The sequence below is a fragment of the Simochromis diagramma genome, unplaced genomic scaffold (genome assembly GCF_900408965.1).
Source record: "Simochromis diagramma unplaced genomic scaffold, fSimDia1.1 OVJJ01000802.1, whole genome shotgun sequence".
Taxonomy (NCBI): Eukaryota; Metazoa; Chordata; class Actinopteri; order Cichliformes; family Cichlidae; genus Simochromis; species Simochromis diagramma.
Window position 1 is genome coordinate 8,876,595 of NW_024387492.1, and position 71,320 is coordinate 8,947,914.

At 40.5% G+C, this 71,320-nt stretch overlaps 4 protein-coding genes across 7 annotated transcripts; all 4 read left to right on the top strand.

Moving 5' to 3' along the window:
- The first annotated feature begins 19,952 nt into the window (after positions 1–19,952).
- zc3h14 (zinc finger CCCH-type containing 14) lies at positions 19,953–26,651 on the top strand. 2 transcript variants are annotated; one of them, XM_040017360.1, is made up of 17 exons: positions 19,953–20,111; positions 20,452–20,494; positions 20,591–20,705; positions 20,852–20,892; positions 21,013–21,157; positions 21,618–21,921; positions 22,012–22,175; positions 22,418–22,518; positions 22,621–22,779; positions 23,148–23,216; positions 23,371–23,509; positions 24,341–24,543; positions 24,666–24,804; positions 24,908–25,050; positions 26,032–26,114; positions 26,220–26,326; positions 26,436–26,651. In XM_040017360.1, the coding sequence occupies exons 1-17, from the start codon at positions 20,076–20,078 to the stop codon at positions 26,437–26,439; spliced, it is 1,995 nt and encodes a 664-aa protein (XP_039873294.1). In that variant the 5' UTR covers positions 19,953–20,075; the 3' UTR covers positions 26,440–26,651. The 2 variants fall into 2 exon arrangements, with proteins under 2 accessions (XP_039873294.1, XP_039873295.1); XM_040017361.1 differs by having other exon boundaries at positions 26,035–26,114.
- Positions 26,652–32,381: 5,730 nt separating this feature from the next.
- Positions 32,382–38,018, top strand: batf (basic leucine zipper transcription factor, ATF-like). 2 transcript variants are annotated; one of them, XM_040017366.1, is made up of 3 exons: positions 32,382–32,669; positions 33,663–33,764; positions 36,719–38,018. In XM_040017366.1, the coding sequence occupies exons 1-3, from the start codon at positions 32,607–32,609 to the stop codon at positions 36,923–36,925; spliced, it is 372 nt and encodes a 123-aa protein (XP_039873300.1). In that variant the 5' UTR covers positions 32,382–32,606; the 3' UTR covers positions 36,926–38,018. The 2 variants fall into 2 exon arrangements, with proteins under 2 accessions (XP_039873300.1, XP_039873299.1); XM_040017365.1 differs by lacking the exon at positions 32,382–32,669 and adding an exon at positions 33,079–33,318.
- Positions 38,019–38,885: 867 nt separating this feature from the next.
- Positions 38,886–58,714, top strand: LOC120724878 (feline leukemia virus subgroup C receptor-related protein 2-like). 2 transcript variants are annotated; one of them, XM_040017363.1, is made up of 10 exons: positions 38,886–39,290; positions 42,614–42,755; positions 47,574–47,714; positions 49,029–49,096; positions 49,497–49,600; positions 51,494–51,604; positions 53,095–53,200; positions 53,749–53,860; positions 55,044–55,099; positions 58,137–58,714. In XM_040017363.1, exons 1-10 carry the CDS (start codon positions 38,997–38,999, stop codon positions 58,200–58,202), a joined length of 1,200 nt encoding a protein of 399 aa, XP_039873297.1. In that variant the 5' UTR covers positions 38,886–38,996; the 3' UTR covers positions 58,203–58,714. The 2 variants fall into 2 exon arrangements, with proteins under 2 accessions (XP_039873297.1, XP_039873296.1); XM_040017362.1 differs by lacking the exon at positions 58,137–58,714 and adding an exon at positions 56,073–58,094.
- On the top strand, positions 39,298–42,606 carry LOC120724879 (feline leukemia virus subgroup C receptor-related protein 2-like). The gene has a single exon (XM_040017364.1). The coding sequence runs from the start codon at positions 41,177–41,179 to the stop codon at positions 41,903–41,905; it is 729 nt and encodes a 242-aa protein (XP_039873298.1). The 5' UTR covers positions 39,298–41,176; the 3' UTR covers positions 41,906–42,606.
- Positions 58,715–71,320: the final 12,606 nt, after the last annotated feature.

Here is a 71,320-nt window from a genome sequence, read left to right on the forward strand (position 1 = left end):
TAAGAGTTCATCTGATTGTTGGGGTTTCTTTCTAATAATGTAGTTTAAACTTGCCACAGTTTAAACTTGCTAATATCTGCAGCATATGTGAAAACAGGATGCACACCTTTTAATTCAAACTGTCAACTGGAAAAACTGTTTGTGATCACACTCCCACCTATGTCCATGTAATCCCTCGGTGCTGGGGGAAAGAAAATGTTTTTCCTTTTTGTTCTATCACGAGTATTCATAAATCAGGATGAGTCAAGAAGTCAGCTTTGGAAGGAAAAGGGTGAAAATCTAAATCTAAATGGATTCATAAACAGCTTTCTGCAAAGCTCTGAACCAAACCAAGGAATAACACAGAATTTAAACCACAGGTTATGACTCTGAAGTAACTGTAGTTTTTCTGACAGCATCTCTTAATTGGTCAGAGTGCTGTGCCAAGTTGCTATGTGAGAATGAAGTTGTAAAGCGGTGCCAGCAGAATAGCCAGGCCACAAGAGGAAGGAGTATTGTTCTTGGCATGGACTTTAGCGACCAAATCCAAACACCCAGATGGGCTCCAACAGGCTCCAGCAATAATACACACACTGAGGGAGAATGGAGGTCACCTCAGGATATGCACACAATAAATCAATTGTGACTGGCTGTCTCTTTTCAAAGACAATTCACTGCTAGCAGACCTTATCTACCTCAGCACACTGAGAAGAACTACTCTGCGAACAATTAGCCTCAAACAACAGAGACCAGGTCCTCAAAAAACAGCATAAGTGGAAATTTAAAAGCACACAGTGAGCTGAATGTGTTGATGAGAGGAGCTGAGATACAGTCACTGTTACCCTCTTAAGCTTGGCATCAGCGCCTCTCGCCAGCTCTGTTCTGTTTGCTTTGAAAGATACGTGCTATTAAAGGGAACTGCTCCATTAAAGAGTCTTTACAAAAGAGGAAAGCAAAAAAAAAAGCTGCAGCTACAGCTCATTGATGGTTGATTTGTTTATTCTGTGCAGAGGATTAAATAATTTGAGCTTATTTAACATGCTGATCTAAATGCTCCCTCTAAAAACTGCAGCAACAAAAAAAAAAAATCTGTCATTTGCTGGTACAAGATTGTGCGAACTCGAACAGGGTGCTCTTTCAGCCACTTGGATGTCAAACTGCTGTCATATTTACAGTATCTCTTTGTGGTACTAATGTCTAGACAAATGAACAGAAGCAGACATTCACATAAATTCAAATCGAAAAAAAAGTATGCTTGTGGAAACCACACATAACAAAGGTGCAAACTCAGTAGAAATGTGCCACCCACAGAACATCACACATCTATCCACAAGACATTCTCAGCTGCAGGTTTTGCACGCAAACGAGCTCATCCAAAACCATCTCCCTGTACATGTGTGTACTGAAAGTGTTTACGATGAATACAGTACTTCTGCTCTGTCACGGAAACCTCTCTCTCTTTCTCTCTCTCTCTTCCTCTGTCCACAGCTTTTTCACTCAGGAAAACAAAAAAGAAAAAAAAAACTACAGCAGCCATAGCGACAGAGAGCAAAGGAAGACCTGGCCCGGGCCTGTCACCTTCACGGCATCCTGATTGGTCGAGGCCCGCTGTGTGTGCTTTGTTGCCGTGCGGACGGCAAAGCAGACAGTTCTTTGAGCGTTGCTGTGGACGCAGAGCTATCTCAGCAGTCCTGTCAGGGTGAATTTGCACAGCAGGCTCAAGGTTGATTCTTTTTTTCTTTTTTTTTCCCACTGTGACACATTTTGTGACCAGATAAAAGGAAAGCGGGTGCTTTATAGTTTAACTATAACTTCAGTAACAGGGACAGAAAATCTGCTGTCTTATTGATAGTTTATTGTTACATTAAACCTTTTTCAGATTCACAAGGTGACTTCAGTTTCTTCCTTTGTTTACAGCTATAGCTCAACATTACTACCTACAGTTTGCCAGAGGATGTGCAGCTAATGCATTCAAATAAGACATTAAAGGTAACACATAGAATGTTTAGTACTGAGAGTTTTCAGCCCTGGAATAAAGTCCAAATCAAGGTTCACATGTTTGTTAGACTTCACACTGAGATTATACAAGAAAACTAAAGATCTTTACATGACATACCCATGTCCTGTCACAGTGTTGCTTCGGCACTTCAAGCAAAACCTTTTATTGTAACCCAAAGCTTTTTTTATCAGTCATTACTGAAGGAATTAAATTGTTCCTATTAAAAGCTACCAAATCATTCATTCATGTCCTTTTCTAGAATAGGTAGCTAAAGATAGAGCTGCCAGATAAAGAGGAAGAGCGTAAAAAAGACTGAAGGAGGAGGGTCGGTGTGATAGAAGAGGATGCTGGGGATAGGGTGAGAGCAAAGCAAATGATCTGCTATGTTGAGCAACTCAAGGAAAAAGAAGAAGATGTGATTATCTAGACTCAGCATGCAGAGAAAGTAGTCCGAGCAAAGTAGCTAAGGTGTTCCAGTTCCTACCTCTTTTCAACAAGCTCTTCTGGGAGGACAGCATAGTCCTATGCACCTGGAATACCTCCCTGGTGAGATTTTCAGATCCCAAATCTAATTCTTTTGTTCATGATCCAGAGCTCGTAGCCTTTGGTGATGATACTGACAATGATTGACTTGTAAATTTGCTGCTTTTTCTTCACTCTGATAGACAGTTACACCAAGCAAGTCACCGCAAATGCAATTAACCTGGGACGGCATCTTTCTCCCAACTTGGAGCAGACAGCCCTCTATTTTCCCAGCAAAGAACCAGGACCTGATGTTCAACAGACCCACACTCACGCTCAGCTGCGAACCACTCTATTACATGCTGAAGGCCACAGCCAGGATGAAGGATTGGCACCACGTCTATTTCTCGATAACTATGGTAGAAAAAATAACAATAATGTTATGATTTCAATCTGGAGGAATCATTTGGAAAAATAGAACATTATTTATTTATTAAATCTTTTTGGTAATTAGACTCTGATGACCCATCGTGGCAGAAAAAAATGCAAGTGGAAATTTAGCATTTAGAACAGATGGCCACATCAGCCAGCAAAAAGCAGTGATGTAATGCTGATGTCATCAAACTGAACATGCTCAGTCCCTCAGTTCTAGTTTGAGATCATGTCCATGGAACAGAACATGTTCTAATATTGAAACATACAAAATACTTGATTTATTATGAGCATCAGGCCACATGTCCTGCTGTGATTATACAGAGCATGAACAGAAGTTAAGACTCCAGCAGGCGCAACAAAATATGATGCAAATTTTATTAACATTCTTTGGGTTTTGCCTTAGCTTTTAATCAGTAGTGGTAGTACACCTTTCTGTGTGTGATACTGGACTGTATCAGTTCCTGTCTATAAATGTCCTTTGTAGAAGTGCAAAAGTTCAGTTTTTCTTCCTTTTTTTCCTATTTACTTTCTATCCATCCATCTTTCACACTGCGATTCTCATGTTCGGGGTCACAGGTGGTGTTGACGCCAATGCAGCGAGTCATATGCTCATCCCCCTCCTGTCTTTAAACTCACTCTGAAGTTCAGCTAGGAAATAGAGCAGATGTGAATCTGCCTTTGGTGCCATTGTTAGTCATCTTACACTCGTTTGTTATTGGCCCTGTGGCATGATGTTGATAGATGAGGTTAAAATACTGTGAATAACCACTGACAGTTGTTTCCTCTGTAGGAAGGACGTATACAATGAGTTCTCTGATTGTGCTGTTCCCAGGGAGGGTCCAGATCGCGGTGATGACTTCCTATGACTCCTCTGACTCACATTTTGTGTGCATCATAGATCGACTGTATGTTGATCCAACCCCCATGTGACTGAGGTGATTACATAAAAAAAAACAAGAGAAAAATCAAAATGCAACAATGTGAGTCAAAAGAGAACACACAGCTGTTCGTCTTCTTGCAAATGAACATTGTACGCTTTATTCTGGTTTTTCTTTTTAAAGAAAGGTTGAAGACGCAGGTAAAGAAAATCCTCCTAGCACATAAAAACTGGTCACATGAGTAAGTAATGAGTAATTCCACTCTGTGTTGGCAGGCAAAACCACACACGATGAGAACTGAGTGGGCAACCTGAGGGCAATATCAAACAACACCTCTCCCTTTTACCTTTCTTATCCACAACCATAATTACATGAGCCCTGAGAAAGAAGTTAATCTAATTTCAACAAGAGAAATATCTAAAAAATGTTTGTGCACTTTTATGTGACACAAAGGGCACATTTTGGTATTTTTGAAAAGAACTGCAATGCATAATACTCTTCACATCCAGTATGAAGAATACACTTATAATTGTGTGCTTGTGTCTGCATGCACAGACATGTTTCATACAGCTGAGCTGTGTGTGCTCTGTAATTACCTGCTAATGTGTCACAGCGTGAGACAAAGCAGTGACCCCTGAAGGTTGTTAAAGTCTCCAGAGAATAGCCTAAGGCTTTCTCACGCTTCATTCAAGATAACTTTCAACTCACATCTGTCACAAAGAGTATAATGGCTACATACACAAGGTTACGCAGACACACAATTTAATACTCTGCATTAAGACTAAACCTAAAGGTATAGCATCACAACTTTTCTGATGCCATTACTGATGCTTTAATAGATATATGACTATTATATGCAAAATTCAAATTTTGCATTTCGTCCACTTAACACAGTGCCTGGCAAAAAATGGTCACAAACTCAATTGCACACATTTTGTTGGACTGTCTTTACCTTTGATGATAGATAAATTTCCTGTGCCATCATTTACTTCTGCCTAAGCTCTTGTATTGATGATGGGAATGTCTGACCACTGTGTAAAGTCTTCTTCAGGACAATGGAGTTAAGGCCTGATAGCCAGTCCCTGTGTGCAAATGTTGTGCCATGCTTTTATGAACTATTCTTTCACAAGTTGAGTCTGGTGAATCCTGGCTTTGTCATGCTGGAAGATTAGGATTAGGATTCAACTTTATTGTCATTACACATGTATAAATACAGGATAACGAAATACAGTTTGCATCTAATCAGAAGATCAAGAGCAGTAAGTGCAATAGGAGCAGATTATATACAGATAAGGGTAGCAAAAAAGGTAGGGATAGTTATGAACAGATTATGTACAAATAAGTTAAGTATACAGATGTTTATATTGCTATACAGAGACCAAATATACAGATGAACTACAGACAAATGTGCAGATGCACTGTGGTATACATATGTACAGATATATAGATGAACTGTACAGCATACAGATGCTCTATATTGCTAGATGGGCAGATATACAGATGTACTATGAATAAAAATACAGGTGTGCTACATATATACAGATGTTAAATGCTTAGTATTTAGGTATAAACAGAAAGCTGACAGCACAAAGCAATGATGCAAACCAGCACAAAGAGACTTCAAAAGCGATCGCTGCAGTGATTCTACTTTAGAAACATGAACAGGTAGAAAAGAAGGCTTCAACCTGACTGCACATCCATTTGTTACTGTACTGTAGCTCAGGTGGCAGAGCAGGTCAGCCACTAATCAGAAGGTCGGTGTTTCAATCCCAGGCTGCCTCCTGGCTGCATGCCAAATATCTTTGGGCAAGATACTAACCCCATGTTTGCCTACTGGTGGTGGTCAGAGGGCCCGGTGGCGCCTGTGTCCGGCAGCCTCGCCTCTGTCAGTGCGCCCCAGGGCAGCTGTGGCTACAATGTAGCTTGCTATCGCCAGTGTGTGAATGTGTGTGTGAATGGGTGAATGACTGAATGTAGTGTAAAGCGCTTTGGGGTCCTGTGGACTAGTAAAGCGCTATACAAATGCAGGCCATTTACCATTTACCTGTTGAAGTCCAGAGTCTGGCTGCTGGGTTGGGGTCAGACAACACTTAGCTTTAACAATACTCTGGGTTCTTGGCAAGCTCAGCATTAACATGCTGTCTGTTCAGATGCTTGCAAAGACACGAATACGTCTTGTAACAGTATAATATGGTTGTTGCTGTTTCTGTCAATGCCAAGGACAGTGGAAGTGGTGGTTTAGTATTTAGGAAGTGGTGGAATTATCATACAATCCTCACAAATGATGTATGTAAATCAAATAGCCAATGACCTCATAAGCTTAAAGACCTTTCTGACAATAGATAAACTTTGTTTATTGGCTTCAACCCTGAAGTTAATGAGTTTCAGACTGCAACTGTGCATCATGTAATATGTTCAGTGTGAAAAAACTGAACTGAGGGCAACAACAATCTTTAACACAGGATTTTACCACATTACAACTACCAGCCATAAAATAGTTTTTGCTGCACAGTGACAACAACTGGCCACAGGTCCAAGGTTACTCTGCTAAATTTAGCACTAAAAGGAATTTAAGATAGAGGCATGTTAACAGTATTGATATTAACCCACATTCAAAATATCATTCAAATTTCAAAAAAAAAAAAAAACCTTCCAGCCCTAGTTCATAGCTGTCACATAATTGAGTATTATTAACTTTAATGAGACCTTGAATGGCATGTATGTATATTCTCGTGTAAATGTGAATACTTCTAAGAGTCAAGCCTGGTAAGAAAAAATAAGTCATGTCTTAAAAAAGGGTTTCTTTTTTTTGCCCTTTTGTTCCTCTGAATGTCTGGCTGGGAGATTTCCAACCTTATGACTCATAAACATTCATGGTACCACAGGCACCAAAAACAGTGATTGATGTTACCTTTTTACAAAGAGCATCAATTGCAAATTATGACTTTAGTATAATATTGTGCTTTTAATTGACTTTTCATCTATGCAGTTGCAGCAGGTACTCAGCGGTGATTTATTCTGGGAAAACTTGGAACGAGATAATGAAGGAATTCCCCTTTGAAGTCCCATGAAATCGATTAGGCAAAGACTTTGCTGGGGCTGTCCCTGGAGGCTTTTCTATCAGAGCGAAAGACCAGGATAAAGGCATGAGGACAATATTAGGGACCTATGGCCTTAGTTGTCAGCTCTTGCTGCTTAGACGAAACCCTCTGCAAAAAAATGTTTGACATCAAAATTGGGTCAGCAAGAGCTCAAAAGTTGCATTTGCAAAGGATAATATTCACAGTTGGTTTTATGAGGACGTCCTGAGCAGCTAATAAAATATGTAATCAAAAGAGAAGGTCCAGAGCAAAGAGCAGTTATTCTGTGATTAGAAGTTATTTAAAGCCCAGACGGATTTGATGTTGTGTCCATTAATTTGCCTGCATAAAAAAATGACTTTCCTGTGAAATTAGATTTTGGGCTGTTCAAAACAAACTATTTAAATAATCACCCATTATCACTGCCATGTTTGAAGCCTGACGTTCATCAGGAAGCCAGGCTCAATTAGAATTATTAACTGAACTCTCCCTATTTTGTCTATTAGGCAATGTGGAAAAAGCACAGAGTTAAATTACTATTTAGCACTACCCACAAAGTCTAGTTTAAGTATCTAGCTTCTCATTGTAAGCCTCTCCATCAGGTGCCATGCTAGAGATCTTTATTCATGCAGTGAAATTTACACAAAGGTAATTAATCTCGAAACCTAAGGTTACTCCCCATTCACGACAGACTAGATACATAATTATTGCTACAGGCTTTTTAGGTCTACAAGGGCAATGAATGCACTGAAAGACAGGATTAAATAAAAGACTGAACATTTGTATTTAATTTTTTTGAACCCTCTAGGTTCATCTTCTCTTCTTAGCTGCTCTTGTGAGAAAAGCATTTAACAAAAAAAGCTTTCATCTGTATTTTGTTAGAACATTTAGTGAAAAATTGGATTTTTAGATCACAAATTTAAGCAATTGCTTTCATCTATATTTCTCATGACAAAGGTCAGGGTAGGAACTCAGGGGTGGGGCAGGTGTAGAGCAGTGCTGATGAGGGTGCTGATAGATGAGGCTGACAGCACCAGGGCGCAGTTCAAGCCTCGAGGCCGTGACCACAGAAATGGCCATTTTAAAGAGATTTGTTGCTTGGACAGTCCTCGAGATCTGTGGGATTACTTTATCAGCTCAAATCCATCAGCCAGACATTAAGATACTGAAAAGCCCAGGTGTCTTGTAAGTGCTGTTTGGATAAAGATAACTGCTTAAAAGACAGCTGTTGTAACACAACGAGTGCACAGGCATGTGGTATTATTGTGAGCCAGCAACTGATCTTAAACAGCATCCTACCCTGTGGATCAGACTCTGTTTGCTCGTGAACAAGTCTGACATAAGGCAGCTGCTATTAAACCACTGCTGTGAGGCTTATTGGCTATGAATATGAATATTAAACTCAGGTTTCTCTTCAAACGCTTCCTTTCCCCAGTTCTTTGTCTGTGTGATGCACCCATACAGATCATGCACAAAGCTTAACTCCTGTCATTCAAATGTGACACCAAGACTTCATAGCAAGTTATTCAAAAACCAGTGAGTGACTTCACGGTGGCAAAGTACTTTTATTTTAACTTTTTCCATCCCACTGTTGCCAAGTGACTTATTAAAGACTCACTTTCATATTCCATTCATCCACTTTCTTTTGCTTATCCAGTTCAATCAAAGCTATGAACGCCTTGGAGAAACAGGCAACCATTTACTCTTGCGGTCATTCTACAATTGCCAGTTAATCTAACTGTGCAAGCCAGAGTGACTACACCTATGCAAGCACAGGGAGAACATGCAAACTCCAAACAGACATGCTCCACCTGAATGGCAGATTTGAACCTACTTTATGCTTTGGCTCAGCAGTGCAAGCTTTTCTATAGTCTTTAAAGACAGATACATAATTTCACTCTGTAGTTAATTAGGCTGTTAGGTCATCAGCCTGCATGCAAAGCAAACAGGTTTTTATAGGATAAACCTATGAAAAGCTTTTAAGGCTAATGCACTGAGAGCTGTTTGGGAAGTGTGAAGAAACTTTCTAATGCATTCAAAGTGAGTGACTCACAGAGAGAAACTTCCCACCACCCGATCTGTCTAAATGAATGTTTCCCGTTGCAAGTCTTCCATGTGGATGTAGGTAAATATCCAAGTAATGAAGTATTCACTAATATTTATTTTAAGGAAAACAATAAACTTGTTAATCAATGCATCAGAGAGGAAAAACTGCATTCATAGTCGTTAGTCTTTTCCAAATCAGAGACAAAGGTCAAATTGAACGCGCAGCCAGCCAAGAGACCACATACCCGCAACCATAAATGAAAAATAATTATCTGTCCTGCAGCATAATAGCATCTCCAAATATAATCAAAGGCACTGTGTTAATTATTGTAATATTTGCAGTGAATAACATGTCTGAACTCTGCAGGGTGTCTCCTTGTGAAACTTCTCTTCCTCCTTTGGTCCACTGATGAAAAGCACAGCTCGGCTTCCTGCTATTGCTCTAATTAAAGTCAAACAGGAACACAGCGTGGTCCACCACATAATCAGTCACCCCGCCCTTCACTGAGATTCAATTTCACAATAACTTGTATTATCTCCCTTATTCTGTCTTTATAGGACGATTATAATTAGAATAGCCTGCACCAAATGTGCTTTATGATGCAGGAGAGGTGGGAGAAGATTTGTTTTAAAAAGCCAAAGGAAACCTTAGGCACAGTATTAGCTTAAAAAAATCCTTATAGCTGCACTCAGTGGTGATTTTACTGGACTACATATTCTTAAGTGTCATTTTAGACCCCTATTTTGTGTGGTTCTTTAAAATATTAAGAACCTCAGCACCTAATGTCAGCCCTCTCGGGGATTTAGCGTCTTTGCAAACAAAGAGATTTCACATATGCCGTCTATTCAAACGGGAAAATGCACTTGTTGAAGCCAACCAGCTGCAAATCAAATGAGCTGAGGTTGTTACACGACTCGACGAGGCGTGCCAAGCTGTGAAGCTTTTTAACAGGCTTCACTGCAAGCTGAACCTCTCACTACCACTGATCCAACACATTCTCAACAAATGCTCTTGTAATTACACGCATGTCATGCATGCAGTCTTGTGAAAAAAAAAACAAGGTTAAAACATGTCCCAGTGGTAAAGACAAATCATATTGAAAGTGAATGCAACATTTCAGAGGCAATCATCTGCACCTGAATCTTCAGCATGCACACTATTAGATAGTTTTATGATGCAGTTAATCTCCTTTTTAAAATATAATGACAAAGTTAAATCAGAAAAGAAACGTTCTTCCCCCTAACTAAAGGAATGACAGCAATGCAATGCAAAGATCCAAATAGACAGAGCAAAAAAAGAACTGAGAAAACCACATGGTTGACTATTTAACATCTCGGTTAGAGATGTTGTGATTATTTTTGCATTGCCAACCATTTCGTGCTGCTGTCATGGCTCAAATTACGTTTCATTTCAATAATTGTGTGACTGTAACATCTTTGGTAGGCAGGAGTACAAATGGGTGGTGGTGTCTCATTTAAATTTCTACTTAAAATTACCAGAATGAACACATCAGTGCATTTCCATGTAAACATGTCAGGTGGAGCTAATATTATCTTTTTATTGGCTGTACCTGTAAACCATTAAATTTGTATGTGACAGGCACGATTGTGATATTCACTTCCTGTTGTGTATTCAGCAGTGCTTTCTCTTTATGTAAATATTTCCTACGCTTTGATGATATTTTAAACATTGCATTTCATTCTATTATTTTTCAGCTACATTCAGCTCTCAGCTTGTCCCTTCATTCATCTATCACTTTCTGATGACTTGAGGCATGAGGCAGTTTTATTACACAAAGAACCACATAGATTCACGGCAGACGTGTTCGTCTCTGTGGTTTTACAAAACACAAACTGGGGCGTAACTGTGCAGTTTAATTTAGAACCATGAACGTCACCATATGCTGCATTTCCTCCCTTCAGGTGCTCTGCTAGGTCACTACAGTCACAATCAGTTAATGCTTGTTTGTTGATCTTTCTGAATTCATTTTTTTTAATTTAATAACTAAAAGGTTGCTCTAATAGTTGGAAAACACATGGCTGATCCCCCCAGCTATTTAATAATATTTGCATAACTATATTTTACACACCTTGGGTATAAAGGCCTTAGTTTCAGCCTTCCAAAGACTTTCCAGGACTTTACAAGTTCTTTCAGGTATTTTCTGATAAAGTCTAGCCTACATGTTCCCCAGTATAACCAGTGTTTTGCACCTTCTTATAGCCTCCCTGTATATTTTGACCGTAATGCAATTACCTCCTCAACAGTGTTCTTGGTCAACACGTTCTAACTACCAAAGCGTAACATTTTACGCTAGGTGACAAATCGTCGATATATTACGCTTCCGGGCGCCCAACATGTCCCTATAGCACGAGATCGGAAAAACGAGAAAACATGAGAACCGTTTGGAATGAATCTACACATGTACGTTCGTTTTACTTAAATTGCTTTGGAAAACGCTATCTAACGTCATTAAAGTGCTGGTTAAGGTTAGGGATAAGGTTATGGTTAGAGCTGGAATACATGGCTGGAACGTGTATTACCGCGGGAGCGTCATTCTACTGGATTTCATTCATAACCCGCCGCGTAGCATAATAACGCGGAAGGTCACCTATCGCGTTCCTCAGGAACGCCTTGGGCCTTGACAAATCGTCAGTATATTACGCCTCGGGAGTGAGAACGGGCTGTCTTGGTTGGATATTTAAGTTGTTTTTCTTAACCATGGAATTCTGTCATCACTTTAGCTGTCTTCTGTGGTTTTTCAGACTTTTTGATATTGCTGAGCAGACTATAGATTGGGACGCTCCTAAAGTTTTTCTTTCTCCATGATATTTTTTGTTTCCAGCCTAATTATGGCCTCTCAATTATAGTGCTTATATTTAATGCAATATGTTTGTTAAACCTATTGAGTTGAAGGCAAAAGTATGCACTTCAGTCTTGATTTTGCTCTTAACTTTACACTGAAAAGGTCAAAGGTCAACTTTACTATGACATCAGTCTGGACAGATATATGTATAAAGCGCAAAAGGATAGAACTGTGATGGGGCAATTTTCTAGTTTTAAACATGTGCTTGCATCTTCTGCAGGTAAAACTGTTGATGTTGAGGTTTACAGTTCTTCTTCTACAGTTGTTGGTGTAACACATTTTACTAGGCCTGCAGCATCAACACGAAGAGAACAGAAAACCAAAACCATAGATGAATCCTGTGGGGACATGAGTCAAATTAGAATCTAAATGTAATGCTTGGTAGCTTCATAAATAATGAGATCAGCTCAGCATTTCAGGGAATACATATTTGCTTTCTTGCCTAAAGGTAAAAGGGCTGATTCAAAATTCACACAACCAACTTGTGAAAAATAGCACATTTCATCCATTCAGTCATTTTAGATTTTTGTAAGCATGGGGGGGGGGGGGGCTTTACACGCATTGGTGTGCCAAGCTGTTTCTAGTCTTCTAATCAAAACTAAGCTAACTGGCTGCTTGCTGCTGTTTCAGTTTGCACTCAAGCGTAAGGGTGATATCACTCTTTGCATCAGAGTCTTTGCAAGAATATAAATGTATCATGCAAACTATGAGCTTATTTGCTTTTACTATTAGTCAGCCGATTGAACCCATGCTCACATGCATGTATTTCTACTTGCATATGAGTACATGCCACGGCTACAGCAGCCCAGAGTTCACAAAGTTCTTTAAACTAAAGTTTGGTCAGGAGAACACTTTCTAGGGTGCATCATTCTCCAAGTTCAACACAAAGTCAAGTCTTTGACCCGCTCTCTTACACAACATAAAGATGGATATTAGAAAATGTTTCCAGCTGCGTAACCCTGACTCATCCAGGCGTCAGCGACCCGCCAACTGCCTAAGCTGAACCTCCTGCAGCTTTGGCAGCAGTGATTAGAGCAGCTGTAAATATTAATGGGTTTGTTTCCTTGCCAGAGTGGTTGAGTGAAGGCTTCACCGTTGAATTTTTGTGAATCAAAAAATGGATTAACTGTTAAAACATCTGTGCGTACTCTTATGTTGTTTGTAGCAAAAGTTCTCTGGATTTGACGAGTTGCTCCAACACACAATAGAGTTTAAGGAAAGAGAGCCCGCACCGTTGCACATGTGGTTGCAAAAAAAGCTTAAACTGCAGTTTGGTTTTTTTGTTTTTCTGTCCTTGCAGCTAGCCACTAATTTCACTAGAACTCACGTGACATTAACTCTGTCTGTATCTGTCTGAGAATATATCTCTTCATCTACCCATGTGTGTGTGTGCACGCGCAGTGCAGTTGTGCACTGACACCCAGATGCCACAGCCTCATTCACACATGTGTCATCTCGTCTCGAGGAAAGGCAGTGTAGGGTTTCTGGACATTGTCAGAGCAGGTGCAATGAATTACTTCCCCTTTTTTGCTGTAACCTTCCACCTTTGGCTTTACTTTTACTCCTTTTTCAGGGTCAATTCAAGCTCTTGACTCATCTTTTCAGAGTCGCTGACAGCACTTTACTGTCAGGAAGAGCTAAGAGGTCTTGGCGGCAGTGCTATCGTCATCACCGCACTTGCGGTTTAAGAATTAGCGGAAGTTTATCAGCTGATTCATATCTGAATCGTCTTAGTTTATGATAACATTTCAGAGAAAAGGGAAGTACAATTACCTCTGTGTAGGTGTGAGAGGGAGGCCAATGACAGCCACAGAATAGCAGATTTGTGGTCACAGGCGTACTGCGTAGTGACTCGAAGCAGCTGCAGTTGGAATTAACATAGAATTTTCTCAGAAATGCTTTCACACTCTTATCTTGTGTGGTACAACTGATTCGTTAGCAAATGTTTCATGCAGATGTATATAGGTTATACCCTGGAAATTTTAATAATATCACAAACTTAATTTAAGCAGAAGTACAAAAGATTTCTAAATATTTTTACATTTCTAAAAAAAAACCAAATAAAAACCTGTATGTAGTAATCATGCTATAGGTAGTGAAAAGACAAACAAGATAAGAGATGAGGGAATTCACTGCAGTTTGTTTCTCACAGTCTTTCTGCTGCTCTTGGTATGTGTGCAATTGTTATTGCTTCAAATGATAATCATTCAAAACGTTTGCCAAGCCACATTATATAAAAGTATACTACTTTTTTATGCATGCAGCACAGACAGACAAGGACATTAACACAAGAGTGTGAAACACACAACACGCAGCAGACAGGTTATGTGTGGTGGTGCAAGACAAGAACTGTTATGGCTCTGCTGATGGATGTTATTGCACGGCTGTTGTTACAGGGGTCACTGCGGAGGTCCTGCCTCTCCCTTGATCTAATTAAGCAACAGTGAAAGGAACAACAGTGAAATAGAGCGCCTCTTTTTTTTTTCGCATTGAGTTGAATTTGTTGCAGACGTACTCCAGGGTTTCTCCTGAGCCCATTCAAGGTTCCCTTTCATTCCCATTGAAAATGGATAGAAAAGGCTGCCCTCACACCCTCAAACTCATCTACCTCTGTTTGCCCTTGAAGATGAATGGAATCTACACTCTGTTGTGATGTGTGCGACAAACTAGTGAAGTGACTGGTGAGTATCACAGCAACTTGCTTGATTAGCATATAAATGCAAATCACCACAGGCATATTTTTATAGAAGAAACCGTAGGACAAAAGCAACAATATTAAACATGTGTGCATCAGCTTGATTAAGCCAGACTGCGTAAACAGAGCGCGCAGAAAAGAAACAGACAGTCGCGGCTGAGAGTGTGTTAGACGCTCGTCTAGACTGCAAGCGAGATCCTTCCCGTCATTGTTGGTTGGCATTGAGGGGCTGCAAAACAGGAAGCAATCTCCGAGGGAAAACCCTTCCGCTAGGGGGAACATTAGAAATTCAATGAGAAAAAGGCAGTAAACACGCTTTGCTGCCCCCCCCCGAATTTAGGTTTGAAACTAAATTACATTTTTACTCTTTCTGAACATGCAAAGAGGTGCTTTTAACAATGCGGGGGTTGGTAATCTTTCTTCTTTTCTTTCTTTGTTTTGCTTCACCTGCACCCGCTGCATGAAAAACACCACACATTGTCCAAGATGAAGTGCAGCCAGGAGACGGAAACAAGACTGATAAAAAAGGATCGTAACCCTATACAGTTGTGGTCAGATGTTTGCATTCATTCATCTTTGCCACGAATATCAGAATGCTTTTTAATAATTTCTTTGAACTGCCCTTTTTCCAGGGTGGAATGATTGTACAGCATCTTTAATGACTTTGAAAACCAAGAATTAAGTGTACAAGTTTGAATTTATTTATATAAATACACTGACTTAAATATTTTAATAAGTGGTGTTGAAGGTTCTGTTAACGTGACATGGCCAAGGTCTATTAACTTAGTGACGAGCTAATGAAGAGAACAGCAGCATCACTATCTATGGGGAAGTCAGTTTTACATTATTATGAACTAAGAAGCTGCCAACTGAGAAAGAAGTCCCTGCTCGAAAGTCGACAAGCTTGACTGAAATTTGTAACTGCCCACATGGACAAGGCGAATATCTTCTAGAGAAAAGTTTTATGGTCATACCAGACAAAGATTGAGGCATTGTTGGAGGCGTAAACGGGAGGCTTTCAAACCTAAAAACACAGCATGGTGGTTGCATCACGCTCTGGGTCTGTTTGGCTGCCAGTGGTACTGAAACAGGACAATGTTCGCAAACACACATCAAAACTGAGTTTGGAATGGATAAAGCAGGGTAACACTACCAGTTCTTCCAAGAGGAGTGGTCAAATATCCAGCCAGAATTATGCGAGAAGCTTGTTGATGGCTACCAAAAGTGCATGGAAAAATGTGAGGCTGTGTGTATATTTTTGACACGTGTGGATTAGAGAAAATTCTAAAAATTGTGCACCTAGTTCTTGCTTTTTAAACTCATCCACCCTGGAAAAAGAACACTTCAAAGAAATCATTAAAAGACCAAAGTTTACATGACGTTCATGCCCATGATGACTCTTCATAAGCTTCTGACCACAACTGTAGGTATTTGCTTAGTTCAGTATTCAGTGTGTCAAACTGGTTGATTTTCCCTTCTCAGTGGGGTGTTTGTTCATAATGGTCTCTTGCACCATCTTGTGGATACAGATTTTTTTTGTTGTTGTTGTTGTTGGGGGAGGGTTATTTGTCTTAAGTGTTTGCCTTCCCTTCAGCACACAACAAAATGTATGGCTTCTTTATCTGATCTAGCCAGACCAACCACAGATTCAAATATAATTACATTTTATTACATTATAAAAGCAAATAAGTAATGCCTGATTGTTATATTGTAAAGATTGTATAAAGCAGTGGTTCCTAAACTTTTTTTGCTAGCCCCCCCTTTGTTTAACAAGAAAATCCCCCACCCATATTTTCTTTTCAAACTCCATTGCAGTTTATTTCACACCTTAAACATTTTTGAAAACAATTAAACAAATAAAAGTAAACTGCAATAGATTACAGGTTGCAATAACATGAAATCCTACCTCTCTTACATAACAGAAAAACAAACCGTCTTTATGCTGTAATTATTTTACGTGTAGTTGTTGTTGTTTTTTTACTGTAGCTGTGGGATACTGTTTGTCCGTGATTTGGACAGCCCAGCGCGTGCTCCCGACTCAGGGGAAATTCTGATGGGGATACCTACCTTGGCACCACCGTTGTGCAAGTGAAGCTAAAGGAGAGTTATCATTCATCATTCATTCATCACTTTTTCTACTCTTTGGCTTGGGAGGAAGTTGGTTTGGAAGCATATTTCGCTATGCTTCATCTTCTGCTTTGCGTTTGTGTGGGAGCCCCGTCAAAAACTTGTCCATTATGCGCACAGTGTCCAAGCATTCTTTTTTTTTTTTTTATTCATACCGCGCCCCCACTGCAATAGCTTGGGGCGTGCCCCCCACCTTAGGAACCACTGAAGTAATGTGACAAAGATTTGACCCACTCCTCAGTTTACAGTTATTATTTTTAAGGTGATCTTGCTAACTTTTTCTTAGCAAGATGACTTCAGTTTATTTTCAGTCCAGTCCTTGTACATGAGTACTTTTAGAGGAGTGTTTTTGTTGTTGTTTCTTTGTCAATAAAAGTGACATTTGAACATTTTGATCATAAAAAGGCACCAACTCAAGGAAAGAACTACAAACTAGCAAGAAGCAATTTTAAATTGTACCATTAGGCACTATGCTACTAGTAGCGTATTTAAAAAACACATGATTTGTTCCAATTTCTTTAGTCGAATCTATGAAAAACGCCCTAAATAAGTCTAACAGGCATAAAATCTAATTTTTATACCTGTATTTTTGTGCATGATTTACTAAAAGCTGTTAGCTTAAAGCTTGGCGTATGGTGTGCTGTGTGTCCTTAAAAGCTCTGAGTAAACTTGACAAGTGGACAAAAGAAGAAGTGGCACTCCTAAAATACATCTACAGCAAATCCAAAAGAAATGGGAATACATCCAGCACAGAGCTGACATATGACCTAAGAGATGCAACCCAAACCCTTCAGTTGATCTATATTTATCTACTGTTCACTGAAACCTTGTCAGAAGCTTCTCGGTGGAAATTTGTCTGCCAAGAAGCCATTTATAAGGAAACAGAGAGGAAAGGCTCAAGTGTGCCAAATTATACAAGAACTGGACTGAAAATCAGTGACAACAGGTCTGATGAATCCAGATGTGACATTTTTGGTTCAAATCACCATTAGTATGTACGGAGGAGGTCAGGCGAGAAATACAACAGGGAGTGTCTGCAGCTATGTGTAAAACATGATGGAGGCTCTGTCATGGTTTCAGGCTGCATTTCAGCCAGTGGTGTTTGGGATTTTGTCAGACTTAAATAGGAATTATGAATGAGCAAAGCAGCAAGCAATGCAATACAACCTGTAAAGTTGGCATTGCAACTTATCGTTGTATGGTTGAGAAAGGCTTCATTTTTCAGCAAGACTGTGATCCCAAACACACTGCATATATATACCTGGATGGAAAAACACACACACTGTTCATAAGAAATATTGACCTTTGAGCTCATTAGAAGTATATAAACCAAACTAAGTTTTTAGATTGCCTTACTATATTTCCTTACAAGTTTGCCAATTTCAGTGAACCATTGCACCTATTTCCCAATTTTCAAACAACAAATAAAGACGAAATATTGCCTCTACTTTTGCACTGTACTGTAAGCATTGTATCTGGTCACTCCTGTGTACATAGAGTAAGGACCTTACGCATACTGTTTATACTGTCTGTGTATCTGGGTACCATAACGTGTAAAAACTGAATAAACTAACCTTTGCAGAACACGCACTCCCTGGAAGAGTACTAACATCTTTTTTCGTCTTAGAGTGGACTGATGACCAATGTTACCTCTAAGCTGCGCGCGTGCGCAATTGCGCACTGCTGGCACGGTCTCTGCGCACAGAAAATCTGCGTTGCGCACAAAAAAATCTAACCTGAATTGAAATTAAAACTTTAACAATTCTGTTTTGCAGTGTTAGTCAGTAAGTGACTGGCTGCTCCCTTATGGGATTAGAACGATGCCACCTTATCCCATAGTCCAGCCAATAATGCGATTCACATTCGTATATACGCAGCTAATCAACTTCGTTGACAGGCTATGACAGCGTCCTTATGTGCCGACACCAGTGTTTTAGCTAGCAAAGCGGTGTGGCTGATGTGGAGTGAAGCCACGTTAATGACAACGTGTACAACCATTGGAGATGTGAGCAGGACAGACGGAATAATTGACGGAAAATGTGTGGACTTTATACCAGTTTTTAAATTGTGTTGATAGGCCACATAAAACCAGAGTTATGATAAAAATATATGCAATGTTTGTTTGTTTTTTCCTGACTACTATCGTTGTTTATATTTACTGCAGGAAGAAATGGTAAAAACTGTGTTTTATAAGGAAAACACTCGAAAGCGCTCTCCGCCTGTGAGCAAAAACCAAAACCCCCACCCTTTCCTATTGGTCGAAAAATGTACCATGTCGACCAATCCAAAAAATGATATGGCAACATGGCATTTAGTTGTTTAGAAAGGGGGGAATTTTTAGGAGTGACAGAGATTTGCAACGTTTAGCGCAAATCTTGTGTAGTTAGTGTGTAGTGTAGTCAGTAGTTTTGTTGTGTGTGTCAGAACAATGAGGCGACTGCTAAATGTTACAGGTGTTACAGGAGTGATACATCTCCTGTTGTCAGGCCTGCAGGTATCAGGCTGTTGTTCTCCTTTATCTCATAGTGGACAGAAATAATTTTTTGGAGTGGCACAAATAATTTGTGTGGCATCAAATTTGATGCAGAACAGAACAGCTGATTGTTCTGTAAATAGTTTGAAGTTTATTTTAAAAACCGCCTTGGCTGCATTTTTAGGTAAACAGCTGCAAAAAACTTTGTTGTTTGCAAAGCTCAGTTACTTTTTTGAAGAAGTAACTATATAATTAATTACCTGACATTGGTTATTATTTACTGTATTTTGCAGACAGAGATTTACAGGACTCTCTCCCAGACCACAGACTCATACTCATAATACAAGTCAGAGCTTTGTTTAAAAAAAAAAAAGAAAGAAAGAAAGAAAAAAAAAGAAAGTTTTGTTTTCAAAATTGGAGTTCAAGTTATTTTTACTTCCAATAGTGTTAACATACTACACAGGTCATGAACAAGATTTTTTTTTTTTAATTTTCATTGTAAGTGGGCTAAAGCAGTTAGTAGTCTAACATAAATATAAATGCTGTAATTTGATTATTTTAATAAACCATGTGACTTGGATGGATTCGATGCTGGCGTGACCACAGTGCACACGTCTGCTGTTGCTCACAGTGGTCCAAGGGACCGCTCAGGGAGTTTGTGTGTTCGCTCAGACACATGAAAAATCAGAGGGAACATTGCTGATGACCATCCAGGTCCTCTGAGAGGTGTTGTGATTGAGGCATCGTTCACCCCAGCTTCAGTCACCCAGCGCTTTCAAACCCTTTCCTTTAATTGGAACATTTTACTAACAAGTTTACTTTTTCCAGCATGAACTTAAAGTGATTACTCTAAATGCTGAACAAAGACATAAAGACATCACATACGATAGACAGATGTATGCTTTTTGTCCCCATTCGGTTGCCTTGATTTGATTTGTCACGTGATTCTACGTCACATTTGTCCCTGGTGTTTAGCGGTGCAGCTGGAAAAACAGTTGCCTCTTTTACAACTAATTCGCTTGACTCAAACAACAATAATGGAAATCGGTACAGAAATTAGTAAGAAAATAAGGGTGAGTAACAGTGCGGGTTGAAGCTGAGTGGTCTGCGTGATTAATGTTTGCGTAACAAAGGAGCTACAAGCTAACACTGACTCGCTAGCTTAAATGTGTCAGCCTAGCCTAACTTATTGTTTTTATTTTCAAGGCCGAGGGATTGGTACCTCACTCCGGCAGGCATCGTCATAGACTCAATAATTTCTTTTTGATTTGAACAGTTAACAGTTTCCACAGCATAAACTCAGTGCTACGTTAAGTTAATCCTTGGGTTGTTGAATGATAACAGCGCAGCTAGCTACGCTACCTAGAATTTGTTGAAATAACATCTTCCGGTTGTACTTTTAATCTCTTCCAGGCTGCTATCAAAGGAAAGCTTCAGGAGCTTGGTGCATATATTGGTACGTGAATGATATTCAGTGATTACCTCTGAGACAGCAGTTACCTGGTTGTGTAGTCTTACCATACACGATGTGCGTGTTTCTTTTTCTTCACAGATGAAGAACTCCCAGATTATATTATGGTGATGGTGGCAAACAAGAAAACCTCCCAGCAGATGGCCGACGACCTCTCGCTCTTCCTCGGAAACAACACGATGAAATTCACAAACTGGTGCGATTATATTGTTCATTTGTGAACTGGTTCTTATGTAGCGCTTTTCTACTCTCCTGGAGTATTCAAAGCGCTCTGAATATGTAAAATATGATAGAAAGTTGTACCTTTTTGCCTTAATTTTGTTTTTGTTTCTTCATTTTTAGGCTGCATGGTGTTCTGGAGAAATTAAGATCTGTTGCAGCAGGTAAGCCCGGCTGCGTTCAATACATCTCTGCACTTTTTAACCAGCAATGGGAAGTTTGTCTTTTTTATGAACATGTGAGGCTCAGGAGTTTAGCATTGCTCATGTTTCTGTTTTTCTCAGAGCCCGCATCCCTCAAGCAGCTGCAGTCAGACGGCGCTACTGTGAGCGGGAAGAGCCGATCGTCTGTAGGTGAAAACGGCCGAGCGGAGGAATTAAGAGGAGATAGGACAGAAGCCCGTGTATCCAGCTCTGCACATGAGAGCAGGTACCTGACGCAGTAGTTTCTCAGGTTGCCCCCTAATTTCCAAATTATGCTTCAGCAGGAAAATCTATGTAGTAACTTAAAGCAAATTGTGAATTGATTGCTCATTGTTAGGGATAATTTTGCTCATGCTGAGGTCGCCAACCACTATTTTTCCAAGTTTAACTGTAGTAATATCCATTTCCTCTTTGGAAGGTCTCATAAATGGTGGCTCAGTTCTTCTGTGTGTTTGTATTATTTGTACTGTTTAAGGTTTTTGTTATACTTTTTTATGATGTAAGTCAGTGATAATTCACACAAAAGCATGTCCGGATTTCCCCCAGAAAGTATTATGATGTTGAAAATGACTATTTACTGGAACAAAGAAGTACTCATCAACAAAGAAAGTCTTTGGTCAGAGCAGACCAAGAAGTGTGTTTGAGTGTGGTTACATTTTTCTTGTATTTTGTTTGTTTGTTATCAGGAGGGGGACCTTGGAAAAGGGTTCCTCACGGCTCTCCTCCAGTGTTAGGCCCCTGGTGGAGCCGCTCCCATCGGAGGCAGTTCTTGACATCAAACCAGAGATGGACGATGACCTCATCGCTGACGAGCCTTTAGAAATCAGCACCAACCACAGTCGTACACACGGAGCAGCTAGCAGACACAGCGCTGATATCTATAGACCCGGTCAGGGCCAGTTCACATCAGTAAGCTCTGCGGAAGCGTCCTTTCATGCTAGGCAGCAGGGCAGCAGAACCAGCAGAACCTCTAGAACTGGATCCAACAAGGTATTATCAGAGTGCTTATTTTGCTCACTTTCTGGTGACGGTGTGTTAGGTAGTTGGATATAGTAATAATGCCTTGCTTTCACCGTTCAGCAAGAAGAGTTTTCAAGGAAGCGGAAGGCACCGGTAGTGAGTTCTGTCGTAAGAGTGAACCGAGATGCAGACGAGGACAGCGACGATGTGGACGAGGACGAAAGCAGCTACAGTGGCAGAGGCCTCTCCAGTAGAGTGTCCCTCCCCTCCAAACCAGAACGGAAGTCAGTATGAACACTTGATGTCATATTAACCTCAGGGTTGGGTTTATACTGTGGAAAGAAAACGGTTAAGTAAGGTAATGTTTATCTGCCTCGTGGATGCTTTTATTTATGGGACTTTTGTAGGTCGTGTGTACCCAAACCACATGTGTGTTTTCTTGCAGTAAAGCTTAAGAAGTGAGTCACAGATGATCAATTTTGCGCTTTGCTGAGCTCTAACAGTTTTGAGGTTTGTATCGTTTCAGACCTACTCTCCCACCAGCCAAGCAAGCCAACAGAAATCTGATACTGAAAGCCATCTCTGAGGCACAGGACTCAATCACCAAAACGACTACCTACCCAACAAGTGCGTTCCCACTGTCGTACATTTAACCACAAACATCCTGTAAGTTAAGCTGATTTTCCATTGTTGTTTGTGTCATTCTCTTACGTTGACCTTTCCCCGCAGTACCACAGAAACAGACTGTTCCTGTGGCGCCTCGTACTCGTCTCGCCAGCAATGAGGAGATGAGTGCAGCCATCCAGCTAGTCCAGGAGCACCTCCACAGCCTGGCGCCCCGGGTGCAGACCTACACCGCCACAGATCTACCTCCCTCCAGAACATCTGGTATATATAATAGAGTTTCATGCGCACAGATGATCACATATTCTCATTAGCTCACAAGTATATGTCTGTTTGCAACCTATGTCTGATGTTTTGTAGCTGAAGGAGCAGATGACCATAATTATTTATGTCTATATATATATTTTGTGTATGTCACAAGCCCGGATGGTTTTTATTTGGATGATTAGTGTATAGCAGAACTATGGATCATCATAACTGAACAGCATAGTAATGAAATAGTTGTATAATTAGATGTGTGTTGACTTCGGCAGGCAAGTAACAATTTTAAAAAACTTTGTGAGGTTCTCAAAGTGCTGTTTTGTTTGTTTTATTTATTTATTTATTTATTTAATTAATACATTTTATTCCAGCTCCAACCAGATCGTTAGCATCACGGCTTCAGTTGGAGAGCAGCGGTAGAGGAGAGCCAAATGAATATGGTGAGTTTTAGTTTTAGACAAGCGATTTCCGAATGATATTCCATGCAACTTTAGAAAGTTTCAAAACTATTGAGAAGTAATGAGTCTTCCCAAAAACACTTGATAGCTCCCAAAATTCTATTTACATATTTTTTTCAATCTGTCATGCCTCTAGGGGTGGAGGTCACTGCAGGCGGTGAAGTGAAGACATTTGATACGCGTTCTTTCATAATGAGTCGACCACAAGTGGGAGAATCTCCAGTTGGAAATCAGCAGCAAGTCCTGTCTGCTGTACCACGCACCGTCCAGACCAGGTTTGTATGTTTGTATTTTTACTGAGGTGGCATACACAAGGTGTCTTTCCATTATGAGTGGAATGGACTGAGTAGTGGCACAAAGTTGGTTGTCAACGCAATGAGTTCTCATAAAACAGGTGCTGTTGACATCTGATCAATCGTTGTGTCCTGGCAGCAGAGCGACTGATTTTATAAATGATGATAAATCTATAACATTACAAAAATATGAAGATCTGAAACATACATTGCAGACAAAGCAGCAGCGTGTGTGTGTGTGCACATGAGAGGAAAAGCACTTATAGAAGTGTGGTACTATCCATACTGTATAGATGTGTGAAGCAGGAAAGAAAAGCAGCAAAAATTCAAAAAAATCATTAAGATACAGGAGAATTTGGTGGATTATAATCAAGTATCTCATTGAATTAATGTTTAAAGGGCAGTTTTATTTTCTGTTCTTTCACCTGCAGTCTCGGTGGTGGTTAATGGTCTGAGAGTAATGAATGATAAATGAAAACAGAATTCAAATGTAGGCTCATGTAAGTGCGATGTAAGGTGAGCAGGAAGTGCAAATAAGTTTACTATTTAAGGATCACTTATTACAGTGTTATTTAATGGTGATGCTATTGATTGGCCAGTAGGTGGTGCCATTGTTTCTGTTGACGATGTTACGAGGATGTACCTCGAAAAGAAGTGAACCACCTTTGTAGTACAGAAAACCCAGAGTTAACCACGAAGATAAGACCATATCCTGTTTCATAGTACAGACCTGTGTCTTTGTATAAATAACGAGACATTTGTGCTATTACTGGATTGTCATTTCATCTGTTCTGCTTTTCTGACTTACCCTAGCAAGGAGAGAGGCGACTCTGCCAGCCCGAAGTTCATAGTGACATTAGATGGGGTACCGAGCCCGCTTGGTAACCTTGCAGACTGTGAAACTGACCTGGAAGATGTGAGACCACCTGCGAACGTACCTGACGCAGCGAGCCATGCCCACAGAGAGCCCAAAGTCAGCGTCCTTCAGAGGTTACAGGGAGGCGTCACATCAGAAGGTGTGTGTGTGTGCTCTCAGCAGAGTTATTAAAGTGATATGATAATCAGCTATTTTATTTTTGTTTTGCATTTTAAAGCCAAGTTTTAGCCTCTTTAGTCCTGTCCTTTTATCTGTTGACAGATGAGATGATGGACATTGACATGGCAGAGGAGAATGCGGTCCCTTTGAAAAAACAAAAGGTCATGGAGCGATGCAAGTTCTGGCCAGTGTGCAAAAGTGGGGATGAGTGTCTGTATCATCACCCAACAACACAGTGCAAGTAAGTAGCTATGTTAAATACAATGAGAATGATTGTTTAGGTTAATTTTTTTTCACTTTCAGTCATAAATCCTGATTACATGTGTTTTGCTTTTTTCCTTAAGGACTTTTCCAAACTGCAAATTTGGGGATAAATGCCTTTTTGTGCATCCAAATTGTAAATACGACGCCAGGTGTACAAAGCCAGACTGTCCCTTCACTCACGTGAGCCGCAGGAGCACGGCTGCACCTCCTCCACCCAGACCAGGTACTCTCTCGCCAGCTTGACCTATGCTGGGTTTTCTTCTAGCCTCCTGTTCACTGATGGGATTCTGGCTAAATTCTGTGAGAGCGATTAGTAGTTTAAACATTTTCAGCTATTGTGGATCCACTAAAAGTTTCCCTAAATTACCTCAAGCAAGTTCATATACGGTTACTTGATGAAAAACAAAACACAAAACACTGGTGGTGTGCAGATGGAAAGTGAAGCTAATCTGTTTAAAGTTAGCAGAGGAAGAATGCGTTCATACTATTACCTTTTACTCATGTAAAACACTTGAATCTTCAGCCAGTTTTGTTGCATTATTCTGAATAAAGTAGACCTAACCTAAATGATACAGATCTGAAGTCTTTGCCGGGCGAATCTACACCTGTGATATAGATTATCTATTCATCAGGTCAGTCTGTTGGTAAGGTTTGAAATAATCACGCAGAGTAGATCTTTGTCAAGTGCATTGACCCGACTCTCTATCAGGCATCTAGTGCTTGCGTCTGTGGAAACCCCCAGTGCTTTTATAAAAGAAAATCTGATTAGAGAAGATAAGACAGGACCTTGCTGTTCCCTTTTAGACTAAAGGTGAAAGCGTGTGTTGGGCTTAGAAAGAGGGCAGAGAGTCTAAATGCTCCTCCCTGTGGGAGGACAGCCCTGAGAACTGGGTGACAGTACATTCACTTCTGTTGTCCTTGGTGTCGAGCTGACTTGGCATCTGCTGAAGTTGTATTCCCGTGTGAATTTAAAACTGTCTCACAAAAACTGAACAGTGGCCCACGTCAGTATTCGAATGAATCATTGTTGATTTCCTCCCCAAAAAATTGTTTTTAATGATGTCAGTGTTACAACAAAGAAGTCCTTATTGTTTTCCCTCAAAGACATTTAATGTGACACTGTTTTTACGTATCCATAGCACTTCCATGTTTCTAAACTATCATAATCGTCCTGATATCTTATCCTTGACCCTTGTGTTTGCAGCAGTGCAGCAGACCCAGCCTACCAGCATCTGTCGCTTCTTCCCAGAGTGCAAGAAGATGGACTGTCCATTTTATCATCCCAAGGTAAAAACGCTGCACAAGAGCTGTGTTTGTACAACGCAGACTGATCGCTTTCAGATTCACAGCGAATCTGATTTTTTTTTTCTTTTCTCTCCTTCTTAACTACAGCCGTGTCGCTTTGCTGCGATGTGTAAACGAGCCGGGTGTACCTTCTACCACCCGACCACAACCGTGCCTCCAAGGCACGCCCTGAAGTGGACAAAAGCACAGAGCAGGTGAACAGATAATGCAACTCAGATAAAGACCATCATTTAATATTTAATTCAGCATTATGTGTTTAATTTGATGATGCACTTAATAAATACGGTCTTTCTCCCCTCGCAGCTAAAGTACAGAGACTACGGCAGAAGCCCGACGGTCAGCGTTTGAAGCTGTGGAAAGTCCTTGTGTCTGTGGGCTGTCAATATTTCATTTACCGAACGTTTCAGTTTATTTTAATGTATTGTTTGGAGTGATTTTAAAGGAAATAGTTTTTTAAGTTGAGGAGTCAAGTTTTTTGTGGGTCATGCTGTCAAAATAATAAATACAGTTATATAAAAATCTGTTTCACGTCATCATTTTGCTCATGCTATTCGTGTACTTTGGTGGGACACCGACCTTGATCGGTTTAACTGAAGGTAAGGCAAGTCATACGTATCGTGCAGTAACATACACTGAAAAAGCATGAAACGCGAACGTGTTTGACCTTTTTTTGCTTATCAAAATTCTGCTGGAGTGACTTTATAAAGTCTGCAGTTGTTTTTATTAAATACACACGGATCCAACCAGACTGTAAAATCTATACATGCAGTCAGTGAGCTAAAGACGCCTTCAGCACTGCAGCTGTGTGCAATAACACCTGCATCCTTCTAAAGTGTGAAAGCCACTTATTACCAATCATTTAAATACAGAAATAGTCCCAAACCTGCTCTCATTCACCTGGTGAATATAGACATATGATTGTGTCTTTTGGCCTGTGTTATAGCAGGATGGTGGAGGATATCCTGTGCAATTGGTTTATTTCTAAAGTTAAGTGTGTTTCTCGAGTTCTTTCCAAAACTTGCATTACAGGTGCCATTGAGCAATCTTAGTTGTGCACATTCATATGCAGATATCTGTTTATAGAGATTACCCTGTTAGTAATTGTGCTTTGGGCGTTTCTTAAGGTTTAAACTAAATTTGGCAATGTCTCAAATTCAAAACGTCTGTATAGATGTACTGGTTGATTTATGATTGTGGAAAACAAGCTGACTAACCAGTAATAATGAGACATAATTTTTGTGACTCTGAAAAGTATAAACATCAATGTTTTTGATCATGATTCTCGATCAGAGATGTGGCACTCATGTGAATGACTTGTTGAATTATAATCTGTGAAACATACATCAAACATATCAATAAGGAATGATATGGCGTCATATTGAGCCTAAGACAACATTCCTTGCAGAAGGTATAACCTGGAATCAGTTTTTGGCTTTTGTGGCTTTGTTTCCTTTATTTATCAGCTAGAATGTGTCGTTGACATTAATGGGCAGCTGAAGTTGCATTATAGTTTATAAAGATATTTAAAGTGACCAAAAAAGGACTGGATTGAGTATAACACAGTCATAAAGGAACTTGCAGAACAGGGATTTCTTCATTTTATGTGCAATCCCTTTATAAATACTATTGAATACAATATAGTGACAATATAAACAAAGACATTCCACATATACATCTCTCTATATATAGAGAGAGAGACATGAAAGAGACAGAGAGACACCGGAAATCACTTTATGGCAGACGATCACGTTTTGGTACAACACCGGCTCTGTCGCGGCTTCGTGATGACGTCACATGACTCACAGTTAAAAGCTCTGTGAGCGTGCGTATTTCTCGCCGGGTGCGGTGGCGCGTGCCTGTAATCCAAGCTACCGGGAGGCTGAGGTTAGAGGATCGTTTGAGCTCAGGAGCTCTGAGCTGCAGCGGACTATGCCGATCGGGTGTCCACACTAAGTTCGGCATCGATATGGTGATCCTGGGGGAGCCCGGGACCACCAGGTCACCTAAGGAGGGGTGCACCGGCCCAGGTCGGAGACGGAGCAGGTCAAAGCCCCCGTGTCGCTCAGTAGTGGGATCGCGCCTGTGAATAGACGCTGCAGTTCAGCCTGAGCAATACAGCGAGACCCAATCTTTATACACATCATTATACCTGTCTCTACATCACACAGCAGCCTCATCAGCACTTCTTTGTCTTTTTCATTTACGTCAAAAACATTCACAAACCTGCTGCTCTGCTCGTCCTATACCACCTCCACCTGCAGCACAGCGGCAACTACAGCCTCCACCCTCAATACTCCTGCTGGCCCACAGGTGGAGACAAACTCAAAGTAGAAAATTTATTCTCACAACTTTTTGTCTGGAACATCTGTTCAATTGAGGAAACATAAAATGGGTCCGCTAGAAATGAAATTACTTGTACACAATTCTGCGATTTGCAGCCTTTAATCACAAGTTTAAAAGACTGTCTTGAAATCAGGTGTAAAACCTAAGAAAGATCTCAGATGCTTGAGTTACCAAATCACAATCAAACAGTCGCATCAAAGCACTTGCTGCTGTAAGGTGAAGATCCCACCTTATTGTGGAGAAAAAGCCAAATAGTTTTTTTAAATGACCTTTTAGCAAGGACTTGGCGACAGTGGGAAGGAAAAACTTTCTTTGAACAGGAAGAAACCTCCAGCAGAACCAGGGTCATAACTAATGGATGATTCAGGGTCACTTGAAAAGTTTTTTAGATGACACCTTACAGTTGTTCTTAGCTGGTCTTGGTGACTTCCCTCATAAACTACCAGATAACATTAGTGCTGAGTCTCATCAGTGCTCTGGGGTCATTATTAATTAAGTAATCATTTTCTATAAACTCCTTCATTGTGTTTTATTCTGTTTCTGTCAGCGCACAAACATTTTTTTTCTTCAGAACAAAAAACCCTCCTTGTCTGGTGAACTGCACTTTACTTACCCTTTAGAGTTTAACCCACTCATTGAACATTCAACATTTCAACTCCACTAAATAACAGTTACTTATAAATAACATTTAAACATCACTGACAGAGAAGATTTGGCATAATCTTCATGGGCACAACCCACATACCTTGGCATAACACACACATACACGCACGCAAGTAAGTTCCCTGACTTTTACCTGACCAGAAATCTTCCCATGAGGGACAAACAGCTTGTTTGACATTTATGTCAACTTCCAGTTGTGCTCATTTGTTAGGAGAGGGACACTTTAAACCTTTAACACATCAAAAGCCCAGCGAGCCTCTGAAATCTCCTATGTGGGCGCGGTGTGGCCTTTGAGCTTCATTCTAAATATTTCGTTTTCAGCTGTATTTGTTGACTTTGAATAAAACATGGACTCTCAATGAGATCAGCACACAAACAAATTAATGACTTGGATGTTGCGACTGTTTTACCCTTTTGTTTTTTCTTCTCTGCGGGGTGCCGATGACATCACACAAGCAGCGTCAGCCTGAGCAAGATAGCAAAACCTGATCTTTTTAAACCACTCACACGACAAAAACCATCATTACACATCATTTTCCATCATTCATGAGTTTCATCAGCCTTTCTTTTATCTCACAAACAAGCTGCTCTGCCTGTCCTACACCACCTCCACCTGGAGGTTAGCCGCAAATATCAGTACTGCAACAAATCCATGTGAGACGATTCCAGTTAAAGAACTGTTCAACAAATTAAGTTAATTAAAAATAACGATGAGTGACAGTGATGGAAATAGAAGAACAAATTGTTATTTTTTTCTTCTTCTTTTTTTAATACCTGCCTTAACTGACAGTATTGTTGTCCACACGTCTTTCATTTAAAACAACAGCGACTGACAGTCCTTGGTGTCAGTTCCCAGCAGGAGGAAGTGATCGCCTCATTTTATGATTTCACTTGTATTGCACAGTAGTTATGACAGATGGAAAATTACAATATTTGGGCATCAACTTTTAGGCAGTTCTTGATTTATAAGACTGACTCATGTCTTGAATGACCTAAAACAACTGCCCGACCCTCCCACCCCTTCAAAAAAATACAATATTGCATAGTTCAGTCTTTTCGAAACAAAGAACAGCCTCAAGTATATGCAGTATTATCGCCATGTTTTTTTTATTTTTTCATGGCAAACAGGTGGAATATGTTTGAAACTCAAATTCTTGTAACATAACAGAAATCCAGTACAAAACTCACTTGTTTTTAGCCCTTTACTTTTCAAATGTCGAAAAAGTTACTAAGTAAGTAAACAACGAGTGGCTGATACAATTCACGCCTGCATAACAGTAAAACTCAGAAAGAGTGGGCCAAAGAACAAGAAAATAAGAGCAATATTTCTCTCAAACTGGACTTGACACATTCACTGAAATGACTCATAATCGGCCTTTATTCTGAATTAAATATTTAACCGTTATTTGTCACGTTTGTCGTTTGCCTAATTATCCCTTACATGTATTTCGTGATTATTAGAAACCTCCCACGGTCATTTCCAAGGAAGGTAGACCACAAATGAGGGTATCGCAGTTTGCATTTGAAATAAATGGCCTGTCTGGGGTTTTTCCAAGTAAGGGAGTCCCGATGAAGAGGAGGGAGTATTGTTTAGAGCAGTAATTAAAATTCATCAAAACTGTCCTTACGAGCTGTCGCTTTTCTTTCTTTCTTTTTCTTTTTTACGAACTCTTACTCACACTGGATGTTATGTGATCAAGTGCAAAGCTTGAGTTTAATACAGGCGCCATCAAGCCTTCTGCTACTTCTGTGAGCCTCACCGAGCAGCAGAATTAGTGCAAGACATACAAACAACAGTTATAAAGATATTTCAAAAGCTTTTACACATTTTTTAAATCATTCACGCAATGTTTAAAAATTGATACGGCGGGATTTGGGGGTGGTTCTGAGCATCCCTACACTCCCAGCAACAGTGGGTCGTTGAGGGTTCGGGCTGTACTGCGTCCAAGCTGTGAAAAACGATCTTTAAACTAATATGTGTTCACCCTGGTTTAAGCCTAATTTGACAAAGCAGCTTTCCTCCTTTCTCTCTTTCTCTCTCTCTCTTTTGCAGCCTCAACTCTTTTGGACAGCGTTAAATGCCAAGTATTAGAAATGTCTGCCCTTGCCCAAGCTCTTCAAAATTCCTGTGATGGTGGAACATGTTTTTGTGTGGGAGGACTGTTCTGCCAAGCAAAGCTGTTTTAGTCCTGATTCTCTTTTTTTTCCTCCTTTTTTTTTTCCTTCTTCTCACAAGAAAATCTTGTTCTTGCACGACCAAATGCTGTCTCGTGATGGGGGCAAACAAGAAAAGGACTAACGAGTAAAGGGCACCGCATGCCTTAAATGAGCCAAAAGCTCAGTTTTAAATGGATTGCGTTGGACGCTTAAACAAAAGCGTGTGTGATTTTTTTTTTCTTTTCTATTACAGTAATAGTGTGAGTAAAAAAACATTACTTCCAGTATGTTCCCCCTCCTCAAATTGTACATTTTCTCGAAGATCCCCCACTCTTTGCACATAAACATCTTCGTTTAGAGTAAAAGGCTGTGAGAGAATTCTGAGTGGGGCATTGGGGAGCCCCTTGGGCATTTCTCATTGCCAGTACACTTGACATCACCTTACCTATTTCGCAGCTGGTGAGCCACAAGCCAGCAAGTGCTGCACAGTTCTGGAAATTACCATGAAGCATGTGTAAATACTCACAGCCCAGTCATCCATGTGGAGTTTTGGGATGCAGTCTCTTGAGGACTAAGTCGAAACTTCATATCTGTGACAGCTAAACAAAAAGAAATAAGAAGAAAAAAGAAAGAAAAAAAGAGGAAGCCCATAATGCCAGCTTAACACACATGTACGCCCCACACACACACACACAAACACACACATCCCCACTACCCAGACATAATCACACTTGTGTAAAGATTAATGTGTTATTTTTGTGATAACCTGACAATTGTGCTGCTTCCAAACAAACAAGTTTTTAGTTCTGTCAAACTGGGTAATTCATTTGTGAGGCTGTGAGCATCCACTGATAATGTATTCAAGGAGTGAGTTAAGCTCTGGTTGTGTTATTTTTTTGGACTTTACACAATTGCCTTGCTCGCCTTAACTTTCCAACAGACATGTGACTTCCAGTCTAGTGCAACTTACCAGAAACTACATCAGTACGTCTAATTAGGTAGACAGCTAGTATCAGAGAGAGAGAGAGAGAGAGAGAGAGAGCGAGCGAGAGTAAGAGAGAGAGAGAGAAAGAGAGAGCGAGGGAGGAGGGACAGAGAAGAAAAGAAAAGAGGGAAGAAAGCGACTCAGTGCTCGTGGTAAGCCAAGTTCTTCTTAGCGCTCGTACGGCTACAAAGGCTCTCACTCTCTCGTTCTGTCTCTCTCTCTTTCACACACACACAGACAGACACACACTTCACCAGATCACACACACTCAAAAACACAAAGCAGAAGTGGACAAAGACACAAAGTTTCAGTCGCTACAGTCGGCTATGGCGCAGGGCTCTGACAGCAATGACACAAGTTACAAGTCCCCATCACCTGGAAGCAGACAGGTAAGTGTGCATGGTTCGTTTACTTTTACGAGGATGCGCCCGGTTTTGTCGGAGCGATTTTAGTTTAACATCTCTGGATGTACTCGTGTGGGTATGTTTTAAACACGCACCTTTGATTGGCTGCATTCTTTCATGCATATTTTTGTGGGCAGCAACCAAGGCCACCACTAGAGACACCCATCCTGTCTCTGCTGGCTCTTTTCACAGTTTCTCAGAGTGTCTCACATGCACACATGGGCTGGAGGCATGACTCGCTGCAAGTGTAGGCTTTTGTGAATTGCAAAAAAAAGAAAAAAAACTCAGCATCACTTTGCCCAAGTAGTGGGACTCCATTGTTTTTGCAAGTCCTCAAACTGCGAATGAGAGCTGAGAGCTGTTGGGAACAGACATCGTGTTAAATACAGTATGTACTGTGCATTTCTGTGCATGGGAGAAGCTGCCCATTACCCTCGGTGCTGGCTGGTTTCACATGTGTCAGACTCTAGTGTTCACTATTGCTCAAACCTGTTCTGGAAATAGAGCGCTCAAGCGACGTATTAACGCTACAAGGCATGGAAATAACTTTGATCATCTAAATTCAGTTATTTCTGTGAGCAACGCTGGTTGTCTGGGGGATTTTCAGAGAGGTGCTAACAGACGTTCAGACGAGGTTAGATACTACATTTCTTATCTCTTTGATGTCCAACCGACTCAGCATTTTGAAATTGATTAGTTATTATGATACCAAGAAAATCGAGTGTTCAGGACATGAAACAGGGTGTGCGTTATAGCTAACCGATGACTCAGCCACTCCCCGACCCTGCCCTTGCACATTAGGTGTGATGTTAGGCAAGTCTTCCCTGAACTATCATTTTCACACCCCGGCTAGAGCGTCCAGCACAAACTATTCACCGAGCTTCTCGCAGATTCACTCTTTCAGGCTAAGGAGACGTCTGCTGGCCTCTGTGTCATTTGCACAAACACACTAACTGAGGGCCTGCTGTTTTGTTTCAGAGCTCAGACGACCCAAAGAAGGTGATGCGCCGCGAGAAGAATCGAATCGCTGCCCAGAAGAGCAGGTTGAGGCAAACTCAAAAAGCTGACAGCCTTCACTTGGTAAGGACACCTTCCACCACACTTAACACCCTCAAAGCAACACAACGCGAACAGATGTCTCAGCAGGACATGCTGAAAACAAGTCTGCCATGCTGGTTTCAAATCAATAACTGCAGATTGACTGGATAAACTTAACACTCCTTGTATGTCAGAGCTGCTAATTCAGCCTATCTCTGTGAATAATGATGAAAGCATCAGGGGTGTTTTTTGCTATGCAATGCCCTGCCAACTGTTCAACCTCCAGTGTAACTCCATAGCACAAATGGAAAGAAATTTTGAGTACTGCAACAGACTGCAGCGCTTTCTAAGTGTCCGTGCAGCCCTTTGAAGCCTCTGGGAGTGGATTTGTACTATATTTACAAAATGCTACCTGACCATGTGGCGATGTGTCATGGCTTCTGTTGGGCTGCACACTTGGACGCTGTTCGGTGTGTTTTCAGAAGCTTAAGGAATAAATTAGCACGTGTGGGCAATCACTCCCTTTTCACAGCAGAAACGAGCATCAGAGACTGCAGCACAGTGTATGACGACAGGAGTGCGTTCACGCTCGACTCCTTTTGTTCACCGCTTTATTTGTTTGATCTTTTATAGCTCTTTTTCTTTTTAACGTTAGAGTGGGTAGTCAGCACATTTCTGCTGGATGCGCAGCTGGATGCTCTGTTATGTTAAAAGCAACCAGTGACCCATTGAACACTTCCACTAGCTCAACAAGGTGTCATTTCTTACATCAACCTATATTTCAAAACACTGATCACGTAACCACTCGCCATGTGACTTCCTCGTTCAAGAAAAGAAGATGCGTGCGGCACTGAGCTCTTTCACAGTAATGTGTCAAGAGCAGCTGTTTCAGTGAACTTTATCAGACGAGCAGAAGAGATTTTTGACCTTCAAAAAAAGCCACACCGTAGGCTGTAGTAGATCCAGTGTAGCTGATTTGAATATGTGAGAATCCTTCCTGTGAAGTACGGTACACATTATCAATCTCTTTAAACCCGTCAGTCACAGAGAATATAGCCTGTGGTTTTACTTTCATCGTCTCGCTAGATAAACAGGAAGGTGAATTTTCCCTCTCTTTGACACCGTGGCTTATTTCCTGTTTCTTCAGTAGTATTTTTTTCTTCTTTGTAAATGAGCTCGAGTGCTACATGTCGTGGGCAGGAGGGGAGAAAAAGGCAGTCACTTCTTGTAAAACACTGATAGCAGTGGGCCGTATTTGGCTAAGTGACGCAAGTACAGGGGTTTGCCCAAGGGTTCTGTGACAGTAAGGACTCACAGCTCAGCTTTGTGATCTTTTGGCCATGGTGAGATGACCTTTTAATTAACCAAGTGGAAGATTTCTCTCCTACAATTCCCACACAAAGGTGCAAAAAAAGAACGAATGAAAAGAAAGAGAGAAAAAAGTATCAAGCAGTGACGTACCTTTTGCTCTACTTGCTAAAAACTGATCATCGGTTAGAAAGACACCTTCTTTCCACTTGTTTTGGAAAATGTGGCACCCAAAAATGTCAGAAATGTACCTTTTCACACTGTGGTGCAAGTTGCACACAGTTTCAATCAATAGTTGCAGGGCAATGTAACAGGGTAATGTGTATTTTTGTCTATTTTCCTTCTTCTTTTTGCAGTGTTGCCACCAATATTTCTACTTTTAGAACAAAGCAATGTAGATGTTGTAGATATTTCATGTTTTACTAACTCCTAAGTAACCAAAGCTATTCATTCCAGTACTGAAACAGAGACAACTTTATCTCAAGTGGCAACAACATGCTTTTACTTTTACACTTTTACTGACTGGCCCATTACAAATGATCACTGAAACAGGCAGGGATGCCACAGTTTTAGCATTTTTTATAATATAAAATTGTTTTCCTACTTGAACTGTGGACTCGTTGCTTCACTGTGCTCGCAGTCTTTGTGCTGAAAGGTTGAAATCGTTTAATGATTCGACTACTCACCATATTTAATCCAGGCATCATTTCTTAACATAAAAGTTGATCATGAAGAAAAGAATTAAACAAATTCCAACTCTGACCTGATGATGGCGTAAGGCATCACTGTGATCTTAACCCTCTCTGTTAGTGGAAAGACATTTAATTACACATTTAATCCCTGAGATATCTTAAATATAGATAAAGAAGTGTAATTTTAACAGCACACCATGTGATAAATGTGTAAAGTTACAGAAATAGTTCTGGGCTCACTGCCCAGACTATCCAATATTTATATTTGTGTTTGTGACTGGATTTTCAAAAACATTTTTTTTAAGAACTGTAATTTCTACAATAAACAGTGACAAACAGGAACTTTTCTACCATTTATTTATTTATTATTTAACTACTTTGGTGTAATTTGAGTCGCAGTGGGGAGGTCTTTGTAAGCAGAAAAAGGTGTAAAACCTATTAAAAAAAGGATTAAAAGTTTAAAAATGTATGCCCTCCTTAACATTTTCCAAAGCTGTCCAGTGGGCCGGATTGCAGTCTTTGCTGGGCCGATTCTGGCCCTTGGGCCTTGGGTTTGACACCCTTGGCCTAAGGGAATCAATAAGCTTATTCAATTTCCCTAAACTGAGCATGTATGAAAGTATGTCAGTTTAATGACAATCTAATCGTGGCTTAGATTTAAAGTCAGGCCATCCACTGTGGACAATGATTCTGCAAAGCTGTTGCGCTCTTCTGTTCTACATCGAATGGTAGACAAATCATCCAGCACATTCATACACGGACTATTAAAAATGGCCTGCATTATCCTTTTGAAATGTTTGGGGTTAAAATATACCGTGCACTAAAACATGCAAAAACACCAGCGCGGAAGCAGGATATGTGGTTGTGGCTTTTTCATGAACAAGTAGTAAAGACCATCACCTTTATGCTGTCCAACTTAACCTCACACAAAAAGCACGCACTTTTATAGTAAATAAAGCAGCTCTGCTCTAACATCCCCTCCCTTCGTGTTTCCAGGAGAGTGAGAACCTGGAGAAGGAAAATGCCGCCCTGAGGAAGGAGGTGAAGCAGCTGACAGAGGAGGCCAAGTATCTGTCGTCTGTGCTGAGCAGCCACGAACCTCTGTGCACCGGCCTGGCTCCTCAGACCCCGGACCTCCTCTATCCTCCTCATCACAGCAGCTACAGCACCAGCCAAAAGTTTGGGGTGTATCCAAACTTTTGACTGGCACTGCACCACCGCCAGCAAATCGCTGTACCACACTACCAGCGCTAACCCCCTCCCCCTCCCAACTGACTACTGAAGATGTACTGCGAAACAGACGACTGACCTCAATGGAGAGAGACTGACTGGAGATATTTCAATCAGTGTTAAAAACCTGATCACAGAGTAACATGACAGACCAACGTGTCTGCCACACACGGCAGCCAAACTGTAATTATTTATTTCGCTTCTGCTCGTCTCTCTGCTTTTCTGATTTATTATCAGTAATCTATCTGTGAACTTAAATGGCTCATTGAGTAGAATTATCAGCCAGTCCATGTTTACACAGAGTGAAGAACCAACCTAGTATATAAATGTTGAAGTGACTCAGGCGATATTTTTGTAAATTGCATACTTTTAGTGTGAAGGAGAGCCACCTTTATCATCTCACCCACCTTGTTTTGTTTTTGTTTTTTCGTTTTGTTTTTGTTTTTTGTGTTGTTCACTGTTTTAGTGTGTTACTGTTGATTGCTAATTCTCAGGACCTTTTGACAGATTTGATTGTGGACAAAGAGAATGTAAAGTCAAGATCCTAAGAAAAGAGGTTTTTCAGACTGTGTACCAAAAAAAAAAAAGCAATTGTTGATGATGAAGAATTGGAACCTGGCGTTCAAAAGGTCTTGACTTCTGTTGATAAAGCTGATATGTGAGAAGAGCCAGCTGATCTATTTATTAAATGCAATGCCTTTTAGGATGATCACTGTGACCTCTTTTTTCTTTAAGACAGCAGAGTGTGTGACACCACCAGTGGTGCTGTGGTGTCACAGGAGCTTGTGACAGCATCCTGGAGGTCCCTAGATGGCACTGTTTACCAGAATGAGATGCACGATTAAAGTAGCTTATATTAAGGAGAACATAGTATTTTGAAACCTTCCCTGTATAACTTTACTTTTTAAAAACTTTGTGAGTGTGTGTGTGAGTGTGTGTCCTGGAGCACAGCTGAGCCTCTCGTGTCACCTCTCAGCCAGTTATTTCATAACTGCCTGCCCAAAATAAATGATGTTATCTGCAATGCTTTTAGAGTAAACAACTGCAATAAAAGTGATGATTACCAGCATGTTTTATAGTTCACACACTACTAATACCAGAGAACAAATGACGCGCAATTACGCGCGTTAGTGTCTATAATCTCGATGTTACAGCGTGTTCAGATACCACGGAGAGAGAGAAGAGTTTTATCTAAAACTCCGCCCTTGTGCATGAGCTTACCGAGTTCGTTTCAAGATCCCAACGCGGTCTTTTAAATCCGGGTGGAGGGTTATAGTAGCCGGCTCTCCGACACGTGGTACCGATCGGGAAACTAAACTTCAGATAACTATTAATCTGGCATTAAATCATCTGCAGCTAAAAGTTTGTTAACTTTCCCAGGATCTGGGTGAAAGTTCGGGTACCAAAAATATCTTCAGTGCTCAGCCGGGAGGAAATGAACCGATAGATTTTGGAGACAGCCGCAAAAACATTGGAAGCTCGCCTCTTTTAAAAACTTTTTCTCTTTCTAAGCATATATATTTATGTAAAACAGAGTGGAAAGGGAGCTTCTGCTGCTGAATACATATCGTGTTAGGCCTGACTTTCTTTTAGGTTAGACTTTCCTAAAGCGCTGAATGTTCCTCAATGAAAAAAGGGCGAATTCAGCTTCTTTCACTTTTGTTGAGTGTGGGTTAACAAAACCACAGCAGCTGAGTGCCAAGTTTATTCCCGATGAGTATTACTGAGGAGACCTAGAGGAACATGAGTGAGAAACAAGCGCTGGAAGACACTAAACCAAACGAGGATCAGGAGTGTGTGGAAGGCGGACTCTGACAACCATGTCAAGCTGGAGGGGGGCGACGCTGCGAAGCCCAGCGACGTCTCAAGTGAAGGGAACGGAAGAGAAGGACTGCAAGCTACCCGTCTTTACCACCGACGATGGGTGATCGTCTTCTTGTTCAGCTTATATTCGCTGAGCAACTCTTACCAATGGATACAGTACAGCATTATCAGCAACATTTTCACCAAGTTCTACAGCGTCGATGATTTCACCATAGACTGGATGTCTATGATCTACATGCTCACATACATTCCCTTCATCTTCCCGGTAACCTGGCTGCTGGACAAAAAAGGGCTCCGGGTCATCGCCCTCGTCGCCACGGCGCTCAACTGCGCGGGGACGTGGATCAAAGTGGCCAGCGTCAGACCCAACCTGTTCTACGTGACATTCCTGGGACAGTTTTGCTGCTCTTTCGCGCAGGTCTTCATCCTCGGGATGCCATCTAGAATCGCGTCGGTGTGGTTTGGTTCAGAGGAAGTGTCCACTGCATGCTCCATCGGAGTCTTCGGGAATCAGGTAGGGTGTTCGATGCAAAGGTCGTCCTATAGTTGGAAAGTAGGTTAAATTAACGTTTAACCTACATGAGAATGTATGGATCCTATGTGTAGGCTAATAATGCTAATAACTTGGACCCTGCCATATCTCCAAGCACGTTTGCGTAATTACGCACGTTTAAGTGACCATAGTGCATCACCAAGCAACAGTACTGGATGCTGGGGATGTGGGACAGCAACAATGCACACAGCGTGGACTGACATGCAAGACAAAACAAAGAGCTACAACAACAAAAACTATGTGTCCTAATTTATATGTAACTTTTTAATGAGAGACAAAAAGTTTCCCAGACTCTTCCACTTTCAGGAGAGTAATAGTAATAGTAATCCCCATCCCAAAAGACAACAACTATATATATATATATATATATATATATATATATATATATATATATATATATATTCTGCCTTTATGTGTGTGTAATGGCATGACTTAGAGAAGACATGAATTACAAGCCTGTTGAATCTGCTATTACCCTCAGACAGCAGTGCATTGTGTAATAGATAAACCTAGGGCAAAAGTCTGGTCAGAAAGCACTGTACTCAGCGGCATGAACGCATGCATAGATAGATAGCACTGCATTGGACTAAAGATGAGCTAAAAATCCATTAGTGTAGAAAACAAATTCAGAGGTGTAGAAGCATTCACGAGGAGACTGTTTTGAATGTGAATGTACATATGAAATATTAAATGTTGAGCACTTCATGTAAGCAAGAGTTAACCAACTATATATATTTTTTCCATTTTGTTTTAATGTTGTTTTGCTTTTTTTACAAAAAATATACCCCCTCATAAAAGAGTTCATGAGCTGCCGATGTACCGCTATAAATTAGGAGCAACAGGGCAGTTGAAAATCACGTGAGCTGTCAAATCAGCACAAAGGAGTGCAAAGATCAGCAGTGTGCCTTTGCTATCATGAAATACCAAAGTATCAGACTTAACACTAAAAGTTTTTGAACAAGCAACGCTTGAGTCACATTAACATCAACTCCAAGCAAATATCACTGAAATGTCATCATTTCTTACTGGGAAACAGTTGGATACAGTCTGAATAACTAAGAACAAACTGTTGTTCGCAATCTGGGAATCTGCAAACACCTCCCAAATAAACTCAATTTACTTTTTTTGTCTCTTTTATAAAACACAAACATAACAGATGCTTAAAAACCTGATTAGACCACTGTCTAACCCTCCAATACTTTTAATTGGATTCATTCATTCTTTTCATCCTATCACAGTAGTATAATCATAATCATAATCATCATAATATCATAATATCATAATCATCTAAATGGTTTGTTACATAAGGTTACACATTTAGTGCCCGCAATGCTGGATAATCAGTTTGTTTCTCCAAGTCTGTTCTGCAGTATAAATTTTAAACAGCTTGCATGCAAAAAAAACTGAAAGATTGGAGAATTCTTGGTATTTTCCCCAACAGAAAACAGATACTTCAGAGTGAACAATAACTAAGACTTTGAAATATTAACCGAAAAACTGAAATGGGTGAACTTTAACAAGAAAAATGGTTAAAGTTCAACAGAGGAACATGTTTTTCTCAGTTATTAGTTAGTTAATGGAAGATATTAACATCCTATATTAACATCACATGACAGGACTGGGTGTAATAAATATGTGGACATGGGGTAAAGGAGCACAGTGTCATCACATGCGAAGGGACCTGGGACACCAGTAAGGCCACACTAATTCCAGCTGCTCTCGCTCTCTGGCACCTCTCTACTGCAGGCAGTTTGAACAGAGGACAGCAAGCTGTTAGGACACAAGCTCTTGAATCTTGAGACCTCTGGTCTCGAACATTTCGGGGGCCCCGTTTCAGGACAGTTGAAATGCCGCAAAACAATACTTTGAAAGGGGACCGTGCAAATTCGGAGCTCAGCAGTGAAGAATGGCCGTGTTCCAAGGCTGCAAAGAATCTTGCTCCAGGCTTTTCATCACCTCAATGGAGTCCAGAGCCTTTTGGCAGAGCGGTCTCCACAGGGTCCCGCTTACACATGGAGACTTTGGGTGACCAGTCGGATTTGGCCCCAAAGGTTGAGACCAAGCTGTATCACCGTCGCTGGTTCATGCTGTTTCTCTTCAGTTTTGTCTCAGCAAGCAATGCCTTCATGTGGCTACAGTATGGCATTATTAGCAACATATTCATGCGTTTCTACAACATTGATGCTCTGGCTATTGACTGGTTGGCCATGATTTACCTGCTCACTTACATTCCACTTATTCTGCCCATCCTCTGGTTCTTGGACAACAGGGGCATCCGGGATGTTGTCCTCGTCGGGTCAGCCTTTAACTGCATTGGCGCTTGGATAAAAATCGGTAGTGCCAGTCCAGATACTTTCCCAGTGACCTTTTTTGGCCAGTTTGTGTGCTCAGTAGCCACAGTGTTTATCCTCGGTATTCCTTCATACCTTGCCTCTGTGTGGTTTGGAGAGAAAGAAGTTTCCACCGCTTGCTCCATAGGAGTTCTGGGAAACCAGGTTTGTGTGAACTCTGTCAGTATTCAGCATCTATTTTTTTTGCCACAGGAGGGTCTGTATAGTGAGGTCAGAGCTGTCTGACAGCTGCCTGTAAATTATGCAGGGCAGACTGGATGTCAGGGTCACATACGACTGCTAATCGCTGCACCAATTCACTTTTAAAGGTCGTCCAAATCTTCAAGTTGTGTGCTCTAAATCTGATTTTAAACTAAGTTATAATGTAACTACCGGTAGTTAAATAAAATTCTAGGCTCAAATGTCTTCTTCAGATTTATTGGAGCTTTGATATCAATGTCATAAGTGATGTCATCCAGCTCTGTGTACAATTACTTCAGTCTACTTTTGTTTCTCAAGAAGGCGACTGAAACTCTTTCGCCTTCGGTCTAAAATGAAACAGCGAGGCCTTATCTTATTTTCCTAAATCACACAAAAAGAAAACCCAAGAAGTCCTCTACAGACACAAATAGAAAACATCTGAGCAGGAGGTCTGAGGTCAGTTGCAGGCTCAGGTCATCAGGTTCAGCAAAGCGGGGTATACCATATGTGACATTTTGCAAACTCAGCAAAAAACCTCCCTGGAATAGAGGAGCCTGTTCTAAATAGAATCATTCAAGGCAAATAACAAGTATTAAAACTTTTTAATACGCACTGTGTAAAGTTACAAGGCATGTAGAAGACATGGAAATAATGGGCTAAAAAAGCTAAGATTTTCAGTGTTTTAATTTAGTGAAAACTGTTTGTGGCACTTGTTTTCTTCTAATTCTGTTAAATTCTTCCATCGTCCTGCAGCTGGGTATTGCAATCGGGTTCCTTGTGCCTCCTATCCTGGTGCCTAATGTGGACGACATGGATGAGCTGGCTCACCACATCCGAATCATGTTCTACATAACGGCAGGAGTGGCTACTTTACTCTTCGTCCTTGTTGTCTTCGGTAAGGTAATCACGAAAAAAATCACAAAAATCACAAAGATGGTACTTTCTTATTTCGTTCCGGTGGTTTCTAGCTACACAGACGGCTTGGGTTATATGTGTAATCTCTTGGTGTCTTCACAGCAAAACCAAATTATTGGGTATATTATGTTGGTTGCACTGAAACCCTTAATACTCATCTTCCGATGGGGGTCAGGGTTTTTGATACAATGCATTTTCAAAGAAAAGAGTTGAAGCCTGTGGTTCATTATTATTTCAAACACGATTTCTAGCTGCTTTGTGCAGCACGAAAGAAACTCTACACAACCTCCACCGTAGTAAAAACTGTGTCCTCAACGCCTCTGCATATAAAATGAAACTTTCCGCATGGCTAGACATCATGAAGCACAGAAGCGTTTTTTTCCCGTCAGGTTTTCGAATTTACATAAAATTGCATGAAAATGATGTTACTGTACCGTGTAACCGAGGATTTTTTGTGAATGGTTAAAGAGTGACATTCGGTGGTGCTTTCGCTCCTGTCTGCTATAAAAGGCTCGGGCATTTTGACATGTATTGTATGAGGTTTTTTCCTACTTCATGCCCGTGGGAATTTCTTATTGAGTAGGCTGACCTCATGAAGGTTTTAATTTACACCAAACTTACACTCTTGACAAGAAGCACCATTCAGTGGACCAAAAAAAGTGCTGACATGGATGCACGTACAACACAAAACCTTAGTTAAAAGGGGACTTTCATAAAAAAAGATATTATTGTAGCACAAGTAAGGTCGTCAGAAGTGTACTGAAATCCATCGTAAGTCATTTGAGCTATGGACATAAGAAAAAGAGAACTCAGCACTTTGTGGCAGAAGGAAGTGACATGACAAACAGCATGTGATTGATGAGGAAAAAATGCTTTGCTGTGTCTTTATATATGATTCCCCTTCAAATGTGGCATTTGTTGTGAAACCCAGAATCATGTGCTGTGCCATTTATGGATAAGATAAAATAACAGTGCGGGTGTTTAATCAAAATGCAATAAATATCTTTTACTTTTAAAAACACTGACTTGCTATAAGGAGCATGTATGAATATGCTGTTTTCCTGCAGCGGGGTAGGGAGGGGCGGGGGGCAACGACGGAGGCTGGCGTTCCTCATAAGCATTCTGCATTCCTAAACACAAAAGGATGCTTGTGAAGGAATTTCCTAGTAGTACCATGCACAGCATTTAGACTGACTATACAGTCAGTGTTAGTGCTTTGGCTATAGTCTGCTGTTGTTAATGAAGCACTATGAAATGCAAACCTCAGCTTATTCAGTGCTTATGTGACTGTTCGGTCAGTCACATGGTGTTTGCGTTCATAAGTACGCTTCATAATTGACTCTCGCTGTGTCAAATTTGCCTGTGACCCACTAAACAGTTATATATGATTCCTAGAGTAAGGTAGGAGGACTCACAATGCCTCTGTTTATGGTAAATACGAGGCTGGAGGTAGATAATTTAGGTTAATCACTGGGTGAATGTGTAGCTGCAAGATGGCTGCAAGTTGAGTAAATTCCCCTACCAGCACTTTTGTTAATTTATACATTATTATTTGCCCAAATAATGTCATCTGACGTTTCAGAGGGATTTTTGTGTTTAATGTGCTTGAACTGGCTCAGTTGAGGTCATTAATTGCAGTTTTATTTTATTTTTTTAACATTTCTTACAGGTACTTGTGTTTGGTTGTTTTCTTGCTTCAGCTACATACAGACACAAGTGACACTGATCATCTCATCTTCTAAAAGTGTATTCTCAAAATATCCAACCATTATTAGTGTAGCTTATTAAGTTTTCCAGTCACATGACCGCAAACTACGTGACATGTGCAACAGTGTAGGGTCAAGTGAATTAGACACTAGTCACACAGGCCTAGGAACTGGCCTGTGACCACCTGACAAACTCTGATCGCTAGGGAGAAATATGTATTTCCTGACTGGCTGAAGAAAACCTTCTTGCAATTGCTTTGGTCACTAGAAAAATGCTTCCAGTGGGCCATAGTTTGCATGAAACACATCAACTTGTCTGTAAACACTCTCCAGCTACTCTCCAAGGAAAGAAAACTGTGTAAGGTGCAACACAAACTGGAAAGAGAGACTGCTTCCCTTCAAAGGACAAGTTACTCCTTTTAAAACATAAAGCCCAGAGGCACAACTTCTGCATATAAAGCAAAGATTTCCCATTTCTTGTTTGTGTTGCACTTTGTAAAATAGTGCTACTGCTTAACTAGTAGTTAGCGTGTAATTTGTCAGACAAGTTGACATCTTCCATGTAACTAATGGCACCCAAATCACTCCCAAGGAGGATTTGTTGCAGCATTGTCTTTGTGATCGATTTCATCCACCATGAACCAGCAACCTTAAGGAACCAGTCACCAACCACATGCAATTTATTCTTTCTGACCAGTGGTTGTATCATATTCAATATAGCACACAGCCCTCAAGCAATGTGGGCACATTCCTCATGACCAGTGGTTAAATCATTTTCAATATGAAGACAACTGTCAAGTAATATGTGTATGATAACACACAATAAATCTCTTATATATAAAAAAAAAAATAGCTCGTTTGCGGGCTAGCATTTACATTTTTTTAAAGCGAGCTATTGTGAAAAACTTTATATTTGCAGCTTTTTTATTTTGGCATTATTACTGTGACATTGTAGTTTTGTTTTTGGTTCTGAAGATGAATATGGCCATATTTGGATAAGAGGACATGCATATTTTTGAGCTAGCACTAGCTAGCTTGCAAGCTTGCTTCATAAGGTGTTGATGAAAATTTCGACTTACTGTCTACCTATCTAGAAAATTTGACTCAATAACCCAAAGTTACATATCTCAAAAAGTTCCACTTGCGTACCTTGAAATTTAAACGTACTTAGAAATAACTTTTTTCTGTGGCAGAAGTAAGCTAACGTAAGTTACCTTTAAAAGTTATTATGATATAATAATGGATTGGATTTATATAGCCCTTTTTCAAGGCACCCAAAGCACTTTACAATGCCACTATTCATTCACACACTGGTGGAGGCAAGCTATGATTGTAGCCACAGCTGCCCTGGGGCAGACTTACAGAAGCGAGGCTGCCATACCGTGCCATCGGCCCCTCTGGCCAGCACCAGTAGGCAGTAGGGTAAAGTGTCTTGCCCAAGGACACAATGCCCAGGACAGAGAGCCCGGGGATTGAACCGGCGACCTTCCATTTACAGATACGCTTCCCAACCCCCTGAGCCCCTACCTTTGGCTAATAAAAAAAACAGACTTAAAACAAATATTCTTCCCGGAAAAACTCAGCTAAGCTCCATGCAGTGCCTTTTAGTTTCAAAGGCCTAGACACAAGCAGTACAGCTTGGCAGACATGTTGCCTCAAATCCAGACTTATCTACTTGAATGTGGAAAGTGCCATAATTCTAATTTCAGTGGCCACCAGAACATAAAAACTGCATACTTTGAATAACTGTTAATATTTAATAAAAATGCTTCAAAAGTTTGGCAACTTTACACCCAAATGGGGTCATTTTTTTCTGCTACAAGTTACCCATTACCCACAGTTTCACAACATTATAACTTGTGAAGTGCTTGTGATTTGGCACTTCTGTACTGGCTCAATTTTTGAGTCACAAATGTTGCTATGTGATTTCAACACATATAACTCATCCCAGGGTGGCAGAGGAGATTTTTTTTTCCGTTATATATATTTTTTTAGAGGCCTGAAGTGGCAACACTGTGCACAGTTATAAAAAAGGAAAATGTTTTATTGTAGGGCCTTGATTTTTGGATCTGCTGGCATTTTAGCGAGCAAGGGATGTGACTTATGCTGTTCCTGGTTACTCTAGTGTGAAACTTGACACCAGGTGGCTGCAGTAGTTTAATGACACATATATACTAGCTCACCCTCATGCATACATGATACAAGATGCCATGTGTGAGGGTTGTCCTGCTGGCAGGACCATCTGTAGTCCTGCAAAAGGGCTGTGAGTCAGCAGGGCAGACAGAGTCCCAGGATTGAGAAATTTGCATAAACTGTGAGGTGAGAGAAGATGCTTAGCTTCTGCCTTTCTTTAAAACAATCGTATAAGTTAAACTTGGAGACCGTCTGCTTTGACATATGACTACTTACTGTTTACTGAAAAAGGAGAATTACCATGACGATGAAATCCAAGCCATATAGGAAATTTTACCTGTGATCAGTCTGAGAACTCCAAAGGTTATTTGAATAGAAATTTGCATTCTTCCATGTGCAGTGATGACTACGCATACAGCAGTTGAGATCACGGTATAATTTCAGTCTCATCACCACCATTGGCAGATCAACTGTGTAAAAGAGTAGGACACTTTTGGAGGATTAGTGAAAACAGCTTACTGTACACAGACCCTCATGTGAGATTTGCCAGAAGGAAAAAAGGTGTCCCTGGTTCAGTTACAAGAAATACAAAAACACACATCTGTTTATCCCTACAAGGCCGGGGGCACGTAGCTCCACCAAGATGTCTTCAACACCAGACAGTAGCTGATTTTCACTGGAGCAAATGAGAGTATAGTGGGTTACATAGAGGCGTTAGAGCCTGTCCAGTCTTGCCTGAATGTGTCACTGGCTCCTTCCAGGAAGAAGCCTGTGGCCCTAGGGAGGAAATATAACCCTGAACTTATTTCTACCACTTAGCATTGATTGATCCTTTGAATATTACAGGTGGACGTATCCACCAATAGAGTTGCTTCTTATTGCTTTCCAGTTTTCATTGTAAGTGTGCAGACTGCTGCTGTTTACTGTGTTTCACACTTGTCGATCTTTCCACATGTCAGTTTTCCAGGAGCGTCCTAAAATTCCACCGACTCAGGCCCAGGCCACAGCTCGCAGCATTCCACCAGAGCAGTACTCCTACATAGCCTCCATCCGAAACCTGCTGCGCAACAAGCCCTTCATGCTCCTCGTCGTCACCTATGGTTTGTCATTACTGTTCTCCAAAGTTTTGTTAAAATTATGTTGTCATTAACTTTTTAGAACGGGCTAAAAGACATTAAATCGTACGTTGCATAATTCAACATTAGAAATTCATGAAAATATGTTAAATGTTTTTAGAAGGCGGATTTTTACTAAGGTAGTATAAATTCCCATAACCATGGTTGAACAAGCGATCCCAAGTGAAAATGATGTTCTCTGTGGTGATTCCTCCACAGATATCGGGTAGAATCACACCTGAAAATTCCCTTCGTAGTGCAATGGTGTTTATCTTATCGCAGATTACGTAGTCCTCAGTCATCAGCTATTACAGTATTCCTCGAGAAGATAAATTGGATTTACCGTAAGAGCTCTAAAGTTCATTTATAACCTGACAATGTTTAACACGTGCGTTCGGTCAATGTGACCTTAAGATCCCGAAGATCAAAGATTTGATGAAGTGGAAGGAGTCTGAGATAGGAATTCATTTCTTTTTGGGAGCTCCTGGTTACTTGAGCAAACAAAAAAAGGAATGATAAAGTGTCTTTTTGAAGAGATAAAGAAAAAAATATATAATCTAGGTTTTATGTTGCTGGAAATTGAATGTAGTTGCATTTTGGCACACAGTTTAACCAGTAACTCGGTAATCTTGAGATTGGATAAACTGGGAGGGATATGTTTCATTATTTTATACTAGTAACAAAAATAATACAAAAATTTAAAAAAAAAAAAGTACAAATATTATCCCAAGGTGCATTCTTTGTTGGGGTTTTCTTGTCATGTGTCTAATCTTTCTACTAATATGTTTCTGACTCTCTGATTATCACACCTGTCCCTGTCACTTTAACTGAGCTGTAGCTGTAGTGCAGGGGTGGGGAACTCCAGGCCTCAAGGGCCGGTGTCCTGCAGGTTTTAGATATCACCTCGGGTCAACACACCTAATCAGATGATTAGTTCATTACCAGGCCTGTGGAGAATGAACTAAGACATGTTGATGAGGTCATTTAGACATTTAAATCAGCTGTGTTGGATCAAGGACAGTCTAAAATCTGCAGGACACCGGCCCTTGAGGCCTGGAGTTCCCCCACGCCTGCTGTAGTGTTTTATTTTTTAGGTGGGGACACATTCAGTACACATTTATCCTCGTTTTAGAAACTACTCCGATCAGGTTTATTAGAAACAACTACTAAACTTTTTCATCATTCAGTTAATGATGTTAGTTTCATGATTCCTGAAAAGTGGGAAGGTGAAAGATATTTTTGTCCTGTGTTTTTTTTTCTGATTTCAGATTTTATTTGATGTTATTCCCTATTTTGCAGGTCTGAACGTTGGTTGTTTTTATGCTGTCGGGACCCTGCTGAACCGCATGATCATCGTGCATTACCCTGTATGTCCGTTTCCTCTGCACTCATCTCAAATCATTTCTATTGCCTGTAACTCTCGTGACTCTTCAACAAATGAATAGTTAGACTTAAATAGTCAAGTATAAGGTTTAATATTATAAACTAATGTAACTTAAGTTCAATAAACAACACTGTAATAACAGATTTATCACAGCTAAACCAAGTTTGGAAGTTTGTTCGCTTACAAGCTCAAACCAATGCTATATTTAAGGCATGGGTGCCATTTCTCTTAAATCGTTTTATAAGTTAAACAACAGGAAAAGGGAACGATCTTCTCTGTTTGTAGTACTAAAAAGGTGTGTGCAACCTCCTTGTGTGGATCTCTAGTTAATGCTTGTAGATATACAGTCTTTGGGCGCTGCTCATTGTTCTCGGCTTTTTTAGGGAGAAGAAGTGAACGCCGGGAGGATTGGCCTCACCATCGTCATCGCGGGGATGGTCGGCTCCCTCATCTGCGGCGTTTGGTTGGACAGAACGAAAACGTACAAGTAAGGCGAACATCGAAAAGGGAAAGTACATTAGCAGCAGTTCTTCCACAGGGGGTGTTGTGTTTTGGGAAAAAGAAGACAAAAGGACGCGCCGAGCAGGAGATAAAAATCAAACATTATTTGTAACGAAACTGAAAAAAAAAAACAAAGCGATGGGCTGATAATCTAAAAACTTACCACTTTTTCCGTGCCACCAGAAAGCAGCCAAATGAGTGCTGTTTTTTTGGGCCTTTTTCACCTTTTTTGACAGACATGGTGAAGAAAGGACAGGAAAGCAGAGGGAGAGAGAGATGGGGGAAGACATGTGGCAAAGGGCTGCAGGTCAGATTCGAACCTGGGCTCGCTCAGCGCACTTTGCTAAATCAGCACCTGATTGTTTATTGTCTTCTCCCTTCTGAACTTGGCGTCCTGCATATCTTGTGTTGCGTCTCTATATCTGTTTATTCAGGTGCAGCATCCTGCTACGGCAGCGACCTCTGCACTCTTCCTCCGGGCCCATGTGCTCTCAGGCTGTGTGGTGACAGCAGTGTCCACCCAGTCGACTCCCTTCTGTTGTAGCTACAACAGTTTTGTATTGCAAATGAGGGGGAAAGCAATAATGTTTAGCTTTATTGTCTAATTCCCCACATTGTAATTATGCTATTACATTGTAATATTTATGAATGGTGTTCATTCATAAATTTATGTCAGTTTATATTTGAATATTATTACCAGTTCTACAGGACTGCATTTTTCATGCTTTAGTATTTATTTGTTATGAAGCTTTGGATGTATAAAATAAGCTTTCTTTGAGACTGTGTGTTTAGGGGAAGCAAACAGAGGTGGTGTTTACCTTCAGTGTTTGTCGCCCATTGTATTGAACTGTGAGATGTGGGCTCACACGAGGTGTGGAATCCACTTCCTTCCTCTCAATACATTTACAAAGGCCTTATTTTGTGTGACAAACAGTAAAGCAAACAGAAAAGGGTACCTGCTATTGAAAAGATTACTCCACAGCACACCTAGTGGCAAAATATTGACATTGACGCCCATGCAGGCAGCAATCTTTTGCTGTCAATGGACAAAAAAAAAAATGATAACAGCCGTTCAGCCTTAATACAGGTTGTCTGAGGTAGGGTTGAGCTACACCCTTGCACCTCCTCTTTTCTCAGGCATTAAAAATGTTATCCCTCGACATTTGCCCGTTAGACTTTGCTCCGTTTTTCTTTGTTTGTTTGATTTATGTCAGATTTCTGATTAATAAATGTGGCATACATGAAACAGGACAGGAAGCAGTCTTGCCCACACATAAAAGATTTTGGAGACACAGATTAAATGAAATGCAGGGGAAAAGTATACCCTCGTGCTACAAACATAAGCTGAGGGATTTCCCTCCTGGAAAAGCAAGTTAGCCAGCCCACATGAAGCTAAAAGCCAAAAATGACTTGTGGTTAGCTGTGTAGGGTAGGTAGGAGCATTCGTTTTGTCTGGTGGGTGGAGCACAGAGGAAAAAGTGAAGGAGAGAGAGCTGGTTTCGAACCCTCCAGCTGACTGGGGCCTCTCTGTGTGGTGTCTTTTTTTCTTTGCATGTTCTGCGTGCAAAGGTTTCCTTCCACAGTCCAAAGACATGCATGTTTGTTAATTGGTGACTGTACACTGGTTGCCTGTCTCTTATGTAATAGGCTGGTGCCTCTCGCCAGATGACACCTGGGATACACTCTAGCCCCCATCCCCCCCACCCCCAGAGACCCGAAATTCTCTAAATTTCTGGCAAATACTTGCTGCAGCTTTACGTTTTGTTTCTTTTACTTGCAAAAATGCCGCACTACGTACTGTTACATATGTGTGTGCAGTCATAATGATCACTGCTGTGCTCACAGTGACATGTATTACTCATGCTCTTCTTATCCCCAGGCAGACGACCCTTGCAGTCTACCTCTTGTCTCTGGTGGGGATGATCGTTTATGCTGCTACACTCAGCCTGGGACACCTCTGGGTGGTTTTCATCACCGCTGGAGTACTTGGGTATTCTTTTATTGTTTCTTCTAACATTTTGGTTTTTTGTTGTTGTTTTTTTACACAAGTAATGTCATTAAAGGACTTTATTTCTACTCATTTACTACTTTGATTCTACTTCAGAACACCTTTATTTCTGTGAATCGAGAGAGAACAAACGCCCCTCATGAATATAAAAATTTTGATAGATACTGTGGATCTGTAAAAAAAAAAAAAAAAAACCCAAAAATAACAAAATATGGAATGTATCCGTAGTAGGCAAGTGAGTGGGCTATTGTATTTGTACATTTTAAAAGTATGTATAAAAGTATGTGTGCACACTTTCGATTCAGCCGTTAAACCATGCAAAAATCTTCCGTCATGTCCTAAATTCTGCTGCTGGTCATTTCCCTTGGCCCGGTACCTCTGTTGACATTTGCAATAATAATTTACAGCCCTGGTTGTTTCAGCTTCTACAAACATGTAGACCCTACAAAGTTTAGACAAAGGCCTGCATTTGCACCTAAACTCATGAGAAAATGAAAAATGTCCTCATGTAAATACATAAATATGTGCATATATGTGCATTAGTTTAACTTAACTGAAATGTGTTTTATCAAGAAAACCCCCTCGCAGTGATGTTTTCCTGGAAGCCCATGCTGCAGAGCAAAACAAAGCAAAACAAAAAAATAGAGACAGCGAGAGTATGTCATATAGTAATAATGGTGCAGGATTATTTCAGATCACAAAAATAAAAATACATAACCTCTATGAACTGGGAAAACCAAACCATTTAAATGTTTATGGGGGAAATCATCTACTAGGTTTCCTCTGGGTTGCCTCTCTCTTCTTGGAATTAAAAAACAATCTTGTTCATCCAGTTTAACCTTTATGTGGCTGTGAAATGATTACACCCTCAGCAGCACACAGTGATCTTCCAAATTGGAATTCCTTTCCTCTGGAAGTGCATCTGCATGATCCATGGCAGACATAACTTTAGCCTTGTTTTTTTTAAACAGCATTTTTTTAAAGAAATGTGTTTGACATTAAAGGTCAGCGTGTCTGCTGCTTTGTAGTCTCCGTATCATATTGACAGAAGAGAAGAAATGTGTCTGTCTACTGACTCAGACTGATGTGTTTTGCTATTGCAGCCATGTCAGAGGCTTTTGATTTGAGTTTCACTTGCTGTCACTTTAGTGGAAGAACAACACCCTGCTGTTGAATGAGAAAAAGAATCTGATGTGACTGGACTGCTTTGAAAAACCTGCTGTTCCTGTATAAATTCTCCAGTATTATTAACTTGAGACAACATAAGTGTTGATTTCCTGGAAGAACAATCAAGTGTTGTAGGTACAAAGTGTCCATGCACTTGTCAGCTAACATGATAAGGGGCATTTTATTGAACGGAGCCAGTGTCCTGTTTACGCATTTACACGTATAAAACTGTAGCAAAAAAGCGAGCAGCAATTAAATAAACTCACAAATTCTTTTTTATGCCTATTGTGGATCCTTGTGTCCAGGTTCTTCATGACGGGCTACCTGCCACTGGGCTTTGAATTTGCAGTCGAACTGACATACCCAGAGTCAGAGGGAACGTCTTCTGGCCTCCTCAACTGCTCAGCACAGGTACAGATCAATGTTTTCAGTGTGATAGCAAAAAAGAAGAAAAGAACCAATGCAATGATGGATGTAAGCTGTGTTCCCTCCATGGAAAAAGTGAGTCATTCAGCCTGTTGCTCTGGAGGAATTGACTCACTATACTGTAAATGCAGGTTTTCACGGGAATTTTGGATATAAACAATAAAATGGGATTTTGTTGACGGCTGGCATTGCTTTGGAATAACGTGCTTTTGTGGGGGGGGTTTGGCATTATGAGGCAATTTTGACTTCCTTGTTTATATATTTATTTCGTAGTTTTGTTTATGCATTTGTAATGCCTGTTCATAAGCAGGCAAGACATATTCTCTCAACATCACGGCAACTGTGCGTGATATATTTGCAAAAACTCAGTGTGTAGTTGAGCTTCCTTCATCTGGTGCATAAACATATTCGCCAGCTGCAGAAGATCCAAGATGTATGAAAATAAAAGGACGGGGTTTGGTCTGCATCCTTCCCGGGTGCGTGCAAGCGCTAGCTTTAATCCTAACTACCCCGTGTTCTGCACCCACACACAGGTGTTCGGAATTATATTCACCATTTGCCAAGGCAAGATCATTGACAATTACGGCACGCTGGCAGGAAACATCTTCTTGTGCGTCTTTCTTCTGATAGGCACAATAATGACAGGTAAGACCTCTGTGACTGTGAAAAATACACAGTTTTGAGTCATAATAGAGTACTGATTTAATGTCACACATACAGAAATGCACAAGAATTGTCTTTGCTGTCACTTTATCCTGTTACGAGTTTACTAATACTCCTATGTAAGAATGTCACGTTCCTAGAAAGCAGGACTTAGTTATGGTGTAATTTGGAGGAATACTTGAGAAGATAATGCTATTTTTTATTGCACTTTACACATAACAGACAAATTTGTCACCTCTTTACAAGAAGGCTGTCTGCAGCTCAGATAAAACAGAGTCTGCGGCTTGAGGTGGCATTCTGCGTCATTCTTCATCATCGCTAGGAAGAGATTTTCTTTGAAATTAGAGAACAACAAAGCTGTATACAACTAAACTGTTCAGAAGGAGGAGTGGTGAACATTTTCTTAAGCCCTGGAACCATTTAGTAAAGACAGTGCATAGCTCTACAGACACGCACTCGGCAGGGGTGTGTTTTCAGGTAAGAAAGGTGATTTCATAACCACTTAGGAGATTTTTCATGACCCATCGGTGGGTTTAGCAGCAATGTTTAACTTTTTAAAAATGCCTTAACCTTTAATGACACTTCTTAAAGGTCAACAGACTGACTCACTAACTGCTTTTTGTTCATATGAGTAAACTTCTTGTTGTGGACATGAAGATTTAAAAGAAAAACAAAATGTTTGTAAAAAAAACAAACAAACAAAAAAAATCCGCCCTGCTCTCCGATTGGTGATAAACCTTTGTATGAACATACATGAAGGCACCATTAGAAGGCAAGGCTGTGATTGTTTTTGTGAAATAGTCTCCTCCTTCCATGAAAATTGAAGTTAATTATTAAATTACAATCACGCTGTTTTTTTTAATAATTGCTTTTGACCGGAGTTTCTCAGCAGGCTTAGTTGTTTTTAGATTTGCATTGGTAGCCACACACTCTTTGAAAATAGTTAACAAGGTGTCTTAACTTGAATGCCACTATTAAGACTTGAACGTGTCTGTGCATAGGAGCCACCTACTGGATAGTCACTGTTATTACTTCGTTTCAATAAACTGTTTAACTTGTGTGAAGTAATGCGATCCTGTTTTGCTTGTGTTCGTCTCTGTGTTTGCAGTGGAGGATCCATCAGCTAATGCAGACTTACCCTCTCTCTGTCTTTCTTTTTTTACAGCTTTAATCAAGTCTGATCTCAGGAGGCAAAATGCTAACCTGCAGGCCAAAGCAGCCGTAAGTTTTGAAGCAAGCCAAGGGTGTAGCGCTTTGTTTGTTTGTTGGGGATATGACACAAAAGCGGTGGTACTATGAAGTCAAATAGGCCTTTTCACGGAAGACATTTTGACATGTCAGTGTAGGAAAAGCATTTTATTCTTCATCCTTTGGCTAGTACCATGTACTGCAACAGATGCCATAAATAAAATATTTTAATAGAGTGTCAAAATGTCTACTGTGAAAATGATCCATGTGTTAGGTGTTTGTCTGTTGTGAGCGATAAGTCACCTGTGCATCCCGGGCTCCACAGAGGAGGATTGTTTTTTGTCTTTGTCTTCTGTGATCCTGCATGTCTGCATCAGTTTAGCTAAAAGACGCTGTTGAATATTCACTGACTCTGTTGGCACTCTGCACATTTAAATATTCTTATGTAAACTTTTATGGAACTTGTCAACCGTTATGACTTTATGGTTGCGATTTTCTTCTGTTCTTAAGTCATTCTGTCACCATACATTTCTTTCTCTTTCTGGGTGGATCTCCAAGATCTGTGGTGAAGTTGCTGATAAGTGCTTAAAGTTTAATTCCTCACATATATATAAATGTGTTTCAGTCTCTCAAGCCATCTTAAAAGGAGTCAAATTAAACTAATTTTTAGCTCAAGATTTTTATACTTGGACTCTACTAAGACTTCTTCTGATTGGCCGCCCCTCACAAATGGAGCATTTAAATAGCAGGTGTCTGTTTAAGATGACTATGTTATTATTAATATGAACACAGAGCCAAGCTTTGTGAAAACTGAGCACTTAGAACACAGTGAAGCCTGAGCTTTTTGTGTACATACTCCGGCCTCACTATTTGAAGCTGATTAGCACGAGCAACCACTAAACCTATATATGTGTGACAGATCAGATTCTGGTGAACTTCACTCCAGACTGGAGCCCCACTCCTCTATAAACACTGAATGAGAAGTGATCAAAAGCATTTGTTTTAGGCGGAGAGGCACAAGTCAGGACAAGACTACGGAGCCACATCGCTAATCTCCGAGCAGCAGACTTCTTCTCAAGCCTGATCAATAAAACTTTTCTGCTTCCACAAAAAAAAATAAAAAATGAAAAAAAAAATCTCAAATCTTAGCTCATCATAAAGGTGCACAAAGGTAGGAGCACAAAGCAATCACCACACACTGCCACTGATCAAGAGCACCTGCTGTACACCCTTTTCACTGTTACACCTGTTTTACTGTCTCTGTGTGTTTCTGAGGATCGTGCAAAAGAAATCATAATTACACAATCATGAAAATCATGTGATTTTTGATTCTTCCCCATGAAGCCCTGCTACTGATTTTCTCAGTAGCAGTTCTACTAAAATCAGCTAAAGTCTTTTAAGGCCAGTTAAGTCAGCTGGGGGTAATCATTAACCCCTGCATGAACCTGTTGATTCCAAAACACTTCCTCACATTGGATTACAGCTACTTCTAACTATCCTATTTTTGAACAGCTGACTGGCTTAAACTTTCCTCATAAATGCGAATGGCACTTCCATATAGAAATAAAACAGCGCGGCTTATCACAGTAGGAAATCAAGAACGAGATCATACAGCTCATCATGCTGTATGATTCACTTTAGTGTTTTTGTTTTTGCTGCCCGCGGCATGGCTTTGATTGGATTTGAATCACAGCGTAGTGTTTGTGATTTTTCAGATGAAGTCAGCGCGGTACTGCTAATTTTCCTGTTCTTGCCTGTTGTTGCCTTTGCTTGCTTACAGCGCTGTCCTATATCCTACTAATACCACCAGAGATTTCATCTAGTTAAAAGTATGGACGCTCAACATGAATGGAATAAAGTCCTTGCTAGTTGGATCTTTACTTAATCCTTTTTTTTCACTCCATCTTTGCTTTAGTTATTTAAAATGATGAACATGCAATGTATGTGAAAAGAAATTAAAAATGACATTATAGCAATAACCAACATTAAGCTGATTACAGTCTTTAACAATAAGAAAATGTTGTTAACTACTATCTTCCATCTTCATAACTGATCTTCTGTCTTTCTTTAAGAGAAAATCAAACCTGTGAAGGGTTTTTTTTTTTTTGTATGAAATCTTTTCTACTGATTTAACAGTTGCATCGTTTTTGCCTCCCAGCATGCTGTGATTGTGGCAAAAAACTTTCAGACATTGATTTTTGCCGTCGCATGTAAAGTGTACACTGGATTGAGGCACACTTTCTGCTGCTGTTTGTGCAGTGCCATGAGGATTTTCTTTCCCTTTTTTGCCCTGCAGACACATAATTTTATCTTTAAGTTTTCTTGATCTTCGAGAGTATTTCTTGATTTCCACAGCTGGTTTTTTACTGTTGGTTTCCGGTGAAATTTGCTCTCATTTATGCTAATAGTGTTCAGTCAGCTTCATCTTTGACTCGAGTGTCACAAAGGTTTTGAAGAGTCAGATGGTTTACAGCTCTTGAACCTATCTTATCTGTTAATTGAGGTTGTAAGCAGGTTCGTTTTACCAGTAAGGAATGTGATAAAACCTTTGCATTTGGCCCAATGATAGATTTTTTTCTACAGTACATATAAGGGTAAACAATAAAGAAAATTAACACTTGAAGCATCTCATTTTCTGCCTTTCTGTCCTTTGTTGTGTATTAACACAACAAAGGACAGAAAGGTGAAACATTTATATTTATTTATATTCACTGACATTTTTGCAGTGCTTAGATATGCTCTAACACATAGCACAATTCTTTTCTTTCACATTTAACAAATTTCAGCTATATATAGGCTAATTTATCTGGCTTAGGGTGTTTCTTTACATAGTGTGTATGAATGTGCACATAAGCTATCATTAAATTTAGCTGAGCTTCAAGACACTACCGTGACCTGGATGACTGAGAATGTACACAGATGTGTCAGGCTAAAGTTTGTCATGACTCCAGAGACTCTTTTGGTGGAAGCTAGCCCAAACAGACTAAAGTCTACAGAGACAAACTGTGTTTTTTGTGTTGAAGGCATTAAAAAAAACCTACTGATCTGACCCATCTCTTTTGATTTCCAGGATTCTTCCGACTGGCACAATGGAAACCCGAGTGCACCTTCTGTTATCACCGAAGCCAAGCTTTAGACACAAACACACTAACAAGCCTCAAAAATGACCGTGATCTCATCCCTGTTATAGTGGACAGGAAGCCTTTAGATCAACTTGACGGCTAAGAAAAGCTCTTTGATCTGTATAATTACATGAATGAAAATAATGTCACTAATCAGAAATATTTTTGTAATATTTAAATATAAATGTTATGAATGAATCTGCGAGACAAATCTGAGAAACTTTTGTGCATCAACAGTTTTATTGGTATAGTGCACTGCTGATTATGTATACGATGAAAAATCTTTTTTTCACTGTATGCAATATGTAAATACAGTGTAGGATTTCTAGAAATTTTAGGGAGAGATTTCTTTTATGAAATTAGGGAACTATTTATTTAGAATTCAGGGAAAGATTTAGAAAGGTTCTCTAATCCATAGCTTCTACTGTGAGGGAAGAACAGGAAAAATATGATGAATTAAGGTTGTGTAGTATTTTTGTAACAATCTTGTTTTACTTTAACATGAAATAAAAGCATTGCATAAACATTTTGATTCATTTGTTTTTTTTTCCTCATGCTTGTTGCATGCAGAAACACAGTGTGCTCACCGTTACAGCATAACTCAAACACAAATGCACCACACCCATCACAGGCCTGAGAGTAGAGACATGCAGTATTGTTACTGTTACACAGTTTTAGTGTTTAAATCGTTTTTAAATGGAGGCATCTGACTAGACCCAAATTCGTTCTGCATTTTCACAAAGATCTCATCAAAATACAGCCGGAGCCAGAAGTAAAGTACTCGTCTAAATGACAAGAATGACCCAAGAAGACTTTTTGTCGTAGCCTTTATCTCCACATTGTGACATCAGTCTGGCATTACAATAACGGGAATAAGACACGGAGATAGCCTAAGTTGATAGAGGAGCTGGTGCCATTCATGTGAAACTAACTGCCACGTAAAAACTGATAGTAATGAATCTGCTATTGAAATGTGTCATTCTGTTATCTGGATCCTGTGAACTGATAACACGGTACTGAGTTGTGTTTAAAGATAAACACATTACTGTCTTACAGTACACAAATCTACACGCACACGCTGGGACTATGGTTCCCCAGGAACTATAGTCTAAGTTGCTGACGAGAAGATGAAGTCATATGTGGGTTTTAACTTATCTTGGATAAATCAAACAGCACATGGCAGAGCCCAGCATTCTTCCTGGTCTGATCTAAACCGAGACATTGTTTGAAAATTGCAATTCAAACGTAAAAGGCTGCTATGATAAAAGGTGGCAGGTACAAATGATTCCAAATGCAAAATGTCTGTGAAGGTTCTCAGTCATCCAGGTCATCGTAGTCAAAGGAGCTTGCAAAGAAAAGCGTCTGGACTTCTTTAAGTTACTTGAAGACGTTTCACCTCTCATCCGAGAAGCTTCTTCAGTTCCAAGGTCAAATGGTGGGGAGTCCCAGATTTAAATTCCTTTTGCATTTAAATTCCAAATGCAAAAGCATGATGTTTTTCTGTCCTTCAGTGAAACAGGGAAGCACATCATACCCATCTGTTTGCTCTGATGAATATAGGATTCAACTGGATCACAGATTGCCATTGTTTATCCAAATTCCACTTTACAAATATACATGCAAGGCTTTGTGTACCTCATTCGACCACACGGTGGTAGCAGTGTTACATAAAGACAGGCACAGGATCGTCTGGGGGGGAGCAAAAAGAGAATTCATTTACATTTTGGGGGCTTACTGATTGCAATGAAATTAACTTTAAAAGTGTCTGGTGCAGATTAACCTGACAATATTTATCTTATGCATAAAGCAAGATGACAATGGTGAACTTCTCATTGGCATGAAGAGATAACTGGCCTCTGAGCAGTTTTGTTATGAGATCATCCTGACTTAAGGCCAGTACTGAGAGAGCCGTTCTTGGATGATCTCATTGTTCTCTAGTTAGCCTGTGACTGATCCTTTGGCACAGACATGTTTCTAGATTTTGAGTCATGGGTTTTTCATGGTGCTACAGGTTCATCAGCTTATAAATATGTGGAAATACTACTGAGCAGTAGTATATCAGTTCTGCTGTCACTCACTCCCCAGCAAGGCTGCTTTTAAGATTTTATCAAATTTGTCAAGAAGAGAAGCTGTAGAGAGAATTTCTGGGGCTCATATTTTTGCCATGTACCACACAGTAGACACACAACTAAGAGTTTTATTAATGTGGAATACATGAACCGCATGCAGAAAGGTCGCAAAAGCATGAGGACAGGCAGGGTGTGACCTCTGTCTCACTAGGGAAACTCCTGCCCACCCACGTGTAGAAATGGATGTTTGAATAAGGCCCCTTGTACCAGTATGACATTTCAGAGCTGCTTGGAAGAACTTACTGTACATGCAGGAGGAAGGTTGGGTCACTTGTTTCTTACCGAGTGCTTCTGCTTGTCTTTTGTCACTTCTTTAGTTGCTTTAGTTTTCTCCTCTAAATACCAACAAGTGTGTGTCTCAGTGGATTGAAGTTGCATGGAGGTAGAAACATTTTTTCTTCTTGCCAGTTCATAAAACAGGGCCTGTCACAGTTGGAAAACCGCAACACTGTATTGGGTGAGCTAAGATATGTAATTTTATACTGGGTTATAAATAACAGGTGTGACATTGCGGAGCTGAAATAAACCAGGTGAACATTTTTTAGGTTCCTGGGGCTCAGTATCATAGAGACGGTTGTTAGACATCTCCACTCTGGCACAGAAAACTTCTGAAAGAATCTATACAAGGCTGAATTTCCAGGCCTTTCTAACTGGTAAATAGGTGCAACAGACAAATATCTGAAGAGTCTGTAGTGGGAGATTAAAACCACCCTGATCACCATTGGCACCCATCTACCAAGCAGTGTAGATGCAGTTTATATGTATTTGCGTAAATGCATTTTTGTTATACAACAGTGTATTGCATAGTGGTAAATGCTCTCCTGGATCTCTCTAAATGCTTATTTAAAAAGAAGCCTGAAAAAAGAAGCCAACTGGACTTTTTTAAGTTTGTAAAGACATTTCACCTCTCATCCATGAGGCTATTTCAATTCTAAAAACAAACGGTGGAGAGTCTCAGATACCTTGACCTGGATGAATGAGAATGTAGGAAATTGCTCAAAACAACCCAACAGACCAACACTTTTGTGCAGCACCCATCCAGCCTCTTATCCAGTTCAGGACCACTGGAGGCTAGAGTGCTGGAGCCTATTCCAGCTGTCACAAGGTCTGAACAGGGTGCACCTTGGACAGGTCACCATCTATGAAAGGGCACAGAGAGAAAGACAACCGTTCAAACTCATGGCCAATTTAGAATCAAACATTAACTAAACACGCCTGTGAGGGGATGCCAAAGTACTCGGAGAGAACCCACGCAGGCATACGGAGAATTTGCAATAACTCCATACAGAAAGGACCCAGCCAGCCATTGGCTTCAAACCCAAAGACCTTCTTTGCCGTGGGGCAACCATGGCAACGAGCGACCAAATTTAGAAGTCACAATCACAATCGACATTCCTTTTTTTCTAACAACAGATATCTTGTAATCTTATAGCTTTTAGAGATGCCAGCAGGCATTTCTCTTTTCAATAGAACTCATGCTAAACTAAGCTTACCGCTTTAGCTAGGCCTATACTTAAAACACACACACACATAAACACACACACACACACACAGAGCATGGGCCAGGTTAGTGCTGGCCTCACACACGAGTGCTAGATCATGCTATCAAAGTCTCAACAAGGAAGTAAATCATATCATCCAACAGCAATACTCATTTAAAACAGAGCCAACTCAAGATAAATGGCACCTTCCTGTTTTTCCCCCCTTGAGCCGTTGTTGTAACACACCTCATGGTGCATACCGTCATATGGCCCGCTCCTAGACATGCTGAAGTATGGCCTTGTGGAACTACAAAACTGCCAGTATTACCAGCATTACCACAGGATGGGTGATGGTGTACCTCACTCTGTGGCAAGATGATTTGTTTTGCAGTGCATGATGGTAAAGTGCGTCATTACCCCGAGAGTGCTAGCTCACAGATATTATCAGCTATCCACACCATGATCCATCCTGCACCCACAAAACCAAAAATACACAGTTTAAATTCTACACTATATTTAGCTTGTGCAGGAGAGGTAGCAGGAGGCAAGCATTCTGTAAGCAGTTGTTTATTTCAAATGAGGTTTAGGGACTAGATTGTAGGCCTGATCACAGCCGGTTAGAAACTTGAAATAAGCCATCAGTTTGCCAGTAACACGGCCGGTTAGCGTAAGAGCGCAGATAACCATCAGACTCACAAAGCATGGATCGGACAGAGAGATGTGGAGAGAGGAGGCCGCTGCGATCACGGCATGACACAGTGCCTCCTATTTGTCTTACCTTTTCAAACAGCAGCGGAGATTGATGTTGCTGGCCACATTTGACACACAGTAGTAAAGAGGGAGCGGTGTGGAGCCGAGCGCTGACACACGGGTGGAAAAAAGAAGGATAGACAAAAGTCAGAAAAAGAGAAATGAGAAAAACAGAGACAGGCCACTAAAACACAAGAAGGTCTAGCTGACAACAGGGATATCAAAACAATGGCAACAAAAAGACCTCGAGGAATCTTGAAACTTGGGAGATGAAAGTATTACCAGTACTGAAAGTGAAATTCAAGCAAGTGTGCTAAAGACTTTGTCATTCACAGATGGCCACTCTGCGTGTTTTGGAGAGGCTGCTCAGCCAGCACCTCATCCCTGCACATTCTGGAGAAATGTAACTCGCTCGCAGATGGACTGCAGAGAAGGGAGGTGCTGCTGTGAAGTCAAACTGTAAACTGAGTCCTGATATTTAACACTGGCCTGGCGCCAGCAAAGCAGCGCTTGGTACCACTGTTTTCTTCTTCTTCACTCCACAGAGAAGATAAAAAACAGTCTTGTTTGTCTTTGTTCAGTCATTTTTTTTACCCAATGTGAGCGTGTATGTGTGTGGCCTCCTCTAGTTGTTTAAAAACACGAGTGAGAGTTTGTCTGTTTGAATGCTAATGAGTGTTGCTCACAGTAATATCCAAAAAGTTTTGAGTGACTCAGACTTTCTTACAATTTTTTAAAGTGGTCTTGAGCAATAGTTCTATAGGCTTTCTGGTCTCCAGCCATGAGTGCAACACGGTGGAGGCTCTGTCGTGGTTTAGAGCTGCATTTCAGCCAGTGATTTTAGAGATCTTGTCAAAACTGATAAAATTATGAACACACAAAAGCATCACTGGATTTTGATTAAACACGCAGTACCACGTGGAAAGAGTCTGATTGCCAACAACTTCATTTTTCAGTGTGACAATGATGCCAATGCAGTAAAAGCACACCTGAACAGAAAAAGACAAAGCGAAACACAATCAGTCATGGATTGGCCTCCCCAGAACCCAGACCCCAGCCAAAATCCAAAGAAGACCTTTAAATGCCCATCAAGAAGCCTGAAGAACTATTCCTGAAGTCTATTTAAAAAAAAGGACAAGGAAATCTGCCAAAGATAGTTCAGGCCACATAGAAGAATTAAGCCAGTCCTATCAAATACGAAAGTCTGTTTTTGCCTTAAGTACGATATTTCCATTCATTTCAATAAATGAACCTAAATCTAGTGAAGTAGTTTATGCTCAGAAGTTGCCTCTGAAGGTATTCAGACTGGTATAGATGATTATTTTAGATGAAGACGACTTAAATTTCAGGCATACAGCCTTTATCAACACGGTCATTTTTTCCAGTAGACCTAGAACATTTACACAATCTTATTAAACATCCCTACTCTATAATTATCTGCAATTTTTCAATAACATCACATCATGGCGAGTTTTGTGTGGTCTGCTAAAGCACAAAAAACACTTGCCTTAAAAATTTCTGTCATGCAAAAAAGAAAAAAAAATGGGCGTTTGCACAGTGTGTTGTGGCTGTGTTGATTAGCTACTGCAGTTGGGGACTAATTTCTTCCAGTATTCCCCAAGGCTTATGTGTTGTTTTAATTTTATTGTAGATGGGAGAAATGGCTCAGTGGATATAAAAATGGAAAAATCACTTAATTTTCCTCCACAACTCAGCTACTGTTTTGGCTTTTAGAGCTCACCCCTCCGCCTACACAGTCGTTCGCAGACTTGGTCGCCATTAAACGCTTTATGTTTGTGGGCATGTAGAGGTGACGGTCCCACCAAATCCTGTCACTGACACATTGACAAACAGTCTTGTTAGACACGTGGAACATTTCTCTACTGTAAAGCACACATTTTGTGACAAGCGGGGTATTCATGCAAAGGCTTGCAGCAAATGCTCTTTGATTTACCTTCTAAGGGGCCTGGGTCATAACTCTGAGAAGAGGTTGCTCTGGCGCTTCAGGTTTCAAAGCTGGCAGGCTGATTAGAGCGTGCAAGGTTTGTGAGCATTGGCACTAATGCACAGCACCAGGCTTTGAGGCTCAAGATTAACCTGCACAGTAGTTAAATAAACACACATCCACGCATGGCCGCATGAATGGACGTTTCATCACCGCTCGCTACGTTTCCGTGATAGTACTGGACTCGACTGCACTCCATGATGCAATTAAAAATAACAGTCAAGCGCAAAACCATATGTGAAATACTGACCTGCAGAGAGGTATATGGGTGCAATGTACCTTCACTTTTTCACTTTTGGAGGGTTTCCATACCTTTTTTCAACCGTGTGATTTGGTTTAGATGGTGAGGTTGTTTGCTGCTTCCTCTGATCAAGTCCAGGATTGAGAACCATGGTCCAAGTAAAATTACCTCAAGACCAAAATGGCTTGACCCCAGCATGTCTGTGTGTGTGTGTGTGTGTATGAGAGAGAGAGTTAGAAAATCAGGGATAGAGTGGGGGTTGGCTTTCAGACAACTGCAGGACAGGGGCTTAGTGGGGGTGTAAGGTAAACCCCTGTGGCAGCAGGTCATGTTAAAACAGCATAGACAAGGGGGGTGGAAGGGCAGGGGACTTGTGTTTGTATACAGGGAACCCCGGGCAGCTCAGTAAAAAGAGCTTTATTATTTAGGCCTCTGCCAAGCAGAGATCAGGGTGGAAAATGCACAGGATCCCCGGCGCCAAGTCCCTTGCTCTCGGAAAATCCGCCCCAGAAGCGTCTAAGCGTAGGGCCTGGATTTAATCACCCAATGCAGCATTTGTCCTCAGTCTGGAGGGGAAAAAAAGTTACAATCAGTCTACATCTATATGACCCTCAACCTTTTCTCTTAAAAGACACATTTTCTGCCATGTGTAGTTTTAATTTGGGGTCCAAAGAGGGAAATAAACTGCTGAAATAACTTAATGTAACATGTTCTGCAACGCCATGCTTGTTGATAAGGTATATAGCTTGATAAGGCACTTTTTAAAGTGGCAAATAATATTATTTTCCTGACATCTGTAATTATACTTTCCAGAAACAACAGCACTGCAAAAAACAGAGTTATTAGTTAGGTCTGAATTCAACAGATAAGCCTCAAGCTACACATCCTGGTTGTTGCTGTCTTTGCACTGGGAGTGAGATCTGACTGTAAATTGTGCACACTCATACCCACAAATCCTCTCCTGCTTATCATTTTATTCATTCTAAATGGGACCATGATTTATGAAATGACATTAATGTTTGTACTGAAGAAAAATTCAATTAAGCAAATAAGTCCATATCGTCATTAGGTAGGTGTTTTCTGAGGTCATAAATTGAGTGAAAACTCAGTCATAAACTTCTATTCAAGTAGCCTCCTTTCCAGCCATACAGGTTTAAGGCATTTCGTTTAATATGCAGGCTATGGTTTGAATCCAGTAAATCAGAAGGTAGTGCAATACTGGAAATGGGCAAAAAGCTCTGTCATAATGAAACTGTCACTGTTCCCGTTTACTCGTGGGCAAATCCAATAGTGCAGAGCTCCAGAGCCAAAGTGCTCATCACTGCAGAGATCCTGGACAGTTCACGCCATAAAATTCAATAAAAGCGATAAAACACACTGATAACACGGTCGGCAAATGGCTTTAGGTCTTAGCTCTTGTGGCTTGTTTGTCGATGGAAACTTCTGCACCCGTAATTTGGAGCTGTTATCAGAAAAACACAGTCTTTAGTTTATTATCTGGCATGTTTTTATAATTTTTTCCACATCTAAGTAGTTCGATTTTAAAGCTGAAAAAGTGTGGAAAAATAATATCTAAAAGCTCATTAAAGCCATTTCAAAGGTAGCAGTCAAGCACTGCGTCTGATTTCTGTGCTTGCTTCATAACACCACCATTTATTAGTGTTTTTAGCAGAAAAACCATCAGGACAAATGTGAGGATTGTTGAAGGAAATATTTTTCACACACCCTGCCTACAGGCAAAGTTCTATCTGCTTCGAATCACCCACCTTGCATTTTCTGCCCAGAAAGGACAAGCTTGCTTGCTTTCCTTCCTATAAGCCAGCGGCAATGACCTCAGTTTTAATGAAGACCAGCAGGTGCCTGTTTTCTTCCCCTTCACCAAACAGTGCCACACACCCATAATTACTTCACTTTGCCTGCATGAAAACTGAAATTATCAGAACTGCACCAGTAATGCCTGAATATGTCCGAGGTGAATGTTGAAGATTCTGTGACAAACTCATTCAAGTTTACCTTTGCTCTGATTTGTAAGGTACGTGGATTGTATTACATCACATTTTTAGAGAGAATGGACTGTTGGAAAAGTTTGACATATTGTCCAGTCCTTGTTTCAACCTGTTGTATGCAACACATTGGATTTAATCACTGACATGTACAAGAAAGCAACAAGATAGTGATGGCCATGAAGCTCAAGAGGAGGTGGAATCCCCGGGCGTTACAGTGGGTGACCCACCGTGGTGTTCTGGTATCTTTAGTTAATGTGTAATTAAGTGACAGTTTAATACAACACAAGCAGTTTAACACAAAATGATATCAAGTGAGTTCATTTGTCATATGCTGCAGCCTGGCAGTCATTCCAGCAGATGCTCCAGCGATAGGCAAATCTCCACCTGGTCCTGCCTGCACACGTCCTTTTTTCCATCTCATCCTTGTCGTGCACTCATGCACACAGCAGTCAGTAAATCAGCATTTGCAGTACTGCAGCATCTAGCTAGCTTCACAAAATAGAAGAAAGTTAAAATTTGTCACTTTTTTATTTAAGAAAAATTTAGGGAAAGTGTTAATTCTCAGAATCATTGTTGAGGATTGGTGGGTGAAACTGGCAAAGAGATAAATGCTGCAGTGCCAAAAAAAAAACGTCCGTCAGAAGATGCCTAATTGTCTGCAAACACTCTGCAACTGCTTTCTGTAGCTGGTGAGCAGTAGTGAAACTGTGAAAAGAGCGACACCTAACAAAAACAGAGAATGTTCACCTTCAAAGGAAAAGTTTCGGTTTTTGAAATGTGTTAGCTGCAGAAGTGAGGCACAGCTTGTCATGGCCCTGGGTCATGCGACCCCGTGCTTTTGAGTTTCATGTTATTTTGTTATTTCATCTGTATTCCAGTTTCTTATCAGTTATCTAGTTATTCAGTCAGGCCTAGTTTGCAGCTTAGTTCATGGTTTATCAGGTTCCCCTTGTGTCATGTCTAGTTTCCTGTTTTATTTTGTAAAAGGTCTTGTGTTCTGTGTTCATGTGCTTAGTTGTACTCTCCCCTGTCCTGCCATTAGGTTCATGTATGTCAGCTGTTTGCCCTCGTGTGCTTCCTCTTCCCCTAATCACCTCCTGTGTACTTAAGTCCTCTGTTTTCAGTGTGTCATTGTCAGGTCGTCTGTTTTCCTCGCCACAGTCACGGTCACTGTCATAGTTAGCTTTCATAGTTTGTTCCCAGTTTAGGTTTCTGTTTAGTTATTGCTCTTGTGCTGCTCTCGTTCTCGTTTGTTTTATTTGTGTTCATCAGCCACAATAAAAGGCTCGCTTTTTGTTTAAGTTCACTCCCGTCTCCTCACTTGTGTTCGCACCTGGGTCCACCACACACACACCTCCGCACGGTCTGTCTCCACAAACCGTGACACAACTTTGAAGACGAATGTTGGCTATTTACAGTCTGCATCGTACTTTTTCCAAGTTTAGTAATTAGCAAGCGTCTGCATATAGGTCTGCATCTTCTATGCATACTATGGACAGTTATGTTAATTTGCTTGCTACCAAAGCAATCACAGATAAAGTTTTTGTATTTTTCAGTCTCTAATAACTTCAGTCTCAGATATAAGAAAGAGAGGACAGGAGAGGACGACAAGATAATATCTTAAGCTATGATATGGAATGTAAATATGGTAAAATGCAATGTCCTAATCTCTGTTTACTATTTGGATCTGCACATGAAGTACTCTTGATATTATCTTGTTTTAAAATCTCTGACAAAAAAATGAAATAAGAATTTTTCCACTGGTGCAAACTCAGTCACCATTAGGAAAAGGTCCTGAGTAGCAGCAGAAACATAAGGGAGACACCATTAAGGAATATATACATCTCTATATAAATATTCATATTAATATACACAATAGGAATATATACTAACTACCTCCATGATGTGAAAAAGTGCTTGTACCGAATGCAGTTTTTATCTTTTGCCCTCTATTGAAATTAAAGGTTGTTTTTGTTTTTTTTATAATGCTTCAAAATAACTCTACAAATACGCGCCCAGATCAGGTGTCAATACTGCTTCTGTGAAACAGGCTTCTAGAAGAAGTTCAATTTGTAAAACGTACCAATTCCACCTTTACGCTAGCCTTATACTGGTTACCGGTTTGGACTGAAGTCATGATGGCTCATGTAACATCTGCTTATATATTGTAGTGTGCAGCTGTCCAAATCCACAAAGAGCGGTAAGGCTCTGAACCAGCAGCAGCACAGGTCAGCCGACCACAGCTTGTCCACAAGGAAAACAAATCTACTGGAGCTCACAATAGACAATATTATCTGACTTATTTCTAAGTGAGTCATTTAACCTCACTGCACTGCTGCAGCAAAACTTAGGGTTCCCCCACTTGCCAAATCCCACTCCCATCTTTTACATACAGTCTTTGGTTCCATAGTGTCTTTATATCTATAAGACCTGCTTCACAGCTCTCATTCTCCTCACAACCCATTGAGCTGAAGCATTTAACATTTAATCAGCCGCATGCACTTATATCTCCCGTTCCTTAAAAACCTGAATGTTTTCATAGGTATAAACAAAAAATAATCAGTTGTGCTTTGGCATTTTTGTTTCTGATGAGTGAATGAAACCCTCAATTAAGAGTTCAGCTTTGGAGAAAGGTTTTAACCTGTCTACACTGGTGAATTTAGTGGGAGGTCACCTGCCAGGACCTTTGCTTTAAAATGCAATCATAAAAATCTTGCTTTCGCTCTCTTCCTCTGACTCCCACACTAGCCTGAGAAAACACAGAGCCAAACACATTGTAGGTCTCTTTTTATACAACTACATCATGCTTCGCTGTTCCAATGCACTGCTGGCCACCACCGCCCATCGGCACGTGTTCAAAGAGAACATCTTACGCAAATATCACCTGCCATTAAAAAGAACTATATCGCCTCCACGTTAACTTTGATCCATCAAACAGATTGTGAGATCCCAAGCAAACTCATTGTCATTGAACTGACAGTCGTCATTGTGGATGAAGATGTTCGAAAGTTAAGGCACAGAGAGTTATATCCCCAACACACCCTGTTTGTGATTCACCAAACAAACACAGCTGCTGTTGGCTGATCGCATACAGGCACCGATCCAGCCTTTACACTCTTGCACAGTACAGTAAGTACACAACTGAAAAAGCTCAGGGTAGCATTTTAGGATCTTTCAGGCCACTTTGCTTTGCTGTTTTATTGTCACAGATATCACTGAGCATCAATTGGCAGTGTTACTCTGAGTCTGCTGGATCTAAAAAATGCATTCATGGCAAAGAGAAAGTAGATCCTCAGGACATAATAAAAAATAATGTGGTCTTTAAAATTAGATCTTAAAATTGGGTAAATGCAACCTCAGATGAGTAACAACACATGTGTTACTGTGTCATTATTTATCAACAAAAATTAAGCCAAAATGTGGAAAATTGTGGGAAAAACCAAGTACTCTCTTACTGTATCCACAGGAATTGGGAAGAAGGAAAGAAGCAGCAAAGTCATACGAGTACACGTAGACACAATGTACTCGATTCATTGATAAACAGCAAGTGCTTGCACCTTTATACAAGCAGATCTTTTGGAAGTTTGCTGGTTTGGAGCGTTCAGGTGTGTGTTAATCCAGTGCCAAGCAGGAAAGACACCAGCAATGACCTTAATGAGAAAGAACATTCAAGACAGCTGCCGATCTTCACATGAATGGACACAGCACAGCAAATTCACCCCAAAGGTCAAAAAATGCAATTCTCAGAGAAACTGCAACGTGTAGCTAAAAGCTGATGTAAATGTGTCTTTAAGCTATGTGTCTGTGCACAGTGTAGTAAGAGTGTGAGAATCTGCTCCAAATTTATTCTGCCTTTGGATAACATGTATGTAAATCAACTAAAAAAAACAGAAGATTTATTCATATGTCTTTAAGGCACCTGTTATTCTGCTGCTCCACGGTGCACACTCTTTCTAGTCTTTGATTTACTCCGTGTCAAAATCCTGCTGTTCAGTCATTCTCTGCCTCCCTCGGGCTAAATATAATCCCGGATCCTCTGTCTGCTTCTCATTTGTCCAGCTCACTACTGGACGAAACAGGTGTGTGAATCAGCGTGCAGATCCCTGATTTGCTGGATCAGCTGTCTGTCTGTTTCCCTTATTGCCCTGCTGGCTGCACATTATGTAAACCCCTCATGTTTGAATTTTAATATGTTTGAAGAAGAAAAAAAGTCATTTCTCTGGAAACAATTCCTTGGCAAGAAAAGGTCAACTGCAAATGTGATCATTGAGCGTGAAAAGGGAAGTTACATCACTGCTACAAAAAGCCAGCTGGGTGAATTATGAATTATGATCAATCATACTCAAAGACTTCCACAAAGCCTAGTGAATATGTAGCAGCAGCAGCAAGAGCTGGCTTCAGCAAAGTTAAGTCAACTACTGAACCCAGCACCTCTAAAGCTTCTGATTTGCTCAAAAGAAATATTCCCAGCAACCTTGTGTCTGGCTAGCATGCAAGGGGACCAAGTGTATTTCGGTTTG

Excerpts from the sequence above, each read along its gene's own strand:
- zc3h14 (XM_040017360.1), top strand. The coding sequence starts at position 20,076 with ATGGAAATCGGTACAGAAATTAGTAAGAAAATAAGG. Across the intron at positions 20,893-21,012 it reads ATTAAGATCTGTTGCAGCAG|AGCCCGCATCCCTCAAGCAG; the intron begins GTAAGCCCGGCT and ends TGTTTTTCTCAG. Across the intron at positions 26,115-26,219 it reads GTCCATTTTATCATCCCAAG|CCGTGTCGCTTTGCTGCGAT; the intron begins GTAAAAACGCTG and ends TCTTAACTACAG.
- batf (XM_040017365.1), top strand. The coding sequence starts at position 33,139 with ATGTGTCAGACTCTAGTGTTCACTATTGCTCAAACCTGTTCTGGAAAT. Across the intron at positions 33,319-33,662 it reads CTAACAGACGTTCAGACGAG|AGCTCAGACGACCCAAAGAA; the intron begins GTTAGATACTAC and ends GTTTTGTTTCAG. Across the intron at positions 33,765-36,718 it reads AAGCTGACAGCCTTCACTTG|GAGAGTGAGAACCTGGAGAA; the intron begins GTAAGGACACCT and ends TCGTGTTTCCAG.
- LOC120724878 (XM_040017362.1), top strand. The coding sequence starts at position 38,997 with ATGTCTATGATCTACATGCTCACATACATTCCCTTCATCTTCCCGGTA. Across the intron at positions 39,291-42,613 it reads TCGGAGTCTTCGGGAATCAG|CTGGGTATTGCAATCGGGTT; the intron begins GTAGGGTGTTCG and ends ATCGTCCTGCAG. Across the intron at positions 55,100-56,072 it reads ACCTGCAGGCCAAAGCAGCC|GCGGAGAGGCACAAGTCAGG; the intron begins GTAAGTTTTGAA and ends CATTTGTTTTAG.
- LOC120724879 (XM_040017364.1), top strand. The coding sequence starts at position 41,177 with ATGCCGCAAAACAATACTTTGAAAGGGGACCGTGCAAATTCGGAGCTC.